We start from the raw sequence: 72,089 nt of genomic DNA, 5'->3' as shown, positions 1-72,089 counted from the left end.
TGCAGTAATCAATAGAGTAGTTGAACTAATTACCAAGTAACCATATGTGTCACACCAACAATCAGGACTTTTGAAAAAAATGTATCACATTGGGTCCTAGACATGGAATTAACACAATTATTGACAATTAACCCTATCATAGCTGCTAAAGGAATAATCAACATTCCTTAGGCCTCCAGATCCTTTGTATATGAGACAGTGAAGGCTTCCAATCAGTGAAAGCTTTCAACTGAAATCTCTTTGGTCACTAATGCAGCTGGGAAAATAATTTTATCATAGAGCATCAATAATTTTTGATTTAATGTCTTTTACTAACTCTTCAAATCTCAGATAACTTTAATCATACGTTTTTGACTTACACAGGTATTTGATTCAGAATTTAAAATTAGGATTTCTCTGTATTTATTGCTTTCACTTTTAAAATCTCCATGGAAGTAAAAATATAATTGTTAATTTTAACAATAATTTCAATAAATTATACTGAAAAGTATATAAAGTATGGAGAATATTAGAGAGAGATTCGGGATGTGACTAATTATTGGTTAGTAGAAGTACAATATAAAGTATAAGGAAGCCCCTATATTCAAAGCTTGTAGAGGGTAGAGTTACTGAGACATGGACTATTAGAGAGAGACACATATTTGAATAAAGAGTATATTATTTCTGTGTATGATTCATTAAATTTGACTTTTCTGAAACTACTGCAATTATTTCCCAAAACTGAAGATTTGGAGTAAGGAGTCTCAGATGAGAAAACAAAACAAAACAAAACATGCAGTTTACTAACTTTGACCTTTCTGCAAATGGTCAGGCCTAAACATGTGTATAGAAGTAACATTATACAGGCTGAGAATTGTACTTTTAATTTTTAATTATACATATATGTACACTTAGCAAGAGCTGATGAAAAAAGAGGCCACAAATTTCAAAGAAAAGCAAGGAGGGGTATATGGGAGGGTTTTGAGGGATGAAAGAGAAGGAAACTGAGAAGAAAATGGTCTTATGTATTTTTGTATATATACTGCACATTCAAGTTCGAAGTTTTAATTAAATAAAAGTACATAATAGATGGGTAATTTTTTTGGTCTGAAAAATATAACAAACCAAAAGAGACATCTCAGCATTATGATGATACTCATACTTAAGGAAGTGTTATTGAATCTTGTCAAAAGGAAAAATGCAGGAAATATAAACAGAAAGGAATATTTTTTCCTGGTGTCTTGACAATAATCTTTATCACAGATTTCCCTGTACTCCATCATGCTAGCAAAAAGCCCATTTCAGAATTCTCTCTAAACTCACTAAAATATTTCCCTGTTTTCCCAAAGACTGTAAAACAGCCTAAAACACTGGTGCTGCGCTCTTTACCGGGGCCATAACTGATTAACTTAAACACACCCTCCCATCCGCATCTCAGAGAGCAGTGGCTGGATCGTAGTCACCGACGTCAGAAATTTGCTGTCTTGTAATTCAGAATCCATGTAGTTAGACAGTCTCACTGCTTAAATCTACCAGACTCCTAAGTACATGTGAATCAGAACAGTGATACAAGTTATGTCACCGCAAATGTTTATTTCATATGACACCATTTGAGTCATGCGTGACCTATCCTACTAGTGAGGAGAATTTGCATTTCTGGGATGATGATTGTATAGAACTGCTTAAAGTCTTTTAGTTGAGTTGAGAAAATTTTATTCCCGTTTCCTTTCCTATCAAGAGGCATGGGGTTCAAAAGATAACTTAACATCTTGAAGGGGAGAGAGATCAACTCATTCTATATGTAAGAAAAATATTTTTCAGAAATAGCAAATTAGAATTTTTGGTTTTGCTAAATGATGCAATTATTCATTCATTATCAGCGGTTCCACGCCAAAAATAAATGCTTTGGCAAGAACAATAACATAGAGAGAAAATTCAAAGTAACAAATATTACCCTTAATATAAGCAATAACTGCCTCATGGATAACACGGTCACAGTGCAGTATTAGCATTATAAGATACCACCATTCTCGTTGCTGTTCAAACTATTTATATCATATAGCTTTAATTTTGGTATTTTCTCTAAGCTTTCTATCCTTTTGGTGTATATGTTTTAAAAATATTCTCTAATAATGTCTGGATTTTAGTGGAGTCTGCCAAAATGATACACTTTTGATCTCTAATTTCATTGATTTGTGTGTTCTCCCTCTATCCTTTTATTTTATTTTATTTTTGTAAAGTATTTGCTTTACATCTCGATTATACCCCTCTCCGTCATCCCCATCACGGACCCTCTTCTGCATTATTTCCCTACCCCATTTTTCAAAAAGAGGGAGCTCTCCTTTCCTACCATCTGATCCCAGTCTATCAAGTATCCTTAAAACTGCCTGCATCCTCTTCCTCTTGGTCTGGCAAACTGTCCCCTCTTGGAGTGGAGGAGGGGGAAGTGATCAAAGAGGTGGCAACAAAGTCCATATCACAGAAAACCCCTGTTCCCCTTACTAGGGAACCCACATGGAAACTGACCTATCTATGGCCTGCACCTGAGCAAGGGGTCTAGGTCCTATCCATGTATAGTCGTTGGTTGGAGCATCAGTCTTGGCAGGTCCCTCTGGGCCAGATAGGTTGGCTCTGTGTTGGTCTTCTTATGGAGCTCCTGTACCCTCTGGGTCCTTCCTTCTATTGCCCCACTCTTTCCTACAACTCCCTGCACTCTGAACGAAGTTTGGCTGTGAGTCTTAACATCTGCTTCGAAACCCTTCTGGTGGAATCTTTCATAGGACATCTATGGTTCTCATCCTGTTCCCTTTCTTCAACTGCTTCAGGAGACAATTCTAAATGCCCTTCTATGAGATTTAAACATCCTTCTTAGGGTCCTCCTTGGTATATAGCTTCTTTAGATCTGTTGATTGTAATATGGTTATCCTGTATTATATGGCTAATATTCTCTTATAAGTGAATATATACCATGTACGTCTTTCTGCTTCTGGGGTACCTCACTCGGGATGACCTCTCAATAGAGGAATATCAAATGGCAAAAAAAACACTTAAAGAATTGCTCAACCTCATTAGCCATCAGGGAAATGCAAATCAAAATGACCGTAAGATTTCCCCTTACACCCATCAGAATGGCTAAGATCAAAAACTCAGGAGACAACACATGCTGGAGAGGTTGTGGAGAAAGGGGAACCCTCCTCCACTCCTGGTGGGAATGTAAATTTTACAACCACTCTGGAAAGCAATCTGGCACTTTCACAAACAACTAGGAATAGTGCTTCCTCAAGATCCAGCTACACCACTCCTAGGCATATACCCAAAAGAGTCTCAAGTACACAATAAGGACGTTTGCTCAACAATGTTTGTAGCAGCTTTATTTGTAATAGCCAGAAGCTGAGGTCCCATTTATTGAATGTTGCTCTTAGAGCCTGTGCTGTTGGTGTTCTGTTCAGGAAGGGAGAATTTTTCTTTCAAGGTCTGTAAAGATTTGTTAATCCTGCCAAGCCATGAGCATGGGAGATCTTTCCATCTTCTGATATCTTCTTCTAATTCTTTTTTCAGAGACTGTGAAGGGTGATGTTTCCCTAATTTCTTTTTCGGCCTTTTTGTCTTTGGTATACAGGAGGGCTTCTGATTTTTTTTAGTTGATTTTGTATCCTGCCACTTGGCTGAAGGTGTTTATCAGCTGACAGAGTTCTCTGGTTGAATTTTTGGGGCCACTCATGTATACTATAATATCATCTATGAATAGTGACACTTTGACCACACCCTTTCCAATTTGTATCCCCTTGATTTCCTTTATTTGTCTTATTGCATTAGTTAGGACTTCAAGTACTATGTTGAAGAGATATGGAGAGAGTGGGGAGCCTTGTCTTGTCCCTGATTTCAGTGGGAATGATTTAAGTTTCTCTCCATTGAGTTTGATATTGGTTATAGGCTTGCTGTATATTGCCTTTACTATGTTCAGGTATATGCCATGTATCCCTGATCTCTCCAAAATTTTAAACATGAATGGATGGTAGATTTTGTCAAATGCCTTTTCAGCATCTAAGGAGATGATCATGTGGCTTTTCTTTTTTAGTTTGTTTATGTGGTGGACCACATTGATGGATTTCTGTATATTGAACCACCCCTGCATGCCTGGGATGAAGCCTACTTGATCATCGTGGATGATATCTTTGATGTGTTCTTGGATTTGGTTTGCAAGTATTTTGTTGAGTATTTTTTGCATCAATATTCATGAGGGAAATTAGGCTGAAATTTTCTTTCTTTGTTGGGTCTTTGTGGGGTTTAGGTACCAAGGTGACTGTGGCTTCATAGAATGAGTTTGGTAGTGTTCCTTCTATTTCTATTTTGTGGAATAGTTTGAAGAGTATTGGTTTTAGCTCTTCTTTGACAGTTTGGTAGAATTCTGTGCTGAAACCATCTGGCCCTGGGCTGCTTTTTTTTTTTTTTTTTTTTTTTTTTTTTTTTTTTTTTTAGGGGATATAGGACTATTTAATTGGTTTACCTGGTCCCGATTCAGCTTTGGCATGTAGAATCAGTCAAGAAAATTGTCCATTTCATTTAGATTTTCAAATTTTGTGGCTTACAGACTTTGGAAGTAAGACCTAATTATTGTTTGGATTTCTTCAGTGTCTGTGGTTATGTCCCCGTTTTCGTTTTGGATTTTGTTGAGTTGGATAGTTTCTCTCTGCCTTTTAGTTAGTTTGGCTAAGGGTTTGTCTATCTTGTTGATTTTCTCAAAGAACCAGCTCTTGGTTTCATTGATTCTTTGAATTGTTTTATTTGTTTCTAATTTATTGATTTCAGCCCTGAGTTTGATTATTTCCAGATGTCTGCTCCTCTTTGGTATGTCTGCTTCTTTTTTTCTAGGGGTTTTAAGTGAGCCATTAAGTTGCTTGCATGAGATGTCTCAAATTTCTTCTTGAAAACACTTAGTGCTATGAACTTTCCTCTTAGTACTGCTTTCATTGTGTCCCATAAGTTTGGGTATGTTGTGCATTCATTTTCATTGAATTCTAGGAAATCTTTCATTTCATTCTTTCTTTCTTCTCTGGCCCAGCTGTCATTTACTAGCAAGTTGTTCAGTTTCCATGTATGTGTAGGCCTTTTGCTATTTTTGTCATTGAGGTCCAGCTTTAGTCCATGGTGATCAGATAGGATACAAGGTATTATTTCAATCTTCTTGTATATATTGTCTCTTGCTTTGTGACCAACTATATGGTATATATTGGAGAAGGTTCCATGAGGTGCTAAGAAGGTCAAGTCATTTGTGTTTGGGTGAAAGGTTCTGTAGATGTCCATAAGGTCCATTTGATTTATGACCTCTGTCAGAGTTATTGCTTCTTTGTTTAATTTCTGTTTTGTTGACCTGTCCTTTGTTGAGAGTGGGGTATTGAAGTCTCCCACTATTATTATGTGGGGTTCTATGTGTGGTTTAAGTTTTATTAAAGTTCCTTTTACAAATGTGGGTGCCCTTGAATTTGGGGCATAGATGTTCAGGATTGTGATATCTTCCTGGTGGATTTTTTCCTTTGGTGAGTATGAAGTGTCCTTCTCTATCTCTTTTGATTAATTTTGGCTGAAAAACTATTTTATTAGATATTAGAATGGCTACTCCTGCTTGCTTCTTGGGTCCATTTGCTTGGAAAACCATCTTCCAACCCTTTACTCTCAGGTAATGTCTATCTTTGTGATTTAGGTGTGTTTCTTCTATGCAACAGATTGTTGGGTCTTGTTTATGCATCCATTCTGTTAGTCTGTGTCTTTTTATTGGAAAATTGACTTCATTGATATTGAGGAAGATTAATGACCAGTGGCTGTTAGATCCTTTGATATTGATATTGATGTTGGCTATGGTAGTGTGTTCGGTTACTTTTTGTTTTGCTGTAGTGAGGTTATTTATTTCCTGTGTTTTCTTGAAAGTAGTTAGTTTTCTTGGGTTGTATTTTTCCTTTTAGTATCTTCTGTAACACTGGATTTGTGTGTAGGTATTGTTGAAATTTGTTTTTGTCGTTGAATATCTTGTTTTCTCCATCTATGAGGACTGAGAGTTTTGCTGGATACAGTAGCCTAGGCTGACATCTGTGTTCTCTTAGGGTCTGCATGGTATCTGTCCAGGCTCTTCTGGTTTTTATAGTTTCTGGTGAGAAGTCAGGTGTGATTCTGATGGGTTTGCCATTATACGTTACTTGGCCTTTTTCCCTTGCAGATTTTAGTAGTTTTTCTTTGTTCTGTATACTTACTGTTTTGATTATTATGTGATGGGAGGAGTTTCTGTTCTGGTCTAATTTATTAGGTGTTCTGTAGGCCTCTTGTATTCTTATAGGCCTCCCCTTTAAGTTGGGGAAATTTTCTTCAATGATTTTATTGAAAATATTTTGTTTCTCCAGATTAAAGAAAAAAAATTAAAACCTCCTATACTCAGAAGTTAACTATTCAAAATTAAATACTTTTTATATATGGAGAATTTTTAATTTTATCTTGTGACATTTTACTTAAGCTAAAATAAAAATCAGATACTTAAAAAATATTTTCTGGGCCTTGGAGGAGGGAATCTTTTTCCTCTATTCCTATTAGTCTTAGGTTTTGTCTTTTTATGTTGTCTTGGATTTCTTGGATGGTTTGTGTCAGGAATTATTTAGATTTATTATTTTCTTTCACTGATACATTGATTTCTTCCATTGTATCTTCCACACCTGAGATTCTATCTTCCGTCTCTTGTAGTCTGTTGGTTATGCTTACCTCTGTAGTTCTTGTTTTCTTTTCTAAGTTCTCCCTCTCCATGATTTCCTCCATTTGTGTTTTCTTTAATTTTTCCAATTCTATCTTCAGATCTTGAACCGTTTTGTTGATTTCCTTCACCTGTCTGACTGTATTTTCCTGTTTTTCCCTCAATTCCTTCAGCTGTTTGTTTGAACATTCCTGTTTCTTTTATATCTTTCAATGATTTAATCATTTCCTCTCTGAATGCCACAAACTATTTGGCTGTATCTTCCTGCAGATGACCATAATCTGTTTATATTATATCTTCCCCTAATTCTTCACACATTTTATTTGCTTCCTCCATTAACCTCTTCATAAGCATAGATGTAAGGTCATCTTCTTGAATTTCACTTATGTTAGGGTATCCAGGGCTACTTGCCCTTGGATAACTGGGTTCTGGGGATGCCATATTGCTTTGCCTTTTGTTGGTTGTGCTTTTTCCCTGGCCTCTACCCATCTCTCTGTCTCAAGTGTTGTTTGTTAATTTCTGGTGCCTGCTGGGTCCTGGGGTGGGGAAAATCCACTTGGCGGGGTTCTGAAGTTCTCCTCTGCTTTTTGGGTATGGTCAACTGAATGGTGGTGCTTCTCAGGAATTGTTACAGTTCACTTCAGGTGTATAGACCTGTGTGGTAACTGTGGTATTCAGGAAGGCTCTCCTCTCCTCAGGAGAGGTCCTGGTGCTGGCTGCCCTGCTGCTGGGTTTCTTGCTCTGAATTTAGTGAGCAGCAGCTGTTGCTTTTAAGGTGTAATTGTTGGGTGCAGCCCTCTTGAAGAACCAGGGATTCCCACAGTTTTGTCAGTTTAGCCAGGGATAAGTGGTTGAACCTTGGAGCAGTATATGAGGTCTGCTGTAATGGTGCTCTGGCTTTTGTAGGTCTGAGGATGCAGCTGTGTGCCCCAGTGCCCTAGGGATACTCAATGATGGTGGGCGAGCACAGCGCTCATGCCTGCAGTAGAAGGCTAGAGCCTAGAGTCTGCATGAATCCAGAAAGTCTTTTGGAGCTGGGTGCCTGAGCATTGGACCTGATGATCCCCCCGCTGTGGGGTTTCCTTCTGACAGAGATATCTAGTCTATGCTTTGGGGACAGCCATTCTGTCTGTGATGGCGAGTAGAATCCGCAGGCACAGACTTACGTTACTCTGCCTTTCTGCCTTTTTAGGAATTGGTGCCTGAGTGTCTGCAGAAACTGGGTAATTTTTCCTGAGACCTTTTCAGGGTGGTGGTATTGGCTGAGTGCTCTGAGATCAGACCAGCCGTTCCCCTCCCTGTGTGTTTACACCCGACAGAGAAATTCAGTCTCTGGTGCCCTGGGGCCCACAGTTCTATCTGGGACAACAAGTCAGGAATGAAGGCAGGACTCTGTGCTGGTTTCTGGATCTCAGGCTCTGGCTCTGGGCTGGCTCCTGGGTATCCGCGGAACCCTGAGTCTTCCAGGGAATGTCTGGGTGACCTAAGGTCTGTCTCAATCGTTTCCTGCACCATGGAGTTATCTCTCGACTGGAAATTCCAGTCTCTGATGTTGTGGTGCCTACAGTTCAGTCTGGGACAGTGATCAGAGCACACTGGCATGTGGCTCTGGGCCGGCAACCAAGTGCCTGGTAGAACCGGGATCTCTTCCATGGTTTAGTTGGGTGAGTTAAAGCTGATTGAATCCCTCACCGTGGCGTATCCTTTCACCTGGGAAACACAATCAGTTGTATTTTAGGGCCATGAGTTCTAAATGCTGGTCACTGTGCCGATCCTGCTGTGCTGCTGGTCAGAACAAGAGTCTTCCCGGCACCGCCATCTTGCCGAATCCCTCACTTGTGATTTTGATCGATTCAATAAGGACAGTTTCTTATATGAACAATTATATGTTCATAGCAGCTTCATTTATAATAGCTAGAATTTGGAAACCACCTAGATGTCCTTTAATAACTTCAGAAACCAAGAAAGTAAAAAGGACCATTGCAATGTTGGTAGAAAAGCAATTGAATTACCTACCTTTTATACTCATTGGAACCCATTTGTCTCCTATATGGTTAATTTTGGAGGTTTTTTTGTGCTCCTGAGAAAGTGTGTATTCCATATATGTGAAATATTTGCTTATAATTATTAATTCTGGTTGATTCATAAGGTTTTAGTATGAAGGTTCTTTGTTTAGTTTTAATTTGGAAGACGTACCTAAATATGAGAGGATCATGAAAATCTTCCAGTATTGTCATGCCTGGACCTAGTTGTCCTTTTATACATTTTAACATTTTTAAGTGGACCTTAGTGATCCAGTATTCAGTGCATACATACTTGCAATTGTTATATCTATCATTTGTTGATCTGCTCCCTATGTAGTGTCCCTCTTTATCTCTTAATTAGTTTGGTTTGAAGTCTACTTCATCACATATAAGAATAGTTAAACTGAAGTTTTTCTTGGTAACTTGTCTTCCTCCTTTAAGTTTTTTTATATTCTTGCAAGTTAAATGTATATCTTAGAGGCAACATACAGTTGGTTCTTGTTTAAATGCATTACAATGGTCTGCATCTCTTTTCCCAAGATCCACATCTCTTCCATCTCCCTTCAGAAAAGATTAACCTCCAAGAGAAAATAACCAAACCAAACCAAACAAAATATAATATAATATGACAAGGCAAAAAACAAAACAAACAAAAAAACTCAATCCAAGGCTAAAAAGGGCATTTTGACAGGAGAAAGGAGTTCCAAGAGCATACAAGAGTCAGAGACACACCTGCTTCAACAGTTAGTAGCCCCCCCAAAAAAAAATCAATCTAATAGGCATAATATTTATATAGTTAATTGAAGACATTTACTTTTAAAGCTATTATAGGAGGGGTTTTCCATTTCTAATAAATTTCCTAGGTGAAGTTATGTTTTCCCAGGTTATTGGTGTCTCTTCTCATTCTCCTACATTAGTTTTGGGAGGTTGCTGCTGTACTGTTAGGTGAGGTTGTTTCTCTCCAAGCCACTTTGTCCATCTGTTCCTTCTAGGGAGTGTACACTCTTATTTTCTCATAAGTCTCCCCTCCAAGAACTCTAACACCAGGATACACTAACAAATTCTATAAATATTTCAAGAAAGATTTAATCCAAATTCTTCTTAACCTGTTCCATGAAATATAAATGAAGGGAATAATACCAAATTCGTTCTACAAAGTCAGCATTAATCCCATGTTAAAGCCAGGTAATAACACAACAATAAAAGAAATCTACACATCAATCTATTTGGTGAATGTAGAGGCAAATATCTCAGCAAAATGCATTCAAACTAAGTTCAGAAATGCATTAATATGTTCATACATTATGACCAAGTGGATTACATCCTGGAGATATAAATTGACTCAACAAATAAAAATGATTGGTGTATGGAATTATGGTCATGTCTTCAATTTTATTCATTGATTAACCTGTCTGCTATAATTACAATACCAAGCTACTGTTATTACTACAGTTCTGTAGTGCAACATGAACTCTGGGTTGGTGATAGTTGTTCTTTAATTATTTGGGATTGCTTTGGCTGTCTTGGTTTTTTATATGTGTTTATGTGAAGTTTAAGATTATTTTTCAATTTTAGAGAAGATTAGTGTCATAATTTGTATGATGGTGGCATTGAATCTGTAGACTGGTTATGGTAGGAAGGTTATTTTCATTTTCATAATATTAATCTTATCAATTCATAAGGATGGAATATTTTTCCATCCGATGATGTCATCTTCACTTTCTTCAATGTCTTAAAAGTATTTCTTTTTTGTGTTCAGGTTACTTTTATTATTCTTTCAAAAATTTATCTTTTTCTTCACAATTTATTCATTATATATTCCAACTGAAGCCTTCTTCCTTAACTACACCATAGTCCCACCTTCCCTTCCTCTTCCTCTCATCCCTTCCCCCCAGTTCACTGAAAGGGGGAGTTCTCCACTATTGCCATCTGCCCATAACTTGTTAAGTCCCATCAGCACTGCCTGGATCTTCTTCCTCTATGGCCTGGCAAGGCTGCATCATCAGTAGTGAGTGATCAGAGTGTAGTCAACTGAGCTCATGATAGAGGATGCCTCTGATCCCTGAGCTGCCAATCAGCCACATCTGAGTAGGGGGTCTAGGTCCTCTCCATGCATGGTCTTCCATTGGTGCATCAGACTCTGCAGGGCCCCCTGGGCTCAGATCTTTTTGTTTTGTTGGTTTCCTTGTGGGGTTCCTGTCCCCTTTTCGTCCCTCTAATCCCACTCCTTCTTCCCCCATAAGGCTCCCTGCTCTCAGCCCAAAGTTTGGCCCTGCATCTCAGCATCTGCTTTGATCCCCCGTTAGGTGAATCCTTTCAGAGGACCCTCTAGAGTAGACTCCCATCCTATTCCTTCTCTTCACTGTTTCTTGTGTCTATCCTGTTTGCCATTCTGAATGTGATTTAAGCATCCTCCCTAGGATCCTCCTTAGTGTTTAGCTTCTTTGGGTCTGTAGATATCTGTCCTATATTATATGGCTAATATCCACTTATTAGTGAATGTATACCATGCCTGTCTTTCTGTTACTGGGTTACCTCACTCAGGATGATCTCTTCTAGTTCCCCCAATTTGCCTGAAAATGTCATGATTTCCTTGTTTTTAATAGCATTGTATAATGTACCGCAATTTTCTGTATCCATTGCTCCATTGAGGGGCATCTAGGTTGTTTCTAGAATCTTGTTATTACAAATAAAGCTGCTCTGAACATAGTTGAGCAATAGCATAGCAGCTGTGTTTTAAAGGTTTTATTAAACAAGTCTTTCAGTTGCTTGGCTAGAGTTATTCCAAGATCTTTTCTTTTCTTTTGAGACAGAATTTCTCCGTGTAGCCTTGGCTGTCCTAGACTCAATTTGTAGACCAGGCTGGCCTTGAACTCACAGAGATCCGCCTGCCTCTGCCTCCCATTAGTGCTGGATTACAGGTGTGCACAGCCCTGCCAAGATAAGACATTTCATTTCTTGAGTGCTGTTTTCCACATGTTTTCTCAGTCTGTTGTTTGTGTATAGGAAGATTACTGATTTCTGTATGTTAATGTTTGCATCTTGCACTTTGCTGAAAGTAATTATCAGTTCTAGAAGTTTCCTGAAGGAGATTTTAGGATCTTTTACATGTAAAACAAAATCATCTGATCTTCAAAAAGATACTTTGACTACTTATTTTCCATCCCTTGATCTCCTTCAGTTGTCTTATTGCAGCTAAGCTTTGAACTATATTGAAAAAATATGGAGAGAGTGTATATTCTTGCCTTTTTCCTGCTTTTAGTGTCCTTCCATTTAGAATTTTGTTGGTGTTGTCTTTATTATTTTGAGGTATGTCTCTCATATCCCCTGTTTTTGGAACTTTTATCATGAATTGGTGTTTCATACTTTTGCTGCTGTTGTTAAAGTCCTTTGCTGTATCTAGTGAAATAACTAACTATTGACACTATTTCAGTCTGTTTACGTGGAGGATTATGTTTATTGATTTATGTATGTTGAACCATTCTTGCATCTTGATCATGTTAGATGATATTTTTGGTATGTTCTTGGATTCAGTTTACGTGTTATTTAGATTTTTTTCATTTATGTTCATAAGGGATATTGGTCAATAATTTTCTTTTTTTGTATAGTTATACTATCAAGGTAGAAATGGCTTCAGAGAATTTAGAAATGTCTCTTCATTTTTGATTTTGCAGAATAATTTGAGGAGAATTGGTATTATTTCATCTTTGGCACTCTGACAGTATTCTGACAGCCCATCTGGCCCTGGGCTTTTGTTGTTGGTAGTGGTAGCAGAACATGCAGAATTGCTGTTTATGTTTCACTAGGGGTCATGGATCTGTTTAAAATTTATATTTCACCTCAATTTAACTTTTTATGCATCAAGAAATTAATCCCTTTCTTTTTTTTTTTCAATGCAGTTTATTCAGGAACCTTGAACAATCATCTGACCCTGCGGAAAGCAGGCCCACAGCTTAAATAGCCTCTGGGTAGCCAACTCCAGCATGCCACGTGGGCAATGCAGATAGGTCCACATACATGGAAGCAAGCCAGATCCTCAGCCTTAGCCAAATGTGGAGTTGTTTGTGACAGAGAGCACTCACCATCCGGAAGGTGGAAGGCGGAAACCAGCTCCATCTTTAAGGCACAGCATTCCGCAGCTCTCTACAGTTCCCCCTTTTTGTTTTAGACGCATCAGGCAAGAGTAGAGGTCTGATCTCTGATATTAGAAATAAATTGGGACTTTGTACCGATGTTCATTTAGGTCCCTTTCTTTTAAATTTTATTTTCATTTTGTTTTTGAGATTTTAATTTAATTATAACATTTTCCTTATCTTACCTCTCTCTGAACTTTCCTATGTACCATTCTCTGATCTCTTTCAAATTTATGGGCTCTTATTATTTTTCCCCCATTTGAGCTCATCTCTTTTAAGTTTTCCAGTAGTGGAATATATGTTCCTCATGATGCTCCAAATTTCATATCCTCTGTAAGTTTACTGAACCTATTCATAATTACTATTTTCAAGCCATTGTCTTATGCTTCAGTGAAATTGCTTTGCTCATAGAATTTTAAACAGGAGTTCTGGCTTCTGGAAGAAGTATATTGTCTTGGATGTTTATGTTTTTGCAATGGGGTTAAGTTGTCTGGAATTTAGGACTTCTAAAGTGTTTTGGTAGGAATTTCTAGTCTCACATTTGGTTGGTATTTTGTTGTCTGTGTACTGTTACGTCAATCTCTCAGGTTGAGGAACTGCTGAATGATGCATTGGTTTTATGTTTTGAGGTCACTTTGGGTTTCAGGGTCCAGACTCCAAGGGATACCATTAAGTAGGATAGCAGGAGTTTGGAACTCCACATTCAGACTCCAGGCAGTCCCAGATTGGGGAAACAATTGACAAATGTTAGGTGAGCAGGTTGGGAGACAGGACTGACTTTGGTGTCTCTTACATAGGGCTCAGAGTTGGGCTCCACATGGTCCAGTAGCTGGTACGTTGGCTTCATATGAAAGAAGAAGAAACTGGCTCTGAGAATCGCTACCTGAAGTTCTGGTTGTAATCCAGATCAGATCTAAGTAGTTCCAGATCAGCACAGTGGCAGTGGTGGATGGTAGGCAAATAGAAGAGAAGAGCAACTGATTTTGGAGGCCCCTTAAGTGGGATTTAGTGTCTAACTCTATGTGGTTAGTTGAGGGAATATTACTTAAGGTATTGGGGTAGGTAAAGAATCTCTGAACAGAAGTTCAGCAGCACAGAATCTAGCCCGTAATACCAAGAGATGGAATTACATGAAAAAAAAGGCTTTGTATACAAAAGGAAACTATCAGCAGGACAGCTCCTAAAATGAGAAAAAAAAAATCCCCATTTATATCCAGACAGGCTAACATCAAGAATTTGCAAAGTTAAATACAGAAGTTAAATATCAAGAAAATAAAACTTCCAATCAATAAATGAGCTAATGGAATAAATAAATAATTTATGAAAGAAGAGAAACGTAGATGGTAACGGATTCTAAATGTGTGCAAGGTCTGTAAACATTAAAAAGGAAAATTAACACTGAGAAACTGCCTCACCACAGGCAAAACAGCTATCATTAACATATTTGTCAACAAAGTTTGGAGAGGATGTTGGGAAAGAGGATCCCTTGATCAGTGCTGGTGTAAGGGCCATATGTCTTTAATACAGGGTTTTATCATGTAGTCCCAACTATCCTGAAAGTCACCATGTAAATCAGGCTCACCTAGAACACAGGAGACCCAGCTCCCTCTGCTTCCCAATTTTGGGGATGAAAGATGTGTGCCACCCAGGATAGATTAGTTATGTTTGAATTATTAATAATACAAAATAAAAGAATAAAAATTTAAATGCCATTTATAATAACTTCAAAATCCACACTTTTTAAATTTAATTAATTAATTTTATTTATTACAATTTATTCACTTTGTATCCCAGCTGTAACCCCCTCCCTCATTCCCTCCTACTCCCACTCTCCCTCCCTTTTCTCCTCCCATGCTCCTCCCCCAGTTCACTGATAGGGGAGGTTCTCTTCCCCTACCATCTGACCCTAACCAATCAGGTCTCTTCAGGACTGGCTGCCTTGTCTTCCTTTGTGGATTGGTAAGGCTGTTCCACGATGAGGGGGAGGTGAACAAAGTACCAGCCACTGAGTTCATGTCAGAGACAGTAGACCCTGTTACCTTTCTTAGGGAATCCACTTGGAGACTGAGCTGTCATGGGCTATATCTGTGCATTCATGGTCCTTGGTTGGAGTATCAGTCTCAGAAAAGACCCCTGTGCCCAGATTTGTTGGTTCTGTTGCTCTCTTTGTGGAGCTCCTGTCCCCTCCAGATCTTTCTTCTCTTCCTTCTCTCATAAAATTCCCTGCACTATGCCCCAAGTCCTTAGTCATCAGGGAAATGCAAATCGAAACTACCCTGGGATTTTACCTTACACCCATCAGAATGGCTAAGATCAAATACTCAAGTGACAAAACATGCTGGAGAGTTTGTGGAGAAAGGGGAACCCTCTTTCATTGTGGGTGGGAATGTAAACTTGTACAACCACTTTGGAAATCAATCTGGCACTTTCTCAGACAATTAGGAATAGCACATCCTCAAGATCCAGCTATACAACTCCTAGGCATATATCCAAAAGATGTTCGAGTACACAACAAAGATATTTGCTCAACCATGTTTGTAGCAGCTTTATTCATAATAGCCAGAACCTGGAAACAACCCAGATGTTCCTCAACTGAGAAATGGATACAGAAATTGTGATACATTTACACAATGGAATACTACTCAGAAATTAAAAACTAGGAAATCATGAAATTTGCAGGCAAATGGTGGGATCTAGAAAAGATCATGCTAAGTGAGGTATCCCAGAAGTAGAAAAACACACATGGTATATACTCACGTATAAGTGGATATTAGACATAAAATATAGGATAAATATAGTAAAATCTGTTCACCCAAAGAAGTTAGGCAAGAAGAAGGACCCTTGGTAACATGATCAATCCTCATTCAGAAAGGCCATCTGGATAGACATCTGAAGAGGACAAAAACAGGGAACTGGACAGGAGCGTGCCACAGATGGCCTCTGAAAGACTAGCCAGCAGTATATCAAAGCAGATGCTGAGACTCAGCAAAACCCATATTGTTTTATTATTATTATAATTAATTTTTATTTTTTATATTAATCACAGATTATTTACATTATATCCCAGCAGTAGCCCCCTCCCTCATTCCCTCCCAATCCCATCTTTTCTCCCTCATCTGCTCCCTGCCTCTTCCCAAGTCCACTGCTAGGGGAAGTCCTCCTCCCCTTCCATCTGACCCTAGCTTATCAGGTATCTTCAAGGCTGGCTGCCATGTCCTCCTCTGTGGCCTAGCAAGACTGCTCCTCCCTCTGGGGGGGTGTAAAGGAGCTTGTTGTTGAGTTCATGTCAGAAATAGTTCCTGTTCCCCTTACTAGGGACACCCACTTGATTACTGACCTAACATGGGCTACATCCGAACAGGGGTTCTAGATTATATCCATACATGGGCCTTTGTTGGAAAAACAGTCTCATAGAGGACCCCCATGCCCTGATATCTTTTGTCCTTGTGGAGCTCCTGTCCTCTCCTGGTCATATTAACTCCCCCTTTTATCATATGATACCCTGCACTCTGCCAAAGGTTTAGTTATGAGTCTTTTTTTTTTTTGCAGGTTGTATTTGTGTATTTATATAAATATACATGTGCAAAATTTACATATGTAAAATATGTTAACAGCAATTAATGAAAACAGAGACCATGAATTTGGAGGAGAGCAGGGAGGCATATAAGGAAGGAGTTAGAGGGAAGAAAGGGAAGGAAGAAATGATATAATTATATTTTAATCTCAAAAGTAAACGAATAATGAAAAATAGCGTGCGCTATAGGTAATAAGCATATGTACACACATACAGTATTTGAATGGCACAGCACATGGCAGGCGACACAATGGGATGGCAAGTGTCTGTACACCTAAACATTTGACAGCTATGATGTCACTAATTAACGGAAGTATTGCAACCGTTATAATGTTACTCAACTGCTGCCATTTGTGTGGTCTCACAGACCTTTAGAATATAATTATGTGGCACATAGCTATTCTTGGGATCTGCAAGTCTGTCCTGAAAAGGCTGATTCAAATACTGTATGTGTGTACATATGCTTATTACCTATAGTTATGAGTCTTAATATCTACTTTGATACACTGCTAGGTAGAGTCTTTCAGAGGCCCTCTGCTGTAGGCTCCTGTCCTGTTATTGTTTTCTTCTATTTCCCATATCCATCCCATTTGTCTTTCTAAGTGAGGATTGATCATCTTACTCTAGATCCTCTTTCTTCTTTATCTCCTTTAGGTGCATATATTCTAATATGTTTATCTTAACTTATAGGTCTATATAAGGATGATCTTTTCTGGATCCAACGATTTGCCTGCAAATTTCATGATTTCCTTGTTTTTAATTGCTGAGTAGTATTCCATTGTGTAACAGTACCACAATTTCTATATCCATTCCTCCATTGAGGGACATCTGGGTTGTTTCCAGTTTCTGGATATTATGAATAAAGCTGTTACAAACATGGTTGAGCAAATGTCTGTATTGTGTACTTGAGCATCTTTTGGATATATGCCTAGGAGTGGTATAACTGGGTCTTGAGATAGCGCATTCCTAATTGTCTGAGAATAAGCCAGATTGATTTCCAAAGTGGTTGTACAAGTTTACATCCCATCAGCAATGGAGGAGCATTCAAAATTCTCCACAACCTCTCCAGCATGTGTTGTCACTTGAGTATTTGACCTTAGCCATTCTGATGGGTGTAGGTGAAATCTCGGGGTCGTTTTGATTTGCATCTCTCTGATGGCTAAGGATGCTGAGCATTTCTTTAAGTGTTCCTTTGCCTTTCTACATTCCTCTACAAGAGAATTCTCTGTTTAGCTCCACACTCCATTTTTTTAATTTGATTGCTTGATTTATTGCTTTTTAATTTCTTTAGTTCTTTATATATTCTGGATATCATCCCTCTGTTAGATAAAGGGTTGGTGAAGATCCTTTCCCAGTCTGTAGGCAGTCATTTTGTTCTGATGACAATGTCTTTTGCTTTTCAGAAGCTTTTCAGTTCCATGAGGTCCCATTTATAAATTGTTGCTCTTAGAGCCTGTGCCGTTGGTGTTCTGTTCAGGAAGTTGTCTCCTGTGCCAATGAGTTCCAGGCTCTTCCCCACTTTTTCTTCTAACCAATTTAGTGTATCTAAAAACCCGTATTCTTATGGATGGAAACTAAGCAATACTGATGGTATCCTCAATCTGAAATCATATTATAATGGATAGATATACCTTGTCAAAGACTAGAAAAATAGTTATCTTTTCTTCCCAACGCATTTACTATTATCTCAATAAACCCTATTTCATCCTCTTCATTTTCATTGCAATTAAAGAGTCTTCATGTAAAATGTAGATGGAAAAGGAGTTATCATGAAGTCAGGATGAGATTTAAAAATTAAAAAAAAAATACTACTACCAAGACTAAAGATAACCAAGGTACTGGAATGCGAATAGGTGAAATTACATTAAGTGTGGATCTACATGTAATTGGGTGAGCTGATAATACACACACACACACACACAAGCACACACATTTGTTTGTTTGTTTGTTGTTGCTTTTTTTTTTGGAGGGGGGCTGGCGCAGGAACAAAGTTTATTCAAGAGAGAAAAGATAGTTTTGTAATCCAAGATCCTAAAAGAATCTTGAAATTTTAAATATAGTGTACTACTGTTGAATTATTTCTCTCTCCATATTCAGAACAAACTGAAATAGACTTTAGAACTGAACCTAAAAACTAAGTTATAAAACTCTTAGAAGACAGAGGAGAAAAGGTTGCTATATAAAATTTAGGTAAATGCTTTTTTTGGAACAAAATATATGGATGATAGCATATACAAAAATTGTTTTATCCAGAATGTAATTATGTACTGTTCACAAGCCTCAGAAATATATAGTTATGCCTTCAATCAGAATATTGACAGTACATATATCTTATAAACAACATAGGACTTAAAGCAAAAGTGACATTTGTAACTCAAAGATCACATTTTAACTACCAAATATAAAAATAGCTATATAAGATATGAACAAATACTGGCACATTGACACATGAGATGGACGTTTAAGAGAATCAGCGTATATTGTCAGGAAAAAAAACAAATTAACCATAAAGTCAGATAGTTCCTAGATAGGCTCAACAGAAAACTGAAAGCTGCTGTGAACTGCTGATGGAGATTAAGAGCAAGACTATAAAATGAAGAAATTGTGAAGAAAAAAAATTAAAAACTATAAAATAGATTTGAAAGGGAAGAGAGGAGCTTCACAAGTTTTTATAAAGTTAAATGTTATGATGTAACAATCCTGTTCCTCAGGATGTACTCGGATATGCCAGCTTTTGTAGACAAAAAAACCTTCTTCAGAATGCTTATACCTGAGCTACGATGGCGACTAGCACACACAGTCTCTGAACTATGGAAGAGCTGAATGCCTGAGTTGGTGAGTGGAAAAATGTCTGAAGCCAGGGAAAGGATAGTGAGGCTTTCTAAATGACAGGGAACATCGTATGAGGTACAGCTAGTGCACCAACACACATGCTGAGGCAACGGGACCTCTCTCAGCTTCCTGAAGAACTCTCCAGATGCCAGAGAGAGACAGTACCAGTCTGAACTACAGAATCCAGAAACAAACAGGGAAGGTTTCAGATAAGCCAATGGCCAGAGGTAGGCGAAAAAACACATCCAACATAAATCAGGACATAATGACTTCACCAGCAACCCCCAAAATTGATGGATACTCCAATTCATCAGAAGCACAGAAAAATGACTTTAAAGCTAGACTTACACAATTATTTGAGGCTCATAAAGAGGAAACAAACAATTCTCTTAGAGCAATAGCCATGCAATTTCAGACAGTTAAAGAGGATATGAACAAATCTATCAAAGATTTGGCCAGTAAATTGGAGGTAAAGAAAGAGGAAATGGACAAAATTCTTAAAGAAACAGAGGCAAACATAACCAAACAAATAGAGGCACAAGTAGAGATGCAATTAGAGGTATATGGAGAGGAAATGAACAAAAAAAAAAAATAAAGACCATCGTAGAGAGACAGGAATCCACATTCAAACAGATGAAAGAAATGGTGTAAGGCATGAAAAGAGAATTAGAATCAATAAAGAAAACACAAACTGAGAAAACCCTGGAGCTGGAGAACTTGGAGAAAAGATCAGGAACCACAAAGCACCTCATGGAACCTTCTCCAAAATACACCATATAGTTGGTCACAAAGCAAGACTCAACAGATACAAGAAGTTTGAAATAATTCCCTGTATTCTATCTGACCACCTTGGACTAAAGCTGGACCTCAACAAAAATGGAATTAGAAAAAAAGCCTAAACCACATAAAGACCCAACAAAAAAGATAACTTTAGAGCTATCTCTCTTATGAACTTTGAGGCAAAAATAATCAATGAAATGCTTGCAAACCAAATCCAAGAACAGATCAAAGATATCATTCACCATGACGAAGTAGGCTTCATCCCAGGCATGCAAGGGTGGTTTAACATATGGAAATCCATCAATGTAATCCACCACATAAACAAACTGAAGGAGAAAAACCACATGATCATCTCCTTAGATGCAAAAAGCATTTGACAAAGTCCAATAGACATTCATGTTTAAAGTCTTAGAGAGATCAGGGATGCAAGGCAGATACCTAAACATAGTAAAGGCAATATACAGCAAGCCTATAGCCAACATCAAACTCAATGGAAAGAACTTCAAATCAGGGACAAGACAAAGCTTCCCACTCTCTCAATATCTCTTCAACATAGTACTTGAAGTCCTAGCTAAAACAATAAGTCAAATAAAGGAGATCAAGGGGATATAAATTGGAAAGGATTCAGTCAAAGTGTCACTATTCATAGATGATATTATAGTATACATGAGTGAACCCAAAAATTCAACCAGAGAACTCCTTCAGCTGATAAACACTTTCAGCCAAGTGACAGGATACAAAATCAACTCAAAAAAATATCAGAAGCTCTCCTGTATACCAAAGACAAAAGGACCGAAAAAGAAATCAGGGAAACAACACCCTAGTCACAATAGTCACTAATAACATAAGATACCTTGGGGTGACACTAACCAAGCAAGTGAAAGACCTGTTAAAACAAAAACAAAAACAAAAAAAAAAAACAAACAAAAAAAACCTTTAAGTCTCTAAAGAAAGAAATTGAAGAAGATATCAGAAAATGGAAAGATGGAAAGACCTCCCATGTTCATGGATTGGTAGGATTAACATTGTGAAAATGGCCATCCTGACAAAAGCAATCTACAGATTCAACAGAATTCCCATCAAAATACCAACTCAATTCTTTACAGACCTTGAAAAAAAGATTCTCAGCTTATATGGAGAAACAAAAAAACCCCAGAATCTCCAAAACGATCCTGTACAACAACAGATCATCTGGAGGTATCTCCATCTCCTATATCAAGCTGTACTACAGAGCAATAGTAATAAAAGCTGCATGGTATTGGCATAGAAACAGAAAGGAGGATCAATGGAACCACATAGAAGACCCAGAAATAAACCCACACACCTATGAATACTCGATATTTGACACTCCTAGGCATATATCCAAAAATTTCTCAAGTACACAACAAGGACATTTACTCAACCATGTTTGTAGCAGCTTTATTTGTAATTGCCAGAACCTGGAAACAACACAGATGTCCATCAACGGAGGAATGGATACAGAAATTGTGGTATTTTTACACAATGGGATACTACTCAGCAATCAAAAATGAAGAAATCATGAAATTTGCAGGCAAATGGTGGGATCTAGAAAAAAAAAATCATTCTGAGTGAAGTATCCCAGAAGGAGAAAGACACACATGCCATATAGTCACTTATATAGACCTATAAGATATGATAAACATAATGAAATATATACACCTAAAGAAGATAAACAAGAAAGATGACACAGGCTAAGATGATCAATCCTCACTTAGAAAGACAAATGGGATGTGCATTGGACGTAGGAGAAAAGGAGGAACAGGACAGGAGCCTACAGCAGAGGGCCTCTGAAAGACTCTCCCTAGCAGTGTATCAAAGCAGACACTAAGACTCATAACCAAACCTTCAGCAGAGTGCAGGGAATCATATGAAAGAAAGGGGAGTTAGTATGATGTGGAAAGGAGAGGAGCTCCACAAGGACCAAATATCTGGACGCAGGGGGCTTTTCTGAGACTGATACTCCACCAAGGACCTGGTATGGATATAACCTAGAACCTCTGCTCAGATGTAGTCTGTGGTAGCTCAGTAATCAATTGTTTTCCCATTGTAAGGGGAACAGGGACTATTCCTGACAGGAACTCAATAGCAGGCTCTTTGACCTCCCTACCCCCCCCCCCAGGTGAGGAGCAATTCTGCTAGGCCACAGAGGAGGACTTTGCCGCCAGTCTTAAAGATACCTGATTAACCAGGGTCGGATGAAAGGGAAGGAGGTCCTCCCCAAGCAGTGGACTTGGAAAGGGGCAGGGAGAAGATGAGGGAGGGAGGGTGGGATTGGGAAGGAATGAGGGAGAAGGATATAGCTGGGATACAAATTTAATAAAATGTAATTAATAAGAAAAAAAAGGAAAAAATAACCAAAACTTTTACCATATAAAAAAATCTACAGAGCCTTATTAAACATCTAATTATAAAAAAGAATGCTTATACCATTTTATTTATAGCAACCCAATTATGCAAAGTAAAATTAAATGAAACCAATCAATCAATTTGTAAGTGGATAAAGCATGGAACTGTAGTGTATGCTTATTGAACAGCTCTAGGCATCATATAAAATCATCCCAAGTGAGGGAGCACAGACCCAGAAAAAAAGCACACGATATACACTCACTTATAAGTGCATTTTAACCATATAGTACAAGATAAGCATACTCCGAGGTACAGACCCCAGGAAGATAAGTAATAAGGAGGACCCAGATGAGGATGCATAAATCTCACTCAGAAGGGGTGATAGAATAGACAGAGCTAATGGCTGAAGGGAGGAAACAAGGCAGGAGAGGGAGAAGTAGAGTTAAGAGGGTGGAGATCAGAGCTGAGGGGAGCAGGGGCGAGAGGACAGAAAACCTGAAGAGAAAAGAGAAACTGAGGGTGGGGACATCTCTGTGACAAGCTGGAGACCTAAGTCAGGGTAGGCTCCTAGGAGGACATGAGGGGGATTCAAGCAGAGACTCTTAGTAGCAGAGAACTTAGATACTGAAGAGGACATCTTCTAGCTAGACAAGTCTTCTAGTAAAGGGCCAAGAACAGCAACCCACCCACAAAAACATCTATCCAAAATTTACCCTGCCTATGTGATGAGCAGGGATTAAGACAGAGCAAATAGAGCAGAGACTGAGGGGATGCCATACCAATGCCTGGCCCAATCAAAGACCCACCCTATCAGAGAGCGCCAACCCCTGACACTATGAAAATACTCTACTAAGCTCCTGCCTGTCAGAGTTGTTTTCTGAAAGGCTCTACAGAGCAGTGTCTCAAAATAGATGCCCGGATTCACAGCCAAACATTGGCTAATGCATAGGTAGTCTTGGGGAAGAGTGGGAGGAAAAAAAAAGACCCAGAAGTGACAGGAGCTCCACAAGTAAAACAGCAGAGCCAACTAACCAGGGCCCAAAGGGGTTTGCTGAGACTAAAGCATCAACCAAGGATCATGCATGAACTGGATCTAGCCCTCCCCGCTCCCCAAAGATGTAGCAGATGGGCAGCTTAGGCCTCATGTGGTTCCTCTAGTGAGGGAAATGGGGACTGTATCAGACATAGATTCACTTGCCAGCTTTTTGATCACTTTCCCCTGCCTTGCCACAGAAGAAGAGGACAAGCTCAGTACTCATGCTACTTGATGAGCTGGGGTGGATGGGAAAGGGAGCTCCGCTTTTCAGGAAGGAGGAAGATATGGTGGGACTGGGATGTAAGGAGGGAAGGGGCTACAAGGATGTAAAGTGGATAAAATAAATACATGAGAGAAAAACAGTGAAGCACCGCTTTATGCAGTACATTCATTAGTATATGAGAATTTTGAAAAAAAAATTTAGAAACAACCTGATGTAATGTAGAATTGCACTCATAATGGCGGTTTCAAAACCACTTTTGATAGCCATAGAAATAAGATCAGGTAGCATACACTCAATGTGGAGGGCACTGTATTTGTTAAAAATTGAATAATGAGGATACACAAGGATGTGACTATTCTATAATTTGATTATGATGTTTTACATACTTGGATATGCTTGCCTAAGCTTCTTGATCTGAATATTTACCTGCAAATAAAGGAATTTTAACCTATGAAAATTGTTCCTCCATTTGCATGACACATATTTATTAAAGCTTTATTTCACTTATTATTTGTGGGTGTGTGTGTTATATGGAGTGCATGTCTAACAGTATTCATACGGAGGTCATAGGACAACAATGGAGTAGGCTCCCTCTTTCAGGGATCAAACCTGAGTCTAAAAGATTGCACAGAAATTGCTTTTACTGTCTATGCCATCATATCAGCACAACATATAAATGCATATATGTGTGTGTCTACAAACATATGTGTATGCACATATATATACACATATGTGTGTGTATTTTCACACATATAACATGCTTAAAGTTTTCTTTTATCTAGCTTTCTTATGAGGCTCTCTACTTTTTGACAATTTCTGAAACTTATTTTCCACACCAAGCAATATAATTATTTTAAGCTGATAAGTGTCCCCTCTGTTCGATAGTAGTAATTATGATAATTTGATGAACAAATAAAATCAATTATATATTTTTGAAGCCATTAATTGAAGATTCCATCCAAAATTGCAATAACCTCCTTATACTTCAACGATTTTTTAGAAGAAATATTTTGGGACATATTCCAAATTGCTCTGTTACTGGCAACGGCGACATTTGCAAAGCTCCTATCTCAAGATCCAGCTCCAATCCAGCTTTTTTTTTTAAAAAAAAAATGTAGTATTCCAGAGATTGAATCACATCCTTATCGTGAACAGAAGGTGCTGAGAGCTTGGCTAAATCCAATTCTGAACAGTTTTCTTTAGGTTCCACAAAAATATAGTGTGAGAGTGAGAAACTATAAATAAAAAAAAAGCATGTAAGTGTTTCACTGGCTACTATCAGTGAAGGATTTTGCTGACATGAAATTGTATGTCACATTTGAGAGACACAACAGTTGGAATACAGTCTTCTATACGAGGAACATGCAGAAAGTTCTGTGCAATCTTTTGGACCCAGGTTTGATCCCTGAAAGCCATGCAAACCTATTAAGAAGGAGCCTACTCTGTAATGTCATCCTATGCCCTACATATAAGTGCACTCGCACACAACACAGCACACACACACACACACACACACACACAAACACATACACAAATAGTAACTGAAATACAGCTTTTAATAGATACATTATGAGACTAGTTTTCCATTAAACTCACAGAGACTAGGCTGTTGTTGGATACATAAGAGGTACACATATGTTTATTGAGGAAAAAAACTAATAAGAAGACATTGAAAGTCCTGATGAACAGCCTTGAAAATTAATATTCTTTTAATCTCACTATGTTCAAAAGATTTATGAAGGCAGCATTCTAATATCTGAAACATCGCCCTAAAATATACCGACTTAGAACTCTTCAAATGGCTTCTACTATGACATAGGTGGAATTAAAATTTTAATATCTATGAAAAATTATACATAAAGTAATAATCTATATTCATTTAAGAAATTAATTTTTCTAAGATGAGCAGTGTATAGCATATGCCTCTAATTCTAGCACAAAAGAGGTTAAACACAGGAGGATCAGGAGTTCAATGCAACCTCTACTCCATTAAGAGTTTGTGTACATAAAATCTGCTCATTCTTTATCTTTTCTTTTTTTTTGTAATAAAGCAATTTTTCTTTTTAATTTTTTTCAATTTATCCATTGTATATCCCGATTGAAGCCCTTCCTTAACTCCTCCCAGTGGCATCCTTCCTCCCTCCTCTCCCTTATCCCCTTCTCTAGTCCACTGAAAGGTGAAGTGCTCCTCCTCTGACATCTGCCCATAGATTGTCAAGTCTCATCAGGACTGCCTGGATCCTCTTCCTCTGTGGCCTGGCAAGACCACATCACCAGGGGCAAGTGTTCAAAGAGCAAGCAACTGAGTTCATGACAGGGATAGTCCCTGCTCGCCTTACTCAAGAAACTACATGGAGACTGAGCTGCCAATTGGGTACATCTGAGCAGGAGGTGTAGGTCCTCTCCATGACTATTCCTTGGTTGGTGCATCAGTCTCTGCAGGACCACCTGGGCTCAGGTGTTTTCTTTTTTTTTTTTTTTTTTCTTCTTCTTCTTCTTCTTCTTCTTCTTCTTCTTCTTCTTCTTCTTCTTCTTCTTCTTCTTCTTCTTCTTCTTCTTCAGCTTAGTTGGTATCCTTGTGGGGCTCCTGTCCCTCCATGTACTTATATCCCCACCCACCTCTTCTTCCATAAGACTCCCTGAGCTCTGCCCAAAGTATGGCTGTAAGTCTCAGCATCTGCCTCTATCCCCTGTTGGCTGCAGCCATTCAGAGGACCCTCTATTGTAGTATCTCATTCTGTTCGCTCTCTTCCACTGCTTCTGGTGTCTATCCTGTTTACCATTCTAAATGAGATTTAAGCATCCTTCCTAAGGTCCTCCTTGTTGTTTAGCTTCTTAGGTCTGTAGATTTTAGTATGGTTATCCTATTTTATATGGCTAATATCCACTTATAAGTGAGTGTATACTATGTGTGTCTTTCTGCTTCTGCATTACCTCACTCCAGATGACCTTTTCTAGTTTGATGCATTTGCCTCCAAATGTTATTATTTTCCTGTTTTTAAATTTTTATTTATTTTTTATTAATTACAGTTTATTCACTTTGTATCCCAGCTGTCGTCTCCTCCCTTGTCCCCTTCCAAAAGCACCCTCCCTCATCTCCTCCCATGTCCCTCTGAGTGAATATATACCATGTGTGTGTTTCTGCTTCTGGGATACCTAACTCAGAATGATCTTTTCTAGTTTCTACCATTTGCTGCAAATTTCATGACTTCTTTACTCCTTCAGCTGATAAACAGCTTCAGAGAAGTGGCTGGATACAAAATTAAGTAAAAAAAAATAATAATCAGTATAAGAAAGACAAAAGGACTTAAAAAGAAATTAGGGAAACTATACCCTTCGCAATAGCCACTAATAACATAAAGAACATTGGTGTGACTCTAACAAAGTAAGTGAAAGACCTGTTTTAAAAAAAACACTTCATGTTTCTGAAGAAAAAAATTGAAGAAGATATCAGAAGATGGAGAGATCGCCCACGCTCACAGATTGGTAGGACTAACATAGTGAAAATGACTACTCTGCCAATAGCAATGTACAGATTCAATGCAATTCCCATCAAAATGCTAAAACAATTCTTTACAGAACTTGAAAGAATTCTCATTTTCATATGGTAAAAGAAAACAAACAGACAAACAAAAAACCCAGAACAGCTAAAACAATCTTGTACAACAACAGATTGTCTGGAGGGATCTCCATCTCTGATCTTAAGCTGTACATAGTAATAAGAACTGCATGGTACTGGCATAGAACCAGAATGGTGGATCAATGGAATTGAATAGAAGATCCAGAAATAAGCCCATAAAATTATGAATATTTGATTTTTTACAAAGAAGCCAAAACCATTCAATGGAAAAAAGATAGCATCTTCAACAAATGATGCTGATCTAACTGGATGTCTACGTATAGAAAAATGCAAATAAATCCATATTTATCACCCATCACAGAACTAAAGTCCAAGTGGATCAAAGACCTCAACATAAAACCAAACACACTAAATCTGTTAGAAGAAAAAGGGGGAGAGAGCCTTGAAGTCATTGGCACAGGAGACAACTTCCTGAACAGAACACCAACGGCACAGGCTCTAAAATCAACAATCAATAAATGGGACTTTATAAAACTGAAAATCTTTTGTAAAGCAAAGTACGTTGTCATCACAACAAAATGATTTTCTACAGTTTGGGAAAGGATCTTCTCCAACCCTACATTCAATAGAGGGCTAATATCCAGAATATATATAGAACTAATGAAATTAGACACCAAAAAAACCAAATAATCCAATTAAAAAATGGGGTACAGAGCTAAGCAGAGAACTGTCTACAGAGGAGTATCTAATGGTGGAGAAACACTTAAAGAAATGCTCAACATCCATTGTCATCAGGGAAATGCAAATCAAAATGACTCTAAGATTACATCTTACACTGATTAGAATGGCTAAGATCAAAAAATCTTTTATAAAGTAATTTTTTCCATAACAATTAATAATTTGTTTCAAATATGCTAAAGAATCAGTCAGATTATTAACGGTGTGATTTCTTATCTAACCTATCTAAAATATTGTCCGCCTTATATTCTGTTACCTTGATCTCTGAAAACAAATCTTTTGCAAAGCAGAAAGCAGATACAGGTAATTTGGACAGAGAAAATGAAAATTAAATACACGTTGGTGCAGAACAGTTTGTGCCTACCTCCTGAAAACTGTGTTCTTCAAGGTCAGATGCTTTATAAAGAAGAAATCTCCTATAAGCAATTTTTCAAAGGTACAAATTAGTTATAACATGTGCTGCGTTAATTGCATCTAAAAATATTCCGAACGTTTCTTTTTTTCTTTTAGCACTTCAACATCTGTTGGTATATTCAAAGATACTCTTAGATTCCAAAATCAATTAAATGATATTTTCCTTGAAAGGCGTCTAGACTATGGCAATAGTTTACCATTAAGTTTGTCTAAAAAGTGTTACTGCCAGTCAGGAATTTACTTTGAAACAGGCATATTTCGGAACACATGAAATTTGTCTTTTTAGTATCTACACATATTTATAACCGTCTTATAAGTGGAAATTTAAATTTATTAAAAAAAATCAGACTCAAACTTAATATAACCAAAAGAGCAGGTTACTCAGATTTATTTATACTGCAGTAGACAGTAATTTTTCTAAGTGTTTTAGGGAATAATGCATCAATAGATGTATCGTGGTCTGGTTTCCTGATGTCCCTTGCAAAGGGATTTATTAAGAGACTCTAGCATCAAAGCAGTAGACTATCCTACATTCAATCATCAAAACTCAGACCTTACTCTTTCTTTAAATAGCTCTTCATTAGCCACTATCATTAGACTCTAGTAAGTGAATTAACAATCAGAAATTATCCCCCTCTGCCTCCTGTGTGAAGAAATCAAGCCTCTAGACAGACCAGTATGTAGGAAAATCAATTTTATGCCATCCTTTATAACAAGTTCACTGATAAAGATAACCTTAGAAGAACAGTAAATAAAAACTAAAAACTAAAATATATATATATAAATAAAAGCTATGCTATAGGTTCTTTATCAAAAGTAAAAACAATCTTAAAAATAAGCTATTAGAGAAATATTAGAAACAATGATCAATATCAGGATATGTCTGTTTACTGGGAATAACCTTTGTTTCTCTGAGGCAGGGATCACAGTGTCAGTGGCATAGGGCATTTGAACTTAAGATGCTCCTGCAAAACTCTGATATCTGTTGTCAGCCCCAAGACCATGTTTTTGTTGTTTGTTTTTGTTTTTTGTTTTTCTGAGAATGGTAAATTTAAGAATGGTAAACACACCTTGGACACAAATTACAATGTACTTTGCAAAACTGATGGGAACATTTTTAAAAATGCTGCCAGGTTAATACTGCAGTTCTGTTCACTGCAGTTCTGTTACATTTACATGCCTTTTAATTTAAGCATATATTAACTTATTGAAGAACATACTATTTAATACTTAGTCTTGCTGGTTTTTATTTTTTTTTCTGGTTTCTTGTTTGTTTGTGTTTTTGTTTTGTTTGCATCTCCACTGTTCTTTGTTACTGCCTATCTTCTGGGATGTTGTCTGGGTCATTTCCTAGCATGAGCTGTTCAGATTTGGCATTTATTTTAGTGTGGCTTGTCCAGGCAAATATTCTCTTAGTTGTGTGCCTAGACATGTTTGTTTTATTGTTTTGGATTTAAATTATATTATTTTGATTTCTCAATAATATGTTGTTTTGTAAGATTCAGGGCTTGTGGTTACTTTTTTCACTAACAACACAACTCCAAATGGCATCTGCTGTTTCTGATAAGAATCAAATCTTAGGCCTGTTCTATCTTATTTTAAAGGATTTTAATCCTATACACTTTTAAGAATTGCCTGTATGCTTACTTATCAAAATTTTTAAGATGATGTACCCAGATATTTATTTTCTTTTCAAGGTCTATCATAGCTTTGATTCTACAAATTATTTAATTTAGGTTTTGAAAATTCGTAGGCATTACTCATTCATGTTATGTTTTGGCATCATTTCTTTCTTCATACTCCTTCTGGGATATTAAATTACATATATTTTTATGATTATTTTCATTTTCACATATATCTTATACTTTCATCTGTTTACCATTTATTTCTTTCTATATTCATTATAATTTTTCCAGAATTTTCCCTTCCAAATAACCATGGCAAATAGAAATGTGCAGTCTGATTCAGTAGGAGAATATGTGCTGAACATGCATAAGACATTTGATTAAATCCCCAGGAGAGGGAGAGAGGAGAGGGACGGGAACAGGGACAGATACTGGGTGATGGAGAGGGAATGAGCAATTGAGAATTAAATTTTTAAATAAAAATTTTCTGAAATGTAAATAGAAAAACCCATGACTGTGGTGATCTTAAGACTCTTAGGCCTTGGCCAGAATCCTAGACAGCTTCTTAGTGAGTCAGTGTATCCTCTTATAAGGATGAAAAGAGTCTTCTTCCTGGCATAGTTTTGAGCAGGAACCAGTCCAGATTTGAGATTCTCTCCTTGTGTATTCAGTCCATTTTTTTTGTAGTCGCCTGTTGGTAGTCTGTTGTGTCTGATATCTGTCTATCCCAAAAGGGAATATGTTCCATAATAATGAACAGCACAGAAAATATGGTACGGTAAAGGAATGCAGAAATCTTTTTTTTTTAAAGAAATTTTAACAGTTCTATAAGAGAACACAAACCTCAAGTTCAAACCCAGACTAGTATTCAAAACCAAGCACAAACGTATTTAACCAAAGTCCATATGTTGTTTCCAATATTTATGGTGGATATTTGTTTGTTAAAGGTTATTTTCAGCAAGTGATAAGTGCAACACACACATCCATTATTCTTCTTGAGTTGCATGGAAGAGTATGTAGTTTAAGACTAAAGATATATAGTTCACTTAGGTTGTAAAAGCTGATTACATTGGAAATCCAAGGCACAATAATGTTGATTACTTGTTTATTTAAAGACAGGTTGCGTGTAAAGAACCTGAATACAAAAGGGAAACTGAGTCCATTATCTTAAATTATCTCAAGGCACTTTATTAACTTGGAGGCAGGGTCTAAAAATCTTTTGTTTCCAAGGCTAACAGGTATTTTCAGAAAAAGCTATTCTTACAATCAGCTCGGCATTTACTACATTTATTCCTACAATTTACTCAGCATCAAATCAACCCTAATTTTCCATTAATATTCCCAGACAAAGTCTGATCTCAGTCTTAGAAAGACAAGGTCTGCATTGTAGTGGACAAAGATAAAGGCAAAGATTCATGGCTGCATAAAATGCTCAGATTAAAGGACAGCTGAGGGCTCTACCCTGTGAAAAGAACTGTACTATTCTTTTTAAAGCTCAGGGAACCTTGAGGAAGAAGGGACAGATAGGATGTGAATGATGCAGGATGGAGAGAGAACGTGTGTTTAATACCATACTCTAAGCAGGAAGGGGGTATGTGAACCACAAACTCACAGCAGCTGTGCATGCTGGCACAGGGTCCACAGATGTCAGCTCTCCTAACAGCTTTGGATGCAGAAGTGACTGCCAGGGCCCTTTCATCTACTGCTCATGTGTCGCAAACTGAGAGATTCTAGGAAGGAGAAAAGCGTGGAATCAAGTGGATCCACCAGGCTCTGACGCTTAGTTCCAAAGTCAGCACCATCCAAATGGCCCTGATTAAACTCTGCGGAACACTAAACAAAACCAAACATAATACAAAAGAAGAAGGAGATCTTAAAAGAGTAGGAAGAGCTGGTAGAGGAAGAAGAAAATGAGAAAAAGGGTAAAATATATATAATATACCTGTATGAAAATGTGAAAAATAAACTTTACGATAAAATTTAAACAGAAAACATCAAATTAATTAATACAGTTTATTTGCAATCAATAAATTTTTATTTGCAATCAATAAAAATTTCATTAAATAATCTTAAATTGTTCACTTTGAAACAGCCACTTTGCAAATACCACACAGTTATGTGTCTTAGATATCTGACATTTAGACAATGCTGGTCTACATTAGTCATCATTCAATATGACTGTGCTATTGCATTTCTGTATTCAATAATTAAGTTTTATATTTAATTCATATTAGATTCTGATGACTTCAATTTTCTGGGAAGATTTTCCATTTCACAGTCTATTTTCTTGAATTAATTAATTATGTCTACTTCATATATTCATCTTATGACCTCTATGAATCAAGCGAGTGTTTGTATCTACCATCCACTTTCCTTCTCTGAGATTCATTTCTTCAGCATGACTTCTCTCTTCTTACATAACCCCCAGTGAAACACATGAAAACAATAGTGATTTTCTATATCACCAATTTCCCCAATAACACAGATGTTTTAAAGAACAGAAACATCTCTCTTTATTTCCGTAAATACCCATGTACTTGCAAGCAGGGATGGTGAGAAAATGTAGCTGTTGACCAAAGGTTTCTACTTTGATAGAAACTGAATCTCAATGTTTCGATTGCAAAGCTTCCCAATTTCTTCTGAGCTTTCCTCTTTATGAGTGGCTTCCCATCCCAATAGTCTTTACAGTTAGAGACCTGAGAAAAACTTGAGCCAAAACACTTTGATTATTATTTTACATACACACACACACACACACACACACACACACACACACACTTCAATACTGAATTACAACTTTCTCTATTTGTACAATGTTGCTTGTATGCATATCTTCAGTGGTGGCATTTTGTATTGGATCAACAATTGTTATACTTTTTCTTGGGGAAGACTATTTCTCATGCTCTTGTCACTCTTTGTTTGTTTGTAGTCTTTTTTTGTTGTTGTGTTAAGGAATTAAAAATAATAAGGAGGGCTATCTGGGGTTGTTTAAAGAGAGAAAAGGAAAAGGTGAATTGATATGCTTAGAAACTCCAAAATTAAAATAATCCATTAAAAAGTACATTCCCAATCAATGTGATCGTTTCTGCGTGCCTGCTTCCCTCATTTGATTTCCCCAGCTACAGTGTAGGGAGAAAAAGAGAAATGAAAAGATAATGTTCAAGTAGTGTATGAAATAATCAGCTTCCACTGATGTCCTCTACCTCCTGTAGAAAAGTGTGAAATAAGATGTGATTGAGAGAAACTGAAGTAATAACAGTAGATTGTGTTACTCTGGCAAATTTTCTCAAGCATCTCAGAATAACAAATATTGGTCAGGTATCTAGGCATTACTTAGTGGGGACTTTATTTAACATTTCACAAGGCCTGATGTCAGGTTTCATTTCGGCTGATTTTTTTCTTTTTTTTAATATTAAGACTCAGTTAAACCTGCTTCTAAGCACACCCAAGTGATTAGTTGAACTAATTTAATGAAATCTACAGAACTTATTAATACTTGATTCTTATCTAAAGGCAAGATGAAAATCATTCTCATTTAAATACTTTTTATTGGATGTCTGTAGCTGTGTCAAAATTACCCAGAATAATGTCCTCTTTGATTTACCTTTTTAAGAAAACTGAAAAAGTGATTTAATTGTATCTAAAAAGCCCTTCATCTTGGCCATATGGTGCTGATTAGGAGCAAGACATAAGCCCTCAATACAAAGATAAAGTTATAGAAGTGCATTACGCCATTAGAGACATCTTCATATTCTGGTTATCAAATGCAGGAAATTTTAGGAGAAGAAAGAGGTTTTAAATAAGTCATTGTGAAAACATAGCTATTTCATATAATTTGGGAACTTTTTACAGAGTCTGTATACTCTTAATGACACTGGAATATTTTTAATGATATGGTTTATTTCATTTATGAGAAAGGTGAATAGGTGTTCCTTCTCCCGAATCTGCAAAGTTATGACTCACTTCTAATAACAAAATTAGGCAGATGATAGTATGTCTCTTCCTGTGGTAGCAAGAATACTATACCTGCTTTACTGTGTAAAAGTACCACATCTACAAGACATTCAGGCTGGTAAAAACTCAGCCCAGATGGAAAGACCAGCTATGTTTATGTGCTAAAATCCCAGTCAATAGCCAGCTGAGTGAGGATGTTTCCAATGGTTTCCATGGCCCACAAACTTTTAATTATGCCCTTCCTGGATGTCTTTTCAAATATGGTTCTATACAGTAGAGAGCAGGAGGGAAATGCCAATTATTTTTGCCTTTCATAAAGACTGCTCTGTTTATTTGTGGAAATAATAAAATAGTGGCAATAAGTTGCTAATGTGGTATAATCTAAATTGCAAATATAGTAACAGGAACTGGCGGCACTCTGAGAATGACATGATTATATATCTATAATGCCCAAGAGTCTCTATCTGATTGGTACTGAATTCTTCAATATCTTAGTTACTTTTATATTGCCATGATGAGACAGCATGAGCAAGGCAACTTATAAAAGAATATGTTTGATTTGGAGGTCATGGTTCCAGAATGTTATAGACCATGACCCTCATGGTGGGAAGCATGCCAGCAGGCATGTAGGCATGGAATAGTTACTGAGAGCTTAATTCTTGGTCTACAGGCATGAAGCAGGTAGAAACCTAGGATTAGCATGGGATTTTTTTCAAACCTCAAAGCCTGCCCTGCAGAGACTTACTTCCTCCAATATCTCACATCCCTTCCCAAACAGTCCCACCAACTGGGAACGAAGTACTCTAATATATGACACTAATTGGGGTAGCATTCTCATTCAAATCCCTACAGTCAACATACAAACCAAGCATAATTTACAAACACACCAAGAAGTAGTTACAGAGTGGTTAAATATATATAGTTGTAGGGTGACTTAAAATTTTTGTAAGTCAGATACAGGGGATATGGTGCTTGTAAGAAAAATTCTAATAAAGGACAAAAAAAGATGGTATCCAGAAATACAAAAGCATGGAGATGGCAGGGCATACAGCCTCTGAATCAAAGCAGAAACTTGAATACCATGCTACAAAGAACATGTAATCCTAGAATATGGTCTCTATATTCCAGAAGCTGAGCCAGGAAAGTAATAAGTTCAAGCCCATCCAAGACTGCAGCGACAGAGCTAGGTTACCTTTGCTCTGTGGTCTTACTCCTATTATTGGTGCTGTGCTATGGATGCAGCTCTTGTCTGGAATCATAAAGCCAAGCTTTTACATTTCACATTCAGAAAACTAATTACAGTATGAGTCATGTACACAGCAAATCATTTTGGTCCAACTAGAGACTCTTTGTTTTTACTTCAGGGGTAATTTAATTTTCACTTACCTTTTGAACTGAAAGATTCAGTCTTATTAAGGATGTCTTGTTCTTTTCCCCTGTTTGGTACTACATTCTGATTCTTTTTAGAAATTGCCTCTATACCTGTCTCTCATGTGTTGACAGTGATACATTCCAACTTTCAAATTATAAAAATTTTACAACATGAATTAAGCTATGAAAATGTATGGACAAATAGCTAACAAATAATTAACACCACATTTCCAAATATAATTGTTACCAGGTAGAAACCCTTTTGGTTTTGTCTATTTTATTAACTACTATGCTCCTTTCTCCTCATTTGTCTTCTACTATTTCCTTAAAGTATACGAGCTTCTGTAAGCTTGTAAACGACTCTGGTAAACTTGTGCTCTAAACACTGCATGTCTGCTCACCATTGCAATCGGAGTCTCTCTCATGTATACATAAGCCTTACTTTTTTATTTTTAGCAGCTTTCTATCTTTTTATTAATTTTTTTTATTTTTTATATTATTTACAGTTTATTTACTTTGTATTCCCCTCCCTCATTCCCTCCTAATCTCATCCTCCCTCCTTCATCTCCTCCCTGCCCCTCTCTGAGTCCATTGATAGGGGAGGTCCTCCCCGCCCCCTTTCATCTGACCCTAGCTTATTAGGTCAGTCTCACCAGGACTGGCTGCAATGTCTTCCTCTGTGGCCTAGCTGGGCTGCTCCTCCCATGGCGGGGTGTAGGGAGGTCAAAGAGCTAGTCAATGAGCTCATGTCAGAGGCAGCCCCTATTCCCCTTACTAGGGTACACTCTTAGATACTGAGTTGCCATAGGCTACATCCAAGCAGGAGTTCTAGATTATATCCATGCATGATACTTGGTTAGAGAATCAGTTTCAGACAATCCCCTGTGTCCAGATATATTTGGTCTTTATGGAGCACCTGTCCTCTCCAGGTACTAACTCTCTCTTCTTTCATGTGGTTCCCGGGACTCTGCCCAAAGTTTGGCCATGAGTCTCAGCATCTGCTTTGTAGAGTCTTTCAGAAGCCCTTCATGGCAGGCTCTTGTCCTGCTTCTTCTTTTCTCCTACTCTCAATGTCCATCCCATTTGTTTTTTTAAGTGAGGATTGATTATCTTACCCCAGGTCCCCCTTCTTGTTTAGCTTCTTTAGGTGTACAGATTTTAGTATGTTTATCCTATCTTATAGGTTTAGTATCCACTTATAAGTGAGTATATACCATGTGTGTCTTTCTGATCTTCACCAACCCTATATCTGACAGAGGGTTAATATCCAGAATATATAAAGAACACAAGAAGTTAAAGAGCAATAAGTCAAGTAGTCCAATTAAAAAATGGATTACAGAAAATGGGTTACAGAACTAAACAGAGAATTCTCTGTAGAGGAATGTAGAATGGCAGAGAAACACTTAAAAGAAATGTTCAACATCCTTAGCTATCAGGGAGATGCAAATTAAAATGACCCTGAGATTTCACCTTACACCCATCAGAATGGCTAAGATCAAAACCTCAAGGGACAACACATGCTGCAGAGGTTGTGGAGAAAGGAGAACCCTCCTCCATTGCTGGTGGGAATGTAAACTTGTACAACCACTTTGGAAATCGATCTGGGCCTTTCTCAGACAATTAGGAATACTGTTTCCTCTAGATCCAGCTATACCACTCCTAGGCATATATCCAAAAGATTCTCAAGTACACAACAAGGACATTTGTTCAACCATGTTTGTAGCAGCTTTATTCATAATAGCCAGAACCTTGAAACAACCCAGATATCCTTCAACGGAGGAATGGATGCAGAAACTGTAGTACTTTTACACAATGGAATACTACTCAGCAATTAAAAACAAAGAAATCATGAAATTTGCGGGGAAATGGTGGGACTTAGAAAAGATCATCCTATATTTTTGGTTGTGAGCCTAGCCTTTAACGGCTGAGCCATCTCTCCAGCATCTTCAACAAATGGTGCTGGACCAACTGGATGTCTACATGCAGAAAAATGAAAATAGATCCATATTTATCACCCTGCACAAAACTAAAGTCAAAGTGGATCAAGGACCTCAACATAAAACCAGATACCCTAAATCAATTGGAAAAAAAAGTGGGGAACAGCCTAGAACTCATTGGCACAGGAGACAACTTCCTGAACAGAACACCAACAGCACAGGCTCTAAGAGCAACAATCAATGAATGGGACCTCATGAAACTGAAAAGTTTCTGTAAAGCAAAGGATACCGTCATCAAAACAAAACGACTGCCTACAGATTGGGAAAGAATCTTCACTAGCCCTTTATCTGACAGAGGACTCATATCCAGTATATACAAAGAACTAAAGAAGCTGAAAAGCAGCAAACCAAATAATCCACTTAAAAAATGGGGAACAGAGCTAAACAGAGAATTCTCGACAGAGGAATATCGAATGGCAGAAAAACACTTAAAGAAATGCTCATCCTCATTAGCCATCAGGGAAATGCAAATCAAAACAACCCTGAGATATCACCTTACACCCATCAGAATGGCCAAGATGAAAAACTCAAGCGATAACACATGCTGGAGAGGTTGTGGAGAAAGGGGAACCCTCCTCCACTGCTGGTGGGAATGTAAACTGGTACAACCACTCTGGAAAGCTATCTGGCGCTTTCTAAGACAAATAGGAATAGTGCTTCCTCCAGACCCAGCTATACCACTGCTAGGCATATACCCAAAGTTTGTTCAAGTACACAAAAGGGATACTTGCTCAACCATGTTTATAGCAGCTCTATTTGTAATAGCCAGAACCTGGAAACAACACAGATGTCCATCAACGGAGGAATGGGTACAGAAATTGTGGTATTTTTATACAATGGAATACTACTCAGCAATCAAAAAGGAGGAAATCATGAAATTTGCAGGCAAATGGTGGGATCTAGAAAAGATCATTCTGAGTGAAATATCCCAGAAGGAGAAAGACAAACATGGGATATACTCACTTATATAGACCTATAAGATATGATAAACATAATGAAATCTATACACCTAAAAAAGATAATCAATAGAGCGGACATGGGGTAAGATGATCAATCCTCATTTAGAAAGACAGATGGGATGTGCATTGAACGTATGACAGGAGTCTACTGAGCACATCTGAAAGACTCTAACTAGCAGTGTTTTCAAAGCAAAGACTCATGACCAAACCTTTGGCAGAGTACAGGGAATCATAAGAAAGAAGGGGAGTTAGTCTGATGGGGAAAGGATAGGAGCTCCACAAGGACCAAATATATCTGGGCACAGGGTCTTTTCTGAGACTGACATTCAACCAAGGACCATGTATGGATATAACCTAGAACCTCCACTCAGATGTAGCCTGTGGTAGCTCAGTAACCAATTGGTTTCCCAAAGTGAGGGGAACAAGGACTATTTCTAACAGGAACTCAATGACTGGCTCTTTGGTCTCCCCACCCCCGAAAGGGAGGAGCAGTCCTGTTAGGCCACAGAGGAGGGCTTTGCAGCCAGTCCTGAAGATACCTGATAAAACAGGATCAGATGAATGCGGAGGAGGTCCGCCCTATCAGTGGACTTGGAAAGGGGCACGGTGGAGATGAAGGAGGGAGGGAGGGACTGGGAGGGAATGAGGGATGGGGACACGGCTGGGATACAGAGTTAATAAAATGTAACTGATAAAAAAAAAAAAAAGATCATCCTGAGTGAGGTATCCTAAGCCTTTCTTTAAAACATTCATTATTTCTTTTTGAGATTTTCAGACAATAGTACTGTGTTTACATCATCTCCACCTCCTGCTCTCGCCACTTGAACACCTCTAGTTTCACTCCAATTTCTCCCAACTTCATGACCTCTTTCTCTAATTTTTTTTCACACACACACACACGACCGGCGACCAGCTGAGTCCATTCAGTGTTTTTCATATGTATATGTGTTTAGGACTGACCACTTGGGTTTGGATAATTTATCAGAGGCTTGTTCCTGGAGAACAGTTATATTATCCCTCTCACAGCAGCCATATATTGCCTGTAGTTCTTCAGATAGGGGTGAGGCCATGTGAGGTTTTACTAGTCTACATTAGGGTGTCAAACGATGTTTCCATTATTCAGGTCTTATTTATGTAACTATAGTGTTAAAATTTGATAGGTGCCATTCCTTGTCATATTAGAGTAGACATGGTATCACAGTAGACATGTTGGGTCCCTGGCTCTATGACATTTCTTGAACCATAGTTATAGGGTTTTATTGTGAAAGTATCAATTGGGAATGGGTCTATACAGTTAGTTGCTCTCTCTGAATAGTTGTGGATTTCTGAGGTGGTCTCCATCTGCCCATTGTATCCTGTATAAGCGGAGATTGTTTTGTATATGTCAGTTGAAATAAAGCATTTAAATGGACTTAAAGATAAAAATTAATAACATAATCACCTCAATATACAAAGAAAAAGGCATTGAGAAAATTCAAGTGATTTCAACATAAAAGCCTCAGACAGAGAGTAGGAATAGAGTAAATATAATTCAACATAATAAAGAATGTATATGAAGAACTCACAGTCAACAACATTCTAAACAGGAAAAAAAATCAAAGCAATTTTGCCAAAATCCAAATGGGTCAGGGCTGCCCACTGTCCCCACTAGTTTTCAGTAAAGTGCTTGAAGCATTAGCTCTAACAATACAACTAGAGAATGAAATCAAGCAAATGAAATAGAAAAATATGAATTCAAATGATTCTTATTCATAGATGATACATTACATAAATGATATTAGAAATTCCACTAGACACCATCTAATATGATCTAAACATTCATCAAGGTGGTGGTATAGAAAATTTATTTACAAAAATCCTATAAACCAATAACAAACATAATCACAAAGAGATTATGGAAACCTTCCCATTCACAAAAACTTCTAAAAATATCTGTGTATAAGCCAAACCAATGAATGTCAAGGCTTCTACAATGAAAACTTTAATTTTTTGAGTTCATACTGAGAAAAATCACTATCCCATTAAAGGTAATTTACAGTTGCAGCAAATCGCAATAAAACTCTCCATTACATCATTCAAGTAAATAGAAAAAAAATAATGTCCAAAAAAGAACAGTACTAGAGATTTCTAGATGTATTACAGAGTTACCAAAGATTAGCATAGTACTGACACAGACATTTTTATAATTATATAATATAGTATAATACAATATAAATAATATATTAATATAATATATTAATAATATATAATATATAATTATATATTTAAGACATTTTTATAATTATAACAAAGTAGATGACCCAAACATGATTGAGCTTAAATTACAAAAGCTCTTTAATATTTGACAAAAATGCTAAATATATACACTGTAGAAAAGACAGCATCTTCAAAAAATGGTACAAGAGAAAATAAATGGCAAAAAATAAAAGTATGAAATGAGGCTCTTCCAAAAAAGCAACTTCAAAATAGAAAAAGAAAAACAAAACAAAATAGAAAAAGAAACAAAACAAAACAAAAACCCCTCAAATCAGGGAACTTCAAGAAGAAAATAGGGGCAGCATCCTACAAGATATGGGTAGAAAATAACTTTCTAAATAAGAATCCATTTGCCCAGCATTTAAAACCAGCAATTGAAAAATGAGACTTTATGAAACTGAAAAGCTTCTGTAAATGAAAGGAAACAATCAGATGAGTGAAAAAGAAACCCCCGAAATGAGAGAAAAGCTTTGCCAATGATATATCTAATAAAAGATTAATATCCAGAGTATACAAAAAAAAAAAAAATCCAAAGATTCAAGGAAACCAATTATGCATTTAAAAATAGGCTAAGGATCAGACCAGAGAGTTCTCAAGAGAAGAAACAAAAGCGGTTAACAAATACTTCAGGTTAAATATTGAACCTTCTTAGGAATTGAGGAAATGCAAATTAAAGCTACTTTGAAATTTCACCTTACTCTAATCAGAATGGTCAACATCAATAAAACAATTGTCAACAAGAGCTGATGACAAAGTGGGGGAGGAGAACTGGGAACTTTAGGTCACTATATATCAGATTGCAAATTGATGCAGCCACTAAGAAAGTAATTGTGGGGTATTTTCAAAACCTGAAAGTGGATATACCTGGCTTTACCACTTCTTGGGCTTGACATATTACTTTACAGATTCTTGCTCACCTCTATATTTTGCCTCATAATTTACAATAAATAGGAAAGAGAAAAGTTTTAAGTGTCCTTTAGTTCGTGAATATATAATAAAAAATGTAGTTTGCAAGCACAATGGAATTCTATTTGGCTGTAAAGAAATACTAAATCATGAAATTTGCTGGTAAATAAAAAGAAAAAGATATTTTACTTGGTTATGTAACACAGACTCCGAAAAATAAATGCTGCATAATCTTTCTTATTTGTGGATTTTAGCTCTAAATTTTACTTGTCAGTGTGTAATGTATATATGTAGATTAAACACAGGCACCATAAAGATAAAAAATAGACCATGCAAGAGAGGAGAAACAGCCATAGCAAGGGGAGTAATAGAACATAGGTGCTAGAGATGGGAAAGTGGAAAAAACCGAAAGGAGGGATTGAATGGTGAAAGGAAGGAAGGAAGAGGGAGATAAATGAGATAACTAAAACTAAGGGTATGTGATACTCCCTACAGAGATATTATTTTGCTTATTTAAGAACTACACCACTCCTGGGAATATACTCAAATGATGCTCCACTATACAACAAGTACATTTATTTAACTATGTTCATAGCAGCTTTATTTATATTAGCCAGAACCTGAAAACAAACTAGATGTCTCTCAATTGAAGAATGAATACAGAAATTGCAGTACATTTGGACAATGGAATACTACTCAGCCATTAAAAACAAGGAAATCATAAAGTTTGGATCGATGGAGCTAGAAAAGATCATCCTGAGTGAGGTAACCCATGCAGAAAAAAACACATGGTATGTACTCACTTATAAGAGGATTTAGCCATATAATACAGGATAACCATACTACAATTCACAGACCCAAACAAAAAAAAGTAACAAGGGTGATACAAGGGAGGATCCTAGAATCCCACTCAGAACAGACAGCAGAAGCAGCTGAAGAGAGAGAATAGGATAGGAAAGAGGGTGTGGAGAGAACTGAGGGTGGAAATCAGACCTGTGGAGAATGGGTACAAGAGGGAAAAGGGCCTGCAAAGAGAAGAGATACCATGGGCAGGGATATCTCTGTGACAAGCTGGAGACTTACCACAAGGAAGGCTCTTGGAAAAATGTTGGGGTGACTCCAGCTGAGATTATTAGTAGCAGGGGTCATGGAGACTGAAAATGACACCCTCTAACTAGACAGGACTCTGAGTGGGAAACACTATCCCACCCATAAAACTTTTGGACCAACATTTACCTTGCCTGAAAGATGGACATGGATAAAGATAGAGCAGAGATTGAGGGAATGTCCAACCAATGCCTGGCTCAACCTGAGATGAACCCTTGGGAGAAAACCAACCCCTGACATTGTTAATGATACTCTGCTATGCTTGCAGACAGGAACTGAGCACAGCTGTCTTCTGAGAGGCTCCACCCAGCAGCAGATCCAAACAGATGCTGAGACTCACCCAAATCTTGGGTGAAAAGCAGGTATCTTTTGGAAGAATGGGGTGACAGAAAAGGGACAGGAGCTCCACATGAAGACAAACAGGGCCAACCACCCAGGGCTTAGAGGGGCTTGTGGAGACTGAAGCACCAACCAAAGTCCATGCATGGACCCAGCCTTCCAACCCCCACCTCCTGCTACACAGATGTAGCTGTTGGTTAGCTTGGTTAACTGTTGACTAGCTACTAAGGGGAGCATGTGCTGTCTCTGACATGGATTGTGTACCACAGGAGAAGAGGATAAACTCAGTATTGACGTGTCTTGATGTGCTGAGGAAAGGGGGAAGAAGGAGGGACAGTAGGACAAGGAAGAGAGGAGGGAAGAGGCTATGATTGGGATGTAAAATGAACAAATGGAAGAAAAGTCTACCCAGCTGTAAAGCTTATAAAAACCAACAGTAAGAAGCATGGAATGACATACCCAAGGATGCAATAGTGATGCTTGAATCTTTGGTAGCAACCAGCAGCCTCCTAATTGGACTTAAGCCCCACTCATAGGAAGAAATTTAAGCCTTGGACTGTAAACCAGCTTTCCATTAGGTCATCAATAGTGAAAAAGAACCTGCTACACAAAACATTCTAAACCAATACAACTCCACACTTCAGTCAAATGCCTACTCTTCCATTCACAGATGGGTGCACCTCACACCCTATGTCCAGACCTTTATCAGTTATTTGTAGTATGATGCCAAGATTGCTGAGGAAGAAAGACAGGGGGAAAGAACAGTTAGGATGTTCTCTAAGCCAATAAATATTTGAGGCAGTCTTTCTGTCTCCTTGATCAGACAGAACCACTTGACAGAATGTGAAAGTCAAGAGCGACAATAATTCTTCAAAACTGATATTTTTCCTATCATTTCATGTTGTTGAAAGTCAGAGGTTTTGCCTGCATGCTTTGCTTGAAAACGAAAAGTCATTATGTAACTAAGTGTTCTGCCCGAGGATATTTGGTACAACTGTTTGTTCCACTCTTAGCCTTGAAGATATTTTGTTTAGATCAGCATTGTCAGATGTTAAAGAAATGAATTGTCTGCTTTGATTTTAACTCAGGTTTTCAATTAAAAAAAATGAGTTTGTTTATATTCAGTAAGTAATTCCACAATTATAATTTTTCACATTTATTTTCCTTATATTTTTCCTAGTGTGGGGTTTCATGTGGCATGGCTGGCTTTAAGCTTTCTATTTAACAGAGGATGCCTTTGTTCCCCTGCCTTCCCATCCCACAGGCATGGAGTATAGTCATGTGCCACTACAACAAACTTTTCCACTGCTAGAAATCAATGTTCAGCCTTTGAACATGTTGGGCTAGTATTCTATCACCTCAATTATAGCCCTTCTTTTCTAAAAACAAACAAAGAAACAAACAAACTTTTGTTTTCATTTTAATACCTTTTTGAAAGTTATTCCTAAATATGCATACATGCTCTTATCCCTCAGCATAGACTTTAATTTGTTTTATTCATGTTCAGTTCTGGCTAATTTGCACTGTGTATTGCACTTTCTTTATAAGATGCCTGTTAATTACTTCCCCTTTTGCCTAGCAGGCAGTTGCAGTTTTATCTCCAGGTACTCCTAATGGAAGCCTTCTTCCTAATCCATGGACTTCTATCTCCTAGTGCTGTTGTTTTCAACCTTCCTAATGCTGTGACCCTCAATACAATTTCTTATGCTGTAGTGGCCCACAACCATAAAATTTTTTTGTTGCTACTGCATAATTTTAATTTTGCTACTATTTTGAACCATAACGTAAAAATCTGTATTCCCTGATGGTCTTAGGTGACCCCTGTGAAAGGGTCATTTTACTCTCAAAGGGCTTGTGACCCACATATGGAGAAGAACTGATGCTGTCTTAATGTTATTTTCTGAGAAAATCAAATAATTCCCTAAAACTTTTGTCTAATTAAATTCTTCCTCCCAGAAGAATTCTATTCTTCTGACCTTCCTTTGGAGCCATGGACTATTTTGATGAGGTGGAGGTTGAACTGATTAAAGGCAGTCCTTAAGCTCAGCCCTTGCACATGCTAAGTAAGCAATTTACCACAGTTACTTTCCCAACTCCTAAAATTTATTGTCAGGCAAATTTCACGAGTATGGCCAGGTTGGCCTAGAACTTCCTGGGCTCCTTTCTCAGCCCTTCAAATATAGGTGTATACCTCTAATTAACATTTTCTTAGTCCACAGAAAACCTGAAAGACTTGATGTGTGTGGTCTGTATTGCCTCAGAGGACCGGGTTGGTGTCTGTGGCCCAGTGGAAGCCAGGGGCCATGTTGATGTTTGTGGCCCATATTGCCAGTGAAAGCCATTGGACATCAGTGGTTCATGCTGTAGCCTGGGGTCATGTTAGTATTGGTGTTCCATGTGGCCTTCAAAAGCCATGTTGGTATCCATGACCCTGCTGTGCTGGTGGTGTGGGAGGTGGGGTGGAGTTGGGTGGGGTGGTAGGTGAGTTTTGTTGTTTACAGTCAGTGTTACCACCAAAGGCCATGTGGATGTCCATGATCCATGTTCCCGATGACTACAAAGGGCAAAGGAAGCTTCTTTTGCCATGGTATGGCTCACCAAATACTCACAGTTGAGAATGAGAGACACAGAAGGTTTCTGTGACAACCTTTCTCACCCACACCCCTGCCCCTCAAATAGAAACAGTCTAGGGAGGAAGACTTTAAAGGGAACTCTTTAAAGTTGTGATAAGCACGCTAAAATGTAACTCTTTACAGTTGATGAATTCTGGTGGGGCAGGGGAAAGGACTCAGTTTTCCTTAAGGGGCTGGCCACTGGAAATTTGATCATGCTCCAGTGAGTACATGAGTGACACACATTGGACTTGGTATTTCTTTTTTCCTTTTTCTTTTTCTTCCTCTGTAGTTTTGGGAATGGTCTAGGGATGGAGGTGGTCCTGGAAGGAGTGAGGCATGAATGAGACTGGAGTGCATTATGTAAAATTTCAAAGTAATTGATAGAAACATTCAGTTAAATAAATTATTCATTTTAAGATCTTTCCATATATCCTCAGACAATATGGAATCCATGCAAACTTATTTTTTATAACAATTGATAGTGGATTTCTTTTATCTCTGTCGATTTACCTGTTAAGTCCCACTTACCGACAATAAGTCATGAACAAATTAAGATGTACCCCTCAGTCTTCTACCCAAGAGCTGTATACTCTTCAGAAAGATGTTTTTCTTTTTCTTTGGTGCATGGATATCTATTGTTCTCAAAGATCTGTAATTTCTAGGAATCAGAAAAACCACGGTTCTTCATGTTTCTGTACTTGCCAATGGTGATTATCAAATGCTCAACAAATTCTTTAAAGTGTTTAATTGTTTACTCTCTGTAAGTATTCTATTATGTCCTCATACAACAGTGATCAAAATAGACAGGGCACATAACCTTAACCTTAGGGAGTTACGGATATGTTGGTAATCAACGACATTCTCACTCATTAACTCTTCTAACTAATAGTCATTGAACATCTTCTTGATGACAAACACTAGTTTAGATTTTGTAGATTGATCAGTCAAAAAGAAAGAAGGAAACAAGGAAGGAAGGAGGGAAGAAAGACAGACAGAAAAAGAAAGAAAGAAAGAAAGAAAGAAAGAAAGAAAGAAAGAAAGAAAGAAAGAAAGAAAAGGAAAGAAAGAAAAGCTTCCTGTTACAACAGTTTTAGTTTATTGTAATGAAGAAAATCTTTTTGAAGATACATAATGTGAAAGTATGCAATGATAACTAACCTACTCTAGTGCTTAGTTGTGCTTTCTAAGATATTTGTGACGTGTGTAGGACCGTGGAAAAGCAGTTCACCCATCAACACATCAAGAATAAAATGACAGGAAGAATGTTCCAGGCAAAAGTGACAGTGATTATCAAAGTTTCTGTGGTACACTGAGTTCAAAAGGTGTGCAGGTCCTTTGTATTTAATCTCCAGAAAATCCTGTCTTAACTGTGTTCTACGAAGTTTGTAAATTAATTTTAATCACTACGGTTCAGACTTGCGACAAGTAGGACTTGATAAATTCCTCTGTGAAAAGCTGAATAACATCTATTAGGCTCATCCAACCAGGTGAGATTTCAAGGCTCAGATACTCAGCCCTTCTGTGATAGCAATTTCTGTTTCTTCACACTTTCTCATCTCATGTGGTTTTCACTGCCTTTCTGCCTCTCAGCAAGATGCCTTTTCATTTCAGTCTGTTGCTTCATATATATATTTTTTAAATCTCCTCTATGGACTTGTTTAATAGATTCTGTTTTATTGTATTTTATTGAGTACAAAACCAGAGGATATATTAAGTTGATTTGTCTCCTTATGTAAACCACAACTGAATGTTCTTTTAAGAATTCTCCTTAAAATGATAAGGATACTGTTATTCTGATCTCTAGATTATTTTTCAAAGATTGCATATCAGCTTCACTAGTTCAATCCTGAAGTTAAAAAAATACTTATCTGTTAATGATCCAGCAAAACATGTCATCTGTGTTTCTGGGAGCTTAGCTTTCGTCTAGACTCTGATCTACAGTAGGAGCAAGAATCAAAGATCAAACAAGTAAACAAGGGAACAGGATGTCTTCACTGATAAACTTGACACCTACCTACACACAAGCCAATTTTATTTATGCCTATGGTGTAGAGATAATAAATGTAGGAAAAATAGAGAAATTCACTATAAAATGTAGATTTGTGAAGATAGCACCTATCTGGGGACAGATGTGATTAATCCTAGTCTATTAAAACTAACTGGGGTATTTTGAATTCCTTTAAGTACTTCATTCACCTACTTTTTAGAAAGCAAGTTGGATATAATCAAGAGAATATTTTAATATAGAGTAAGAGTCAGTATTAAAGTAGGAGAGAACAAAAATGTAAAAGGACAACAGGACATGCCAGAGTAGGCACATGCTTCTCAGAGATAGAGCCATATTTGAGAAAGCTTTTAAAATGAAAGGATCTCCCATGCTTATGGATTGGAAAGCTTAATATTGTAAAAATGACCATTCTATCAAAAGCAACTTAAAAAGAAATGCAATTCCAAATAAATTGTAGAAGCATTTTCATAAACATAAGAAAAACAACCACAAAATGTATCCAAAGTCATTAGTGGATTTCTAAGATAAGGACTGATACTCTGGAAACTGTTGGAGAAAATAATAGGATACATGCATCAGCTGACAGGAAAGAGTAAGAACTTTCTGAATGAGACTCCAATACCATGGGAAACAAGACCAAAAGTCCCCGGGAAACTAAAAACTTTCTCACAGTAAGTGAATGGGCATCCCACAGAATGGGAGAAAATCTTTGCTGGCTATTCATCCAACAGAGGATTGGTGTCTCACTCAAAGAAAGGACTAAAAACCTAAATATCCAGTTAAAAATGGCTATGGAACTGAAAAGACAATTCTCAAGAGGGAAAATACCAATGATTAGGAAACATTATAAAGCACTCAACATCCTTAGCTGTCAGTAAAGTGTAGATTAAAATCATTTTAAATTGTTACCCAAAAGCCATGTTCAGAAATAAAAGTGACAACAAATTTTGTGATGGATGTCAAGAGAGGGTAAACTAATGTAGCCACCGTATGAATCGGCGTGGAGCTTCTTCAAAAGCTACAAACAGCACTCTCACACGATCCAGCTACATCATACCTATACATATGCAATTGTCTTTATATCCTGCTACAGAGACACTTGCGCATCCACGTTCAACTGATCACAGTTGTGCCACTATGACACTTGGCACAACTGATCAAAGTGCTGAGGAAAGGGGCTTGAGTGCTCAGCCCTAAATTGGGCATCTTTATTAACTTCACTCCTTCTGATGCTAAGGCAACATTTCTGAAGTGGAGGGGGAAAGACATAGAAGGCAGATAATGAGGTAGAGTGCTGTGAAAAGCTGCTCTCTGCCGTGGTATGACATGACTAATACAAACATGAACTTACATTTTTGAAATAGATTTCAGATAAAAGGAAGACTGTACCTCAATGTAAAGATCCTCATATGCTTTACTGACATATACTGAACTAACGAACTGCAATGATAATGGAAATTCTGTATCTGGAAGGGCTGTACTAGAAGGAGGGGATTTTACCTGGCAGGAGTATCACTCTTCGTCACAGATGTCAAGCTCTGGGATCATTTGATTCTATCTAAGCAATCCCCTCTAGAATGCTATCACTCCAAATCACTTCAGTAATATTTCTTACCAAGCTGGTTTTCCTTGATGAGATTCCCCTGCAGTGTGAAGGCATCTTGCTGTGATACCACCTGGGGAAGCTGCTTCTTTGTCATACTTCAGGATGCACTGAGAAGGATTGCTTGGATGGCTGCCCAGGAAGCCAGATAGGAATTAGACTTGTTTCCTCTCAAGTGCATCTTCCTTTGACCTTAGAGCTGGGATGGGTTGTGGGTAGTAAGAATATAAACTCTAAAGCTCTAATTACTTCTCCAGCTGAAAGAGGCTTTCATTTTAGATTTCTTAGGGGATTCCTATGACATTCAAACTCAGCTTCTTAAAACTCAGGATATTGTCAGTATGCCTAGCATTTTTACCACTGTTCACAACACAATAAGACATAAGACACTAATTGGTTTCAAAGTAATGTTTTTCTCATTTTACTTCATAATAATGTCTTAATTGTTCTTTCTTAGCACAAACCAAAACAATTAGCCACAAGTCAGTAGAATATATTTAACATCAGTTTTTCGAAGTACATGGATTGGATTCGTTCAGAGTCGGGACTGGAGATGTACGAAAGGAAGGCTCTGATGCTCAGGCAGAATGTTCGTGATTTAAACAAGCAACAAATTACTGATACACATTGTCCCATTTCCAAGCCAATATATTCGCAAGCCATTCCTGGTAATGGAGAATGCAAGCTAAGATTATCTGTGTACATGCAGAAATCTTTTCATATACTCCTGCATTCTTACATCTGCTGCTTGCATTTAGTAGTAGATGACTCAGTGGATTATTCTCCTGAATACCAGAAGACAGAGTTTTCACACCTCCGGAGGAAAAACTCCATATGCAATTTTTGTTCAATCATGTCAACAAAAGCAAAGAAAGTAAATATAATAGGCCACCTTTGAGTTAGTGTTACTAATAGTCGCGGTGATTTGTAAGAAAGACAGTGAACATGGTGTGGTACACACCTGTAATTCCAGCTCACAGGAAGCAGAGACAGAAGAACATCCACAAATTATAGCCCATCTTAGGCTAAAAATGTAATGTGCCTTTTTTTTTCATTCAGGAAACCAAACAAATAAACACAAAAGAGAGGGAAAAAAGCAGGGTAAATGTCTGTATGGCTGAAATATTGATAGGACAAAAGATATGGTCAGTTCCCTTAAGCACTATGATGGAAAAGCTAGGTGCTAATGTCTGCTCAGCTCTGCAAGATGTTTTCTCTTGGGTATTAATCATCCTAATGATGAAAACTAGAGTATTGCCTTCTGGAAAACGGTGGTGGTGGCCTCAACCCTGATGAGTAACCTCACTGAGCTTCATTGTGTTTATTGTGTTAGGATACAGTTGCCATATAGAGAAAGTCTGGAAGAGTCAATCCAATATTCTTACTGATGGGGTTAGTGGAGACATCATTCATTAACTGAATCAGCAATGCCTAGGGATTTTAATTTTCCACACTTAAACTAGAACTGGAACCAATGTGTCTTCATTTGATAGAATTTCATTTATACCCTGCTGTTCTACCCAAGAAAAGTCTGAGCTGGACACAGTTACCTAACACAGTGGAACTCTGATGGCCTGAAGTTTGAAGCTAGAGGTCTCCAGGAGAACATATTGACATTATCAGGGAGTCAAGTCCAGCTTATGCCTCAGCTTCTCCACTTATTTGTGGCAAAACCTTTCATCACATCCTTATAATTTTATTTCCTTGTATGTATATCAAAGTATTAATCTTTGCTTTATCTTCCTCTCAGGTTTGTGGAAAAGATCAAATATCTGAGCGATTGAAGGAATTTTCTAGGGAGTTATAAAACACTATCTGAATATGATAAATGGTTTTATTTTAGGAGTTATGATAAATATGCCAGCATATGATTCTTCTGTACAGAAATAATTCATATACACTTAAAAATAAAATACTACTGTAAAAAAAAAGGAGAGCATTTATTGTTAATAAAACTTAGTTTGGCCTTTCATATCAAATTCAAGGCGAACAAATGGCAATTCTCTGTTGGTTGACTGTGTTGTTCTCCAGTCCTGTTAACATGGATAGTATGTTAACTAAATGTTCTCCAGTGCTTATTTCTTAGCACACAGTTTTCAAAAGGACAATCCTTGTTGCAGCCTGTGCATAAGGGGGTGTCTGATGATTCAGCAGTCAGTCTAAGGGCAACATCTATTCATACATTTGAACCTTTAGAAATAATGGCAAAATAGAGGAGCCAGTCAGTCGGCAGTATATCTCCTAATCACGGGAAATCCAGTAGGAGTAATTTTCATGTATTCTCCTTAACATTTTTGTGGAAAGGTCATGATGTTCTAGCCATGTCTGTGAAATGATACAGGCACTTTGTTAATAATTATTCCAATGGGAGGTTCCTAAACATCTCTGCCTTCACCGATCTGCGCTATTCTGATATTAGACTCCTGAAGAAGTAAAAAGTTTCTAGAGAAAATTAGCTTCCTCCCCCCCCCCAAATGACCTCAGGCCCTGCTCATCCCTTGGCAGCTTCCAGCTTTCTGTGCAACCTTGAGATGTCCTTCTTTGGATGTTAGTTGAAAAATGGGAAGCTTGAATTCACTATTTCCATGTTATTGAATCCTACAGGGAGTTGAGCTTTAAACTGTACTTTTCACCTTTTACAATTCTAAAGTATATGTGTGTTGGTGTGGAGGGGAGACAACATAGTTAAAATTTAATTCTGTATAATTTGTGTGTGAGAAAGCAGAAGGATAGCTTTTTCCCTAGACAACTACCCTGTGGTTCCTGTTTTTTCCCCACAACTGTCACTGCTTAAGCATGAAGATTAATGCTTGCATTACTTTTTGAGTACAAGAACTAATAGCCTCTTAACTTTTTAAAAAATGACATTATAAGAGAACTTCTTATTTTTTCATATTGTAGTATATTTTTCAGTGTAATAGGAGCTCTGATTCAACACATCTCAGTATCATCTGGTAAATGAGATTGTGTTTAAAATAATAACTCATTTATATAGATAAAGCCATGATTACTTTTTACAGCCTAACTTTGGCACAACATGAGTGTTATCAAGATTTCAGTGGTGGATGTGTGTCCTTCCAAAAGAACAATATCACAACAGGATTGGGAGAAGGTTTGCATTCAGACCAAAATATTACGTTGTTTTAATGAAAAGAGAAAAATGCAAACAATATTGTGGTGAAACATATATAAAATTCAAGTTGAGGAAATTCTATTAAACCTGTGGACCTATGGCTAATGTGCCTTGGAAGAAGGTAGAAGCTAGGTAAATGCTGGTCGGTACTTATTTTTCCTCAAGGTAGAAACTGAATAAAAGTGATCCAAAGAAACAAAAGTTTAGGTTATTAATAGATTACTTTATAGTATCAGGACAGAAAGTTGCACCCTACTTTTTTTTACAAATCATAATACAAAGTACATATACCTTAAAAAAATGGACAGATCCTAAGCCCTGAGTTTAGTATAACTTAAAACTTTATGAGACTTGCAGAAAAGAAATATAATGAGCACAGCTGCTTGAGTACAGGGGCACACAGCCAAATTCGACTCTAAATCATTACTCTCTTTAAGCAAGCCCCAAAACTCTACTTGATCTTAAGTTCTATCCTGCTCTTCACAGGGATAATGTTATTAAACAGTTGCATTTTGAAGTTCTAGAAAACGGGGAATGCTCCCCCCGCCAAAGAACTGCTTCATGAGGGGAGGTATGAAAAAAAGACATGAGCCAGTAGATTACCTTGTCAGAGAATCCTTGAAGAAAATGCAAGTCATGAAGCTGCAGGCAAATTCACAAACATCCCATCATGCACCGATCACAGAGGGCTTCCCTGAGAAAAGAACAAAAATAACATTTTGCCTAGCACTCAGAAAAATATGGGTCACATTTTATCCTTCAGGCTTAAGGTTCCATTTTAAGCCTAGGAGCTTTCAGTTCCCACTGTCAGTGTTCTGAGCTGTGTATAGAAACATCTTTGTCATCCAAAAGCTTACATCTTTATAACCCTTTGGAGATCCCCAAACAATTATAATAGCGAACATCTGTATATGTCTTCAGTGAGAAGAGTTAATGAGAGTCTGTTATGTATGAGCCTTCTTTTAAGTATCATGCCCATATTAATGGATTCAGTTCCAAAAGCATCCTTACTGTGGATAAATGTTGCTTTACCACAATGTGCAGTTCACGGTAACAGTTCTCTGAGCCCACCTCTTCACTTGGCACTGTTGGAGTTTCTGTATGATAACATCTTGCCATCCTTCTCGTAGTCCCATGAAAGAATAGAAGTGCCTTCTTCCCATTTTCTACCTGAGGAAACAAATACACTAATTGAAGCATAATATAACTACCACTTCTTCAGCCTTGCTTGCTATCAAAGCCAGAAAGTAGACGGTCCAAATTAATAGTTTAAGGTTTCTTTTCCCCATAACTTTAAGTTACAATATCGAGAAATCTTACTTTTCTATTAAGAAAGCTAGCTGGGTCAATGTCATGGGATTTAGTGAAGAAAAACTAATAAAATATGATTGTAAAATCCCAGAGAACTGCTGAAGTGTGCAATGTGCTGTGTTTTCCCCTAGCTGGCATGGATTCCAGAAATAAATAAATCAGACAGGCATCCTGTGTTTGTTTGGGGAGGGGCATGTGCAGTATACATTATGCATTGTTTCACAGAGTGGGACACAGGCGAGCCAGCAGTGCCAAAGCCAGATCTGAAATATTCATGAGGATGTGGGTGGCTACTTGGAATAGTTCGCACCCCAGGGAAAGTCATCCCACGCCTCTGTCACAAGGTACACTTTGCAGTCAGAGACAACAACACCCTCCAAAGAGGGATACCCTCAGCCCTCCATAGAACAGCCTCTGGAAGCTTCGGCTTAGAAATAGTAGCAGGGTGTGGGAGACGTGGGCTAATGCCATCTGCAAAGGAATCTCCTTTGCAAAGAGCTGGGAATTGATGGAATTTGTGCTTCACACTGGGCTCTTTGCCTGTGATTCCTATCACTTGCTCTGCCTATAAGTCTGATACATCTCTTTCAAAGCAGCCTCAGGAATATGGCCAGTGTGCACGTCAAGTTCTCAAAGATTTCTGGAGAACATATGTTGTATGATTATTTTTGTTTTGTTACTTAAAAAAATATTGCATCTCTAAATAATGCATTCGAGTACAAATAACAATGGCTGTACAATTCAAGGGAAAAAAAATCTTATTTCACCAGAACTCAGAAAATTGCAATTTGTTCAAGTATCCTGGATCATGCTTCAGTTAACACTTGCATTTGAGTCCATTAAAATAAGAACACATTAATTGCTAAACACAGTTCTTAAATGGGTTTTTAAATTTCTTCAGTGCAGCACAAAGTAAAAATACATTTCAGTTTGCATAACAGAGGTGGTTGTTGAACAAGGGTGAAGAATGCCCATTTTCTTCCCAAATGGCTCTACCTTTAGAATATATAGTGTACCCTATATTTTCCATTGTATTTCATTTGATCCTATTAGTGAAAATATTATTAGTTGTCTCCAAAACTGATTATATAACCTATCTTTCCTTAATCTACAGTTTTAGAGATATATTGAAAACTCTCAACAATAAGATACTGAATAAATTAATAGAACGTATATAGCTATAAACATCATATATCTAAGCTAATTTACAGCAAGAAGGACAAGGTAGAAGGCAGTCTTTGTTTGACTTCAATTTACCCCCTAAGTAAGAAAAGCAGAATGCCATTCATATAGAGAGCTAGAAAGGGAAGAGACAAGGCAATCTAGAAGAACATCAGCAGATCTTATAGCCAAAGGCTTTTGCTGACACCACTAAGAACATGGACAAAGGAAAGAAGAGCAGTCCAGTTAAGCAATGATTGTAATGTTTATCCGTACAAAGAAGGGGGATGCTACACTTCTTTATCTCATTAGTTACAAAAAATAACCAGGAAAAAATTATAGACTTATATGGAAGGCCAAAGACTATGAAAGCACTGCACACACTTATACAGAAAAATGCTTCAGGACTGAAATGGACAAGGAGTGTTGAGAGAAAACTTCAAAGATTTAGAAAAGAAAAACAAAACATATGTCCAAATGGGATTCTATCAACTGAAACTCTTCTGCCCAACAATGGAAGCAAAGGAGTGTGAAGACAACATAAAGAACAGGAGAAACCATTGACAATGCATATGTCTGATGGGATGTTACTATGGGTACACATGAAATACCAAGCTAATAATTTAATTTAAAAATAAGCAAGAGATCTAAGTATGTATTTTTAAATGAAGATGTAAGTACTACTAATACACACAAAATCTCTCTTGTATGTGAAATCTAAAGAATTTGATTTCTGTAGAAGTTAAGAAGAAAATGATGCTTTTAAGAGTTGAGAAATTAGGGGGGCAGGAGTGGAAAATATTGATGAACTCAATTAGTAAGTTTCAGTAGAGTCAGTGAGACAGCACAGTGAGTTAGAGCAATTTCCACACAAATCCATGATCTGAGATCAATACTGAAACTCACATGAAAGTGAAAGTAGAGAACTGACTCCACAGATATATCCAGTGACCTTGGCATGCATACTGGCATGATTGTGACCCCACGTACATGTCACACAGTAATAATAAACACATAAGACTTACATAAAAAAAAGAAACTTAGAAGACAGGACCAAAATGGAATCTACAATGTATGGAATACTGTAAAAAAAAAAAGTTATGAGTCTAGAGAATAGAAGAACTGCCTATTTGAGATCAGTAAATGAGAGAAGCATAAAAGCTATAACGATTGGTATTTGGAGACACAAACTTTCAGGATTGCATATCAGTAGGTAGGTGACATTGATCTAAAGCCTCCAGTTATTATTCCAACAGTATTAAATAGATTAAAGAGAAAAAAATTCAAATATCATAGGCCATGGACATTGTTTTGTCAGGCTGTCCTCTGAGCCCCTGATACTCTTAGCCACAATACCTGAATACCTTGGAGAAGACAATTAAAGATAATGCTTACATGAAGGAAAATACACATTTGGCCAATATTAAACAAAGGCAAGCTGGAGTAGCATGATATTGTTTGTTGAACTACCTAAAGGAAAGATTATTAAGCCAAAGCAGATCATGAAGGAACGACAAAAAGCTCAGTATATAGAAAGATATGAAAGTGCTAAATGTATAATTATGTGGTAAACAATTCAAACATAATATCTTTTAGGATGTCCTAAGGAAATCCTTACAGTCAGTATTGATAAGGGATGGCCTTTAGCAGCAATTTTAGTAAATTGTTCATAACTGGATAAAGCAATACAGCAAAACAACATATTTTAAAATTAAAATATAAAACTTACACAATCCATATACATATATGTAATTTTGCCCCCAAATTGAAAATGGTGAATTATTTTCAAGTTTATATTTGCTTTCATAAGGTCTGAGTATTTGTTAGACTTTAAAAAACATACTAGACTTCTGTGGTGGTTTGAAAGAAATGTTTTCCATCACTTCGATCATTTACTTATGTGGCCTTCATGCCTGTTTGGGTAGGTTAGGGAAGTATGGCCTTGCTGGAGAATGTATGTCACCAGGGGCTGGCTTAAGAGTTTAAAGACTTGAGACTCTTCTAGGACACTTTTCATACTTCATGCTGCTGCTTTAAGATATGAATCATCAGCTTTTTTTCCAGCCACCATGTCTGCTGCTTGTTGTCATACTTCTCCAACACAATGGACTCTTACCCTTCTGGAGCAAAAAAGACAAATAACCCCTTCCTTCTGTAAGTAACCTTGGTTATGGTGTTTATCACACCATAGAAAAGTAGCTGATACAATTGCATGTAATTTGTTTCACTACAATGCAATAAGTGCATAAATATTACAATGCAATTAAAACATAAATCAATTACCTACACATAACTGGGAGTAAACCTTCTACATCCATCCAGTCTTATTCATAAATATGGAAGCAAATTACTTTTAAAAAAATAGTTAGCAAAGCAATGTACTAAGAAGTACATGCTGCAGTGGGTCAAGACTCATCACAGGGTGCAAAGTACTTTCCATGCAGTCTCTTTCTGCTTGGTTAATATAAACCTTGTATCAACTTAAAGAACAGCTCACACTTTCTGATTGTGTTATCATGGGTAATATGACGACATGGTCTCTGTTCAGATGATAGTCAAATGAAAGGAGCTTCAACATTAGTAACTGCTGTTTGTCAACTGAAAATCACCACAGTAGTGATATTGTTAATGTATCATGTACAAAGGTCACAAACTTTCCCCTGGTCCTCAGTTCATGTTAGCCCTAGAGTGATACAGAGAAACATGTTGGCAGGAGCAGCTCATGGTTTACAAATGAAAGTGAAAAGACAATTAAAAGAGTCTAAATATTTATATGGAGTCTGAAAATGGAAAATTAACTGCAGGCTTAGATTCTTTTACCGAACCTATTTTACTTAGGGTTCTTAAACAGCTTTACCTCCCTTTCAAACTCTCCCCCACCACCTTAGGTAGGAGATTAATAGGGAAAAGAGCTATAGAATTGCTGATTTTAAGGAATTGCCAAACTAAGTCAACAGGATAACAACAGTCCAGTCCAAAGGCCAACAGCAAGTAGCAACACAAAGTCAGCAAAAGTCACAAGATTCAGTAGGGTTGCTCTTCGAGTAAATAAATGAAAGGAGTGTTAGGCTATACATTATTTATCATTTGCCCTAAGATCATCACAGCTGTATTATTTAACCCGATACCACAAATAATGAGACACAGACACCTGTTAGATTTATAATTGCCTTATTTACCTCGGGCCAGGAAGATATTTCACTAACACTGTTTCAATATCCTCACCATCCATCTCCCAACCCCAATACAATGCCGTCCACCTTAATCCTCCTCAATTGGACTACATTTCATCCATAACCCCATAAATACTACCATGTTCATATTCTTCATCTGGGCCTTTTTGCGCCACTATTGTAGTCCTTCCTCTGCCCACATGGTGTTGACTCCAGGCTAACCCATCCTGATGTTCTCCTCCTTCCTTTCTTCCCATCTGTCCTTCTGTCTTTCCTGTGATTCCTCATGGGATTCTCCAAAAGCTGAGGAACCTTAGCCATTCCTACCATAATCTGCCCTGCCCAGGGTATACGCTGTTTAATTAGCCAATCAGATATAATGACTTACCGAGTAATTAGCATCAGACCAGCCTCCAACAGATTACCCCGAGAAGTTCTCTGGAATGTTTCTCTCTACCAAGTCAAGTGTGGAAACAGGAAGATCAGTGCAGTGATGACAATCCAAAAAGCGATGTCTCATTTTGCCTGCGCCTCTACATATCTCCTCTCCTGAGTGTCCACGCACAGATGTTCTCAGCTGGCCAAAGTCATGACCCTCAGAAGAGCGAGCTCACAGCAAAACCTCATATGCCCTCTCAGAAGCCAACCTACAGCAAAACATCACAAGCCCAGCTTGCAGGAAAACATCACATGACAGCACTGAGTCTACAAGGAAACCGGAAACTTCCACTTCGATGTACTTTAATACCACCAAGATTATGACAAGATTTCCCACTGTTGAGAGTACTATCCCCATTCCTGTCTTCTAGTCAGCCTGTACATGTCATCAACAGTTCTGAATTTTGTTATTCGCACACTTGTTTAATTCTACATCTTTGATCGGAGACGTTTTTGGCATAGGTGTTTATTTGGTTGAATCTTTTTGAGCCTTCAATTTAAAACATCCTATTAAATAATATGTGCAAAATTTTTCTTTATAAAAGCATTCATGATATTTTATCTTTACACCTAAATATATAATTTATTACTGTCTTACTATTGCTTAGTGTTTTACTGTATGCATATGTGGAGTTGGTCTATCTTAAATATTTTATATTTTATACTTTCAAAGGACATAACAATGAATATTATATGTCATGTTTATTTGTCTCTGGGTATGCATATTGGAAGATTTATGCAGATTTTGTATAAAAATACAGAAAGCACTGCAACAAAATTCACTAATTTGCTGCATATTAAGTTTGGTCAGAAATTCCAAAGGGATGGCCCCAGTGTATGTTTCCATCAGGAGGAAATTTGCATGAGGTATTAGATGCTCAAGATTAAAGACAATCAACTTTCCACATTTGCAAGGAGGAAAGAGTAAGAGTGGTACTTACCAGGGCTTGACCTCTCTAATGGTTAAGTATATGGTTATTTGTCATAGATTTTCTCATCAATGACATTTTTCTTCTTCATGCCTTATGCCTGTTTTACTTATAATAATTAATTAAATATTTGAATATGCAAGGTACCATTTACCAATATGTGTAACATATGATAACAATGAACACTGCTAAGCCTCTAAAAATATCTTCGAGTTTCGTGCAAATCCAGTATTTTCTTCCAGATCCCAGGCCATTTCTTCCTGCCCTGAATATAAACATTTGCCTATATTATAAGCTTGTTGTATTTAGGTTTTAGCTTTTCTGTATTGTTTTTATTGCATGTAAGAGTTAAAAAGCCTTCTCTTCACAACATTGTGCTAAATAACACCTTTTTCCTGATGGCTTTTGGTGGACATTCAGGGACATGATTAAACACACTGCTCTGCTTGTCCTTCAGTGAATTGTGGAACTCTGCCTATGTGAGCAGCTGCTTCACAGCAAATCATTGCTATAATTCTTTTGGCATCCTATTTGGAGGCTGTGATTGAATTGATCAGGTGTTTTGTTTTTCCTCTCTGCATATAGCACACTGCAGGCCTGGGGTTAAAACTCTCAGATTCATATAGACAATCAGTGCTGAGGAATATGTCTTCCTTGTATAATTTTCGTACTGTGGTTGCATATGTATCTCCCATGAATACTACAAAATATTGGCATGTCAATTTGAACAATTTAAGTAAAATATATATTTTATTGGTTATAGAGCTTGACTATTCAATGGGTAAAAGTACTGTGAATTTTAGTTTACCACATCACACTAGCTTTTCCTTTGGTATACCCTTAATATAAAAGCATGTAACTCTGAAATGCAGAGGGAATAGAAAGAGGGTGGTTAGAAGAGCCTTAAATGTATAATACTTTAGAGAAGTCTCAGATAAAATAAATTCTTACCTGTGATTTATCAGAGATCACTCACACAATATGATATGTAGATCATATATACATATGCATATGAGATCATATATATCTTATATATATGATCATATATATCTTATATATATATCATATATATCTTAGTTATTTGCTCTTTTTCTTTCCCTCTCTCTCCAATTTCTTCTTTTTGTAGAAAAGAAGCTTCTTTTTGAAGCAAACTCTTGTTTCCTCTCCAAGGATTGTCTCATAATTATAGCAATCTTCTGTCTTAGCTTACCAAAAAGTGGGTTTACAGCATATTCTATCTTACCCCCATCTTACCAAAGGCAGAAGGCAAATCCAAAATTACTTAACAAAGAACCATGTCTATTCTTCACAACAGAGCCAACAAATGCCAACTGAGACCTGTTGTAGAGGTTGGAATTGCCAGCCAACTGCCTTAAAAAAATTCTGTCTACAGAGGCAAAGGGAAAGATGAAAAACAAGTAAAGCAATGGAAAGTATTAAGCACACATGCAAGATAAATAAAAGAGCTAAATGCAAAGTAAAACAAAATAAACAATTATTTTGCTTCTTCCAGAAAACTTTACTACTTATGTGACTGGTGATAAGTACTTTCTTATATTTTATTTTTTTTATTATTATTAGTTTCATTTTATTAACTCTGTATCCCAGCTGTATCCCGCTCCCTCATTCCCTCCCAAGCCCTCCCTCCCTCCCTCATCTCCTCTCTGCCCCTTTCCAAGTCCACTGATTGGGGAGGACCTCCTCCCCTTTCATCTGACCCTGTTTTATCAAGTATCTTCAAGACTGGCTGCAAAGTCCTCCTCTGTGGCCTAGCAAGACTGCTCCTCCCTTGGGGGTTGGGGAGGGCAAAGAGCCTGCCATTGAGTTCCTGTCAGAAATAGTTCCTGTTCCCCAGTATCCAATTGGTTTCCCATAGATAAGTCCTTTCAACATTTAAATATTTAAGACTGTCATTGTTTAGACTGCTTCTTTAAGGGACATAGCATTACAGTCTGGCAGTCCTGTTCGCTCAGTACTGGAACACAAAACCTTCTTAAGCTATGAGTCCTACATAATTATGTGGGAGCAAAACAAATTTAGAAATACTTAAGTGATTCTGAATGTACAGAGGCCAAGTGCAGAATGAATCTGCAAAGCTTCTGTCAGTAATTACCATGTTGTGTCTTGTGACTTCACCATTGCTTTTGTTCTGAACACAGTTGGCACACTGCAAACAATGCAAGCCCTCGCAGCGCAGAGTGCTACTGCGAAACACCTCAGCTCAGATTTTAGGTTATTCTCTTACTAACTGCGGGGTTTTTACCATATGTGCAAAATTTTCTGTTCACATGAAAATAATGGTTTAATTAGAAAATGAAAGTTTTTCATATCTCACTACCATCATTCCTCAACATATAAATATGGGCTTAGTATAACTTTGCATTGTATTGTGCTGACAAACAAGCACAGTCATCTCATTAGTATGAGAACTTGTTTTCATCTTTCATAAATGAGAAATTCAACAGACTCCAAAGAGTTGTCTTAAAATATATTTCTTTGCCATTAACTATCAGCAAATGTTTGATTTATGTAAGTATTTATATATTTGTATACCTATGGTCACATCATCATAATAAAAGGAGTACCAGGTAGGAACATGTTGAGAAACCTGTTATAAAAGACAGTGACATGAAAGAATAAAACAGTGAGACAAAGGCTAAGGGTGACAGACATAGAGATAGCCTGTGTTCATGGACTGGGGAATCTATATTACTAAGTGTCCACAGAACACAAAATAGTCCACATATTCATAAAGTCTCTGTCAAAATAGCATGACATAGAACTAGAAAAAACTTTAGACTACAATTTGAATGGGACCATGAAACTCCTTAAATAGTGAAGGAAATCTTGAATACGAGAATTAAGCTGGAATAATCATTATACTATTGGAATTACAAACATATTTAAAGAGATACAAATCAAAATGTCATGGCCATCAGCATCCAAGCAGACCCACAGACCAATGGAACAGAATAGAGGGCCCAAAGGAAACTTACACACCTACAGAAACTGTTTTGTATCAAAAATTCTTAGAACAAGTCTCACAGAAAGAACAGTTCTTTTTTTTTATTTTTTTATTTATTTACTTTTTATCAGTTACATTTTATTAACTCTGTATCCCAGCCATGTCCCAATCCCTCATTCCCTCCCAGTCCCTCCCTCCCTCCCTCATCTCCACCGTGCCCCTTTCCAAGTCCACTGATAGGGGGGACCTCCTCCCCATTCATCTGATCCTGTTTTATCAGGTATCTTCAGGACTGGCTGCAAAGCTCTCCTCTGTGGCCTAACAGGACTGCTCCTCCCTTCGGGGGTGGGGAGACCAAAGAGCCAGTCATTGAGTTCCTGTTAGAAATAGTCCCTGTTCCCCTCACTTTGGGAAACCAATTGGTTACTGAGCTACCACAGGCTACATCTGAGTGGAGGTTCTAGGTTATATCCATACATGGTCCTTGGTTGAATGTCAGTCTCAGAAAAGACCCTGTGCCCAGATATAAATTTGGTCCTTGTGGAGCTCCTATCCTTTCCCCATCAGACTAACTCCCCTTCTTTCTTATGATTCCCTGTACTCTGCCAAAGGTTTGGTCATGAGTCTTTGCTTTGAAAACACTGCTAGTTAGAGTCTTTCAGATGCGCTCAGTAGACTCCTGTCATACGTTCAATGCACATCCCATCTGTCTTTCTAAATGAGGATTGATCATCTTACCCCATGTCCACTCAATTGATTATCTTTTTTAGGTGTATAGATTTCATTATGTTTATCATATCTTATAGATCTATATAAGTGAGTATATCCCATGTTTGTCTTTCTCCTTCTGGGATATTTCACTCAGAATGATCTTTTCTAGATCCCACCATTTGCCTGCAAATTTCATGATTTCCTCCTTTTTGATTGCTGAGTAATATTCCATTGTATAAAAATACCACAATTTCTGTACCCATTCCAGCGTTGATGGACATCTGGGTTGTTTCCAGGTTCTGGCTATTACAAATAGAGCTGCTATAAACATTTAGATCAACATGGGAGATATATATATATATATATATATATATATATACACATATACATAGAATCTATGTGCAGAAGAATTATACTAGACTTTTATATGGTTTGGCTTTCTATTCCTCACTAATTTTACTTTGGATTATGATGTAACAACTTCTCTTCCTTCCATTTCCTAATTTAGGTCCTCCCTATTTCTCTAATCCCTCCTATATATTTTATCCCATTCACCTTCAACTTTGAAGTGTTATTTTTTAGTAATAGACATTGAATGGAATTACGTATATACATACATATTTGCAAATACAACATGTCTGATATGTCTAACATTATTTGCACTGTGTTTTCACTAGCTCTCATGGTACCAGAAGGTGGCATGCAAGCTTCTAAGAAAGGGAAGCTACCAACAGTCCTACGATAGCCATAAGGCCTACGAACCACATCAGGGACCAGAAGGGCATGAGAATCCTATGAGTGCAATAGTAGTCCACCTGCTTTGATGGTGACTGGCAAATCTCTCCTTGGAGCGATGAATCATTCAGTAAGAAGAAGATCATGCCTAGTACAGGAGACCTAGAAAACTATCCATTACCAGTGAAGACATGATTATTAATGGAGAACTACAACTTCTAGTTTACTAACAGTCTAAGCTCTAATGACCATCAGTACACACTTGTCCTTCTACCCACAGTTAATTACAGTCTTCACCCCTAATGAAGCAAACTTCTCAATGGATATAGAAATCATGGTAAATTTACACAATGGAATACTACTCAGCAGTTAAAAACAAGGGAATCCTGAAATTTGCAGACAAATGGTGGTAACTAGAAAAGATCATCTTGGGTGAGATAACCCAGGAGCAGAAAGACACAGATGGTGTATACTCACTTATCAGTGGTTATTATACATATAATATGGGATAAACATACTAAAATCTAAAAGATTTTATAGGATAAGCATACTAAAAGAACATACACAACAAGTAAAGATGCTTAATCCTTATTCAGAAAGGCAAACGTGATAGACATTGGAAGCAGGAGAAGACAGGGAATAGGAACAGGAACCTACCACTGACAGCCTCTGAAAGACTCTACTGATCAAGGTACCAAAGCAGAGGCTGAGACTCATAGTCAAACTTTGGGCAGAGTGCATGGAATTTTCTGAAAAAAAGGGGGAGATAGAAAGACCTAGAGCTTAGTGGAACTCCAAAAGGAGTGCAATACAGCCAAGAAGTACTGGGCCCCGGGGGTGTGCACTGCAGAGACTGATACCCCCAACCAAGGAACATGCACAGAGAGCGCCTAAAATCCCTGCACAGATGTAGCCCCTAGACTCATTCTCCAAGTGGGTAGCCCAGTAAGGGGAGCAGGGACTGTCTCTGGCAGGAACTCATTGGCATGCTCTCTGTTTACCTCCCCCTGGGGGAGTGTAGCCTTGCCAGGCAACAGAGGAAGACAATGTAGCCAGTTCTGATGAGACCTGTTAAGCTAGGGTCAGATAGAAGGGGAGGAGTGGACTAGGAAAGGGACATAGGAGGAGAAAAGAAAGGGAATGAAGAATTGTGAGAAGAGGGCCAAGCACTGATACAAAGTGAATAAATTGTAATAAATAATTAATAAAAATGTAAAAAAAACATAACTAATAAATTAGTTAATGAAGAAAAAACAGAAAACTTCTTTTTGCCGTAAAACCATGTTTGCATCAGTTACAAAAACGATTGGAAATGGAGTAAAGATATGAAATCCCTACCAGAGAACATGGAAGAAATGTTTCTAAGTATTTATAATGGACAAGGTGCTTTTTTAAAGAAGATGTTCAGAACACAGAAAACAAAAGCAGACATAGAAAAATAGCAGGATTATAGAAAGCTAGGCAACTTCTGAACACAATGAAAAAGCAACTTATAGAATGGGAGAAATTATCAGCAAAAATAGTGTACATCCATCAAGGAACTAGTATTCAGAGGACATAAGAATTCAAAGAATTCAAACTCAAAATCACAAATAACCCGATTAAAAAGAAAGTTAATATAAACAGGAGCAGGTGATGTCTTCGTAGATAAAGAGGTTTGCTGCTAAATATGATACCATGAGTTTGATCCCAGAGACCCATTGGTGGAAGGAGAGAACCAATTCCCAAAAGTGATTTTCTGATCTTCTCAAACAAATTGTACAAAGTGTCTATGCCCACTCCCAAATAAACTCATGCAATAAAGTTTTACATACAAGTAAGGACAGCTATAACCTCCCATCAAAGAATTGGGGACCATTATAAAAAGACACAACTAGTCAAAATCCAGAGAGCAACTGATTGAGATTTGAGGTGCCAAATCTCAATTGATATATCTACAACACAACTTTTATATCTAAGGCTCAGGGAACGTTGTAGAACAGAGGTAGAAAAAAACTGCTGCAAGTCTTCAAGCTAAGACAAGGAAGCTACAACCATGAAATCTCAAAACTGTGGATGCATAAACAAGACTTGAACAATGATAATACTAACCGACATGACAACATGGATGGGGAAATGGTCGTGTGGCATCACCCCTAGATGAAGAGCTTTAGACAATTCAAAAATGCTGAGAGCATGGCACAATAAGCCAAATGGTACAATGGTGGTACACAGACCTCAGCAGCAACCAACTGCTCTCTAATTACATAAGATGAGAAATCAGGCCTCATAGTCTGAACCTAGCCAGCTACCACAGCTAGTGAAGTGAGGGATCTTGTAAAAAAAGCTACAAGTGCCCCTTTATCCAACCAGCATAATCCCCAACAATATTCTAAACATTTGTGTTTACATCCCCAAATAAGTGTAGTCTTCATTCTGAATCAAGGAAATTTCTTTTTGCAACAAACAGAGATCATTACAGAAAATCACAACCAATTAAAAATCAGAGTGTGGAGTCTAGCCCAAATGATAGATCTAAAACATAACTGCTAAGTTTAAGGCTCAGAGAAAATTGATGAGATGGGTTAGGAAGAGTATAAAGGCCGGAGGATCATGGAGTTTGCTGTGATATTGTGTACCTCAGGAATGTCAGAGGTTACACCCATAAAGTCTCATCAACATGACTGCCTAAACAGGAGAGGAACAAGGACAACAACAACATACATGCTAACATGAATGGAGGAAAACCCAGAAGCCTCAAGCCTACACAATATACTGCAAGCACAACTAAGGAATGCTAAGTGAAGGATAAATAGTCTTCTGCAGGGACAATCATACCAATTGATTATCCAACATTAAATGGCTATTTATGATAAGACATACATACAAGTAACGTTATACAGACTGAGTGTATTATAGTTATGTTTTTAGCAATGTGTGCGCAGGTGTGTGTGTAATACCAATTATTGAACAATTAGGTCATGAATTTAAAAGAGAGCAAGTTGTGGTGTATGGAAAGGTTTAGAAAGATGAAATGGGAGGGAGGAATGATATAATGATGAAGCTATATTATAATCTCAAAAAACAAAAGGATTTTTTAAAACTTAAAACACTTCAGAGAGAGAGAGAGAGTTGCTTCATTCAAGAGATGGTTTAACCAAACTGAAATGGTCAACCCTAAAAACAAAACAAAACAAAACAAAAAAACACATATAAGCCACATTAAATGGTCTCAGAAAAATTTCATTTATATATTTCTTTTTATTTGTATATGCACATACGTATGTAATTAAATAATAAGATGTAATAATTTTGAAAAGAAGTGAAGGGAGACATGGGGGACTTTGGAGTAAAGAGTGGTAAGAAATGATGTGATTACATTTTAATAAAAAATAAATTTAAAATTCCGTTCACTCTGCCCAACAGTTGCCCATCAGGCTCAGCATCTGCTTTGATAGTCTGAAGGGCAGAGGCTTTCAGAGGCCCTCTGTGGTAGGTTCCTAGGTTGTTTCCTGTTTTCTTCTTCTTCTGATGTCCATCCTCTTTGCCTTTCTGGATGGGGTTTGGACGTTTTAGTTAGGGTCCTCTCTCTTGCTTAGTTTCTTTAGATGCACAGGTTTTAGTGGGTTTGTCCTATGTTGTATGTCTATATGAGTGAATATATACCATGTGTGTCTTTTTGCTTCTGAGACAACTCACTCAGGATGATCCTTTCCAGATCCCACCTAAAAAGCTAAAATGATACGCTCAGGATGCGAGGCTAAGCACTGCACTCAGGGTCAGCCGCTTCGGACCCAGAGAAGAGCATGTCTGATTGCATGCGGGTTGATGCCCCAGGTCCCGCCTCTGAGAAAAAGGTATCGGATGGTCTGATGCTCTTTGGGTGGATGACACCTAAATGAACATCTGTACAAAGTCCCAATTTATTTCTAATATCAGAGATCAGACCTCTACTCTTGCCTGATGCGTCTAAAACAAAAAGGGGGAACTGTAGAGAGCTGCGGAATGCTATGCCTTAAAGATGGAGCTGGTTTCCGCCTTCCACCTTCCCGATGGTGAGTGCTCTCTGTCACGAACAACTCCACATTTGGCTAAGGCTGAGGATCTGGCTTGCTTCCATGTATGTGGACCTATCTGCATTGCCCCCGTGGCACGCCTGGGTTGGCTACCCAGAGGCTATTTAAGCTGTGGGCTGGCTTTCCCCGGGGTCCGAGGATTGTTCAATGTTCCTGAATAAACTGCATTGAAAAAATAAATAAATAAATAAATAAATAAATAAATAAATTTAAAAAATTTCACAGAAGAAAACAATGGGCCTTTGGGGGGAGTGGATCGCAATTTAAAATACCAACTAAGAGCACTTATTGCTCCTGTAAAGAACCCAGGTTCAGTTGCCAGCATCCCTGTGACTGTTCACGGGTGCCCCAAACTCAATTTCCAGGACATAGATATGCTTGTTTCTCAGTCTGAGGTTTCTGTCTCTGTGGAAAACATACTGAGACCTCACACTTTTTCCACAAACGGAGATCTGTTTCATGTTTCCTCTGGATAGTCTCTTTACACCCAAAACTTTCTGTCTCACTATCATTCTTTCTCTCTCTCTTTCCCCTCCTCTCTGCCCTCCATTTTACTTCTTTTCCTCCCTACTTGCCTTATTTTTCATGTTTTTCACTTCTCTTTTTCTCTGATTCCAAATTTTATGTATTTTATGTGATCCTTTTTTTTTTTTTTTCCCTCAATGCAGTTTATTCAGAAACCTTGAACAATCTTCTGACCCTGGGGAAAGCCAGCCCACAGCTTAAATAGCCTCTGGGTAGCCAACCCCAGCGTGCCACGTGAGCAATGCAGATAGGTCCACATACATGGAAGCAAGCCAGATCCTCAGCCTTAGCCAAATGTGGAATTGTTCGTGACAGAGAGCACTCACCATCGGGAAGGTGGAAGGTGGAAACCAGCTCCATCTTTAAGGCACAGCATTCCGCAGCTCTCTACAGTTCCCCCTTTTTGTTTTAGACGCATCAGGCAAGAGTAGAGGTCTGATCTCTGATATTAGAAATAAATTGGGACTTTGTACCGATGTTCATTTAGGTGTCATCCACCCAAAGAGCATCAGACCCGTCTGATACCTTTTTCTCAGAGGCGGGACCTGGGGCATTAACCCGCATGCAATCAGACATGCTCTTCTCTGGGTCAAAAGCAGCTGACCCTGAGTGCAGTGCTTAGCCTGGTAATATTGCTTCTCTACCCTCATTGAGAATTCAGTGGTTTATCTGTTCACTGCTGGTCTGTAACAGCTCCGTGCCTAGTCTCTGTAAATACCTCATTTGATCAAGGAAATTAAATATTAGCAAGTATTCTGGCGACTCTCTCTTCATGATCTTTATGTTATCACTTGAATCTGACATAGCCCATTTTCTTATTTTTATTACCTGTGATTTTGAGATTTTATATTAAAATATTTATTAAAATATAAACATATTAAAATATTTATTTCTATATTTTAATTATATAAATTATATAAATAATTTATATAATTATTTTTATATAATTGTATGAAATATTTATATGTAATTAAAATATTTATATTTTATACACTTACATAAAATATTATTTTATATTCTAATATTAAAATATTTATTTCTATATTTCTTTATAGAAGTTTTTCATATATAAGCATGTAATGCACATAGGTGTTCTCTCTTCAGTGCCTTGCTAGTAGATGTCTAGTTCTTCAAGCTCTATTTGTTGAAGCAGTTTTCTCTTGCCGAATTACTCTAGCACCCTAGTTGAAAACAATCCATGATAAATGTATGCCATTATTTACAAACTTTTGATTCTATCTTACTTGTTCTTAACTTTGTAGTTATGTGAGCATTGTATTGACCTGTTCTTCAGTTAAGAGTGCCTGCTGTAGATTTGTGATAAGATTTGAAATCAGGACATATATGGGCTGAGCCTTACTTTTTTGTTTTGTCAAGATGCTCTGAGAATCAAGAGTCCATGTGCTTGCATATGAAGATATTACTGCCTTTTCTGAGCAAATGCACAGCACTACACAGCTATGGAATTTTTAGGTTTCCAAGACTACAGCAACCATTCTAAAATACTTCATGTATATTTTGTTTCATTTATACATGAAAATAGATATATTTCTTATATATAGATATGTATGTAGTTTTTATCTCTAAAGAAAAGTTTGACCAAAGTTTCCCTTCCTTTCACTCAAGTCCCTTCTTTCTGCCTCAACCTCTATTTCTCCCCACCGCCATCCACTCCTCCTTCACTTCCCTTCAGAGAAAAGCAGATTTTTCAGATATATCAACTAAACATTGCATAACAAAAGTTACAATAAGACTAGGCACAAGCTCTTCTATCAAGCCTGGACTGGATAACCCAATAGGAAGAAAGGGGTCCCAAGGGCAGGTGAAAAAGTCAGAGTTCCCCTCACTTGCACTGTTAGGAGTCCCACAAGAACACCAAGGTAATAAGCATAACATATGCAGAGGACCTAGCTCAGGCCTTTACAAAGTCTATGATTGTTGTTTAAGTCTATGTGAGCCCCTATGATCCCTGCTTAGTTCATTCTGTGACAGACCCATTGTGCACCTAAAATCCTTCTTCCCTCTCTTTTGTGGGGTTCTCACTTCCTGGATGTTTCATCCTTTAATTTTGTGTTGAAGTTTTTCAGTCACCCTCTTGTAATCCCTAATTGCTATTACTATCTCAGGACATTGAGATACTAAAACTATCTGATTTTTTTTTTATTTTTTATTTTTTTAATGCACAGAAGTGAAGGTGTTCACACAGAGTGAGTTTCAGGCCAGGTCTGATAAGGATAAGTACTAAAACTAAAGTTTTTTAAGTTTTATTGTTTTTGTTTTTGTTTGTTTGTTTGTTTTTTTCAGTCAGCCAGAGGTCAAATCATGATACCTTCTTAGAGATGGACCTTCTACAGTGTTCAGAACTGTTCTCTCTCCTCTGGTGGCTTTAAGCTTGTTAGTTTTACAGCCACTATGATGCTGTTGACTGTCAAGGCTGCCACACTGCTGCAGAGATGGAGAAAATGAGGCCAATGTGAAAGCACCAGGAAGCTCAGTGTGGTTGCCAAGATCCAGCTCTTTTCCTTGTATGATCCTCTCTGGGATACTGCAAGTTCTGGCTTACTGTCCTGAAAACGGAATAAGATGACTAAGAAGGCTTCTGCTCTGTGCTCACTACCTGTTTTACTGAGTGTTTTCTTTGCCATTCTGGAAGTGCTTCTATGCCTACTCAATTTCGAAGCCTCAAATCCCAGTTCTATTTCTAATTTTCCTTTCAATCTCATGTGCTATTCTTATGGTTCTTCAGGAAGGTATTTGCTTTTATTTGTTTCAAGTTGGATAATTTTTAAATAAATTTTCTTAATCACCTTTAATGTATATGCTCCTTGACTTCAGATCAGAGAACAATATATTTTTCATAAATTCTATTCATTAATTTTATTATTTTATTATTTATTAATTTTAAAGTATTAACTATTGAAGTATTAAAGCAGTTATTTTTTTACAAAAGCAAATATTTCTTAAAGTAAGATGATTTGAAATTCAAAAGTAAGATCTGCTCTCTACAATGTCCAAAAATGTTGAAAAGGGATGGAAGCTATTACAAAGATTTTAACACAAGTGATGGTCCTGCAAAAACAAAACAGAACAAACAAACAAACAAAATAAACAGACAGGACTACTGGTTGCTTTTCTTTCTTAGAAGCTGCACACACTAATATGAGAGCTAGACCTCAAGTCAGTTCCTACTCTGTTCCTCAACCCAAGTCCTGTGTCCACAGTGGTGATGTCTTCAGCAATCAGACTTTACCTTCAAATTCTGGGAGGCAAGCAAGGGCAACAGCAGTAACCTGTATTGTTTTGAAGATCTCTTGGAGTCTCCTGGCCAAAATATCTAAAAAGAAAATTTCTCACTTAGACTTCCCCTGGGAGAAGGTTTCTCATGCTTGGGCAGTACAAGATATTTTCTTAGATAGTCATGTCTCTTCAGAAGAGATGTTATCACAGGTTGGCTCTATTTAAACTACATGATTATGCATACATGTAATTTTAGGTAAATATAAAATGATATGATTGTCTTTTTCACACATATTTAGATTTATTTGTCCCTTCTCCTTCCCTCCCTCTCTATATTGATCTCCTTTGTCCCCGCCCAGTTAAACCCCCTTTTTTTTTTCCTTTTGTCCTGTCACAGCACCTGTGTCCAGGTAATTACCACTCTAGAGCCCCTAACTCCATTCCCTGTTTGGTGGCGTTTTACCTTTCTGAATTTTGTGACTGCTCCACATTATGTACTCACTTCTAATTGTTTAGTGCTGAAAGCCACAAATAAGAAACATGTAGACTTATGACAGAGATCC

Source organism: Meriones unguiculatus, chromosome 17 (assembly GCF_030254825.1).
Source record: "Meriones unguiculatus strain TT.TT164.6M chromosome 17, Bangor_MerUng_6.1, whole genome shotgun sequence".
Taxonomy (NCBI): domain Eukaryota; kingdom Metazoa; phylum Chordata; class Mammalia; order Rodentia; family Muridae; genus Meriones; species Meriones unguiculatus.
Note: the sequence above shows the minus strand (reverse complement) of the source record.